This window comes from Trachemys scripta, chromosome 10 (assembly GCF_013100865.1).
Source record: "Trachemys scripta elegans isolate TJP31775 chromosome 10, CAS_Tse_1.0, whole genome shotgun sequence".
In the NCBI taxonomy this organism is placed as follows: domain Eukaryota; kingdom Metazoa; phylum Chordata; order Testudines; family Emydidae; genus Trachemys; species Trachemys scripta.
This window is the reverse complement of record NC_048307.1, coordinates 10,700,195-10,771,271: the sequence shown is the minus strand read 5'-3', so window position 1 is coordinate 10,771,271 and position 71,077 is coordinate 10,700,195. Positions and strand designations below refer to the sequence as shown.

Genomic DNA, 71,077 nt, shown 5'->3' with positions numbered 1-71,077 from the left:
GTGCACATTGAAAAGTCCCTTAAATCCAACTCTGCCTCTCGTATCAAGCAATCCTTGAAGCTGCTAACTAGTGTGTTTGGATGCTGTCATGATCTGTGGACTGAAGTACTTTGGTCACGGCTATCAGAGCCAATTGTATATCTCTTGGAGGAGGAGCCAGTCCATGCCGGGCACTCACTGGTGGACCTTTTCCTTAGCATGGCAAGGTAAAGACCTCTTTGGAACCTGGATTCATGCAGTACTGTCCAAAATATTACAAGAAATGTGGTTGTCTTTTCCAAGGTGTTCCCAAAAATATGTTAACACTTCTTTCTTTCAGGTCTCCTGTGTTTAGCTGCCCTGAATGTAGCCTGTGGACATCAGTAACGTGTGCTCTGGAGCACTTAAACCCAGCTCAAGTTGGTCGTTTGGCAGTGGGAGTACTGAAGCTTCAGGAATGGTATGAATAGTTGGTATCAAACTTTAAAAAGCTTTCTTACGTTCTTGGAATATTATTCTGCAAATCTTTTAATAAGTTGTCAAGTCCCTTTCTGATTGTCAGTGTTCTTCTATAGGAGGAGGGAAACTTTGTGGTGCAACTCACTGCCAATGGTACAGAAAGTGTGTCCAGGAGTTGCACATGCTGATGGTTTGACAGTCCAGTTCCAAACACGAGGAACAGGAGAAGCAAATGCCCTGTACATGCTCTCAAATCCCACCTACAGTCAGCCAGCCTCTAGGGTCGGAATGACAAACTTAACTTTGGCGCTAGAGAGCAAAAACAAACATTCAGAGTAGGCATTATCTTGAGTGCAAGTCAAACACGACTTCTCTCTATTTCCTTCCCCTTCACATATGCTGTCTAATAGAAGTACCCTCTCTGCTTGCCAGCAGAAATCACCATCGTTGCTCTAGGGACTTCTATCTAAACCAGAAATGTGAGGAGCAATTAATTTAATTTATTGTAAATAGGAGAGAATTATTGGGTGCACGTGATCCAGTGTTGCAGGTTAAGTAATGCCTACACTCTGAGTATATGACATTGTTTAGATGGGAAGGTGGTCACCCGGGATTCCGCCCCTTTACAGTCTCCTTCTCTTGAAAAACTTCCCACCAACACCAGTCAGCTCTACTGCAGTGACATTGCTTGAAAACCACAAAGACCTTTCTCCTTCCTCTCTTGGCTTAGCGCGGGAAGCTTGGGACAGCTTGGCACACATGGCGACGTGTTACTCTCCCACCAGTACCAGCCTGATTTAAGGCTGAAAGAATCTACTCTTGTGAATTGTTATGAATTTACTAATCGGAATTTGGGGGCAGACACTCAGGGAGAACGAAGTGTTGTCTGTTCACTGCTACTTCTTCCTTTGAAGCCCACAGGCAGTAAAGATCCAAGCTCTGAGTGTTCTGCTTCAACCAATGGACTGTGTTCTGAAAGCAGCCTCCCAACCCTTGGAATATCCAGGTATAATAGTTATAGACAAGTGAAGGATAAACAACCAATCTGCCTATAAAGGACAAGACTGTATCCAGAAGGAATGGGGGTACGAGTTGTATCTTTCATGAGTGGGGGGGAAGCGAACAATTGAAGTAACAACTGTTATATAAGAGTGAGACTAAAGTCAAGAAGCAGTGTTTGTGATATAGCTGCCAGAGTATACAGCAGGGATTGGCAACATTTGGCCCGCGGCCCGCCAGGCCAGTTTGTTTACTTGCCGCGTCCACAGGTTCGGCCGATCGCGGCTCCCACTGGCCGCGGTTCACCGCTCCAGGCCAATGGCTGCGGGAAGCAGTGCGGGATGAGGAATGTGCTGGCTGCTGCTTCCCGCAGCCCCCATTGGCCTGGAGCAGTGAACCGCGGCCAGTGGGAGCCGCGATCGGCCGCACCTGCGGACGCGGCAAGTAAACAAGCCAGGTCGGCCCGCCAAGGGGCTTACCCTGCGAGCCGCGTGCCAAACGTTGCTGATCCCTGGTATACAGTATCCTGCTGAGGACAGGTCTCCTTCTTCAGTGAAGGATGGCACTAAATCCATTCCTTCCTTTACTTAAAACTCTGTTGCCGTCTCTATTTCAAACCCGTTGCTGTCCTATACTAACCTCAGGTCTCTCCTCCTTTCCATCTCCAGGTTTGCTGAATAGGTCTGTGAATGATTCTGCCACTGTTGAAACTCTTCTGTCCTGCAGATCCTCTTGTGCTAGCCTCCTCTGTCAGACGTTGGCTCATCTGGAGGAGCTGCAGTACCTGGTAGTGGTCTGGGGAAGGAATGGGTTACTTGAAAGATTTTCATTAAGATAGGCCCTATTGTGAAAATCTGCAACCAAATGGAACACGGAGAAAGGTTGGCAGTGGGGACTTTCCATTGGTGACACATCTAGTTAAAGAAGAAATCTTGCTTCTACCTCACTCACAGAACAGGCATAGTTAAGCTTTAAAAGAAGGCTGCACTTAGCTTATGCATCACAACCATAACAGTAGATTTGAGGCTACTGTCCACCACATGTCAGTGATGGCAGAGAGATGATCATCTTTCCTCCTTCACTCACCCATACCAAGTTTGCCATCTAGCATTGCAGAAGTTTCTATTCATAAGTTTCCTTTCAGATTCTGACGTCTCATCTATTGTAAACCCTGTTAAATTGCTTTCTCTAGTCCTAATAGTAACTCTCCCTCATTTGTGCAATAGCTTTTTGGGGTGTGGGAGGGAACCTGTTCATAACTATCAGACTTGTGATACCACAGGGATGATGCCACATTAGAACGAAACAGGTTTCTGCCCATTCTCTCCAACTTCTCTTGTAATATAAAAATACATACGCTACATATACAAACACATGCATGAGATATTTGCTAGAAACGTATCTGCTTTCTCTCTCAGACCTGCTTGCCAGTGGATTTGCCCCATATACCTTTGCTACAGTCTGTAGTGACAGTATTGCAATTCTGTATTGGCCTTGCGACTCCAGCATCCTGTCTGGGAAACAAGATCAGTAGAATCCTGATTGGTTGCTTCAGAGTTCAGCGGTCAGCACTTGACATCCTGGGAGCGCTCTCTCACTGGGAAAGTGAGTGTTTTCCACGTTTTATGCTTCAGTGTATTTACTTATTTCTGGAACTTGTAGCCATTCTGGATTTGTAGCAGTGCAAAGTGTCCTGTACCCATTTCCTCTCTCAGCCTCTGGGTCTGGGTCCACCATTTTGAGGTATAAGAACAATCTGGTTCCCAAGTTTGTTCAGTTCTAGGCTTCTCAGCCCATACATCAACTTCACCAATGAATCTTCATTACTGTTGGTAAGTTAGAGCAATTAGTGATGAAAGCAGTTTTTTATAGGTAGGCCATTCCTCTTCGCTGCTTTCCCACATAATGTATTTTTCTGTTTAGTGGAATTACACTTGCTTTCCTCCCCTACAAATAGTTCTATAATAAATATTGGTATTTCAAGAGTTGATTCGTCTTTTTTCTGATTAGTATTGATCGTTGGCTACCACTTTTCCTGTGTTTCAGGCCACAGTGTATTCATGGGAAGTGTATTTGACATCCTCCTTGCATACCTGAAGAGTCCAGATACCAGTCCTACTGTAAGTACAGAAAACAAACCACAGAAGTGATAGTTTACTAAAACAGTAATTCTACTGTCATTGTGATTCTGAGAAACCGTTTGACACCACAAACAACTGTACTGGAACATCTTAAGAGGCCCTGTCTCAGCTCTGAGTGACAGAGGAAGTGGCTCAAGAAATGTGATTAAGCCATTATACAACTGACTGTGTTCAGTATCCTTGAAAGGAAACAGGAGTTATTGTACCCAAGAGTAGTGTGTCACCACACTTCCCTCAATCTTGGGGTTTCTAGTACTTGGTTTGCCAGTGTTTTTGGTATTAGGATTATTGCATTGCTGAGATTTCCTGCTGGTCGAGACTCTGGAAAATTAGAAGCTGGTATTAAGAGTAGCCACGTTCCAGGAGCCTGCTAGGAAAACAAGTAGGCACCATTGGATTCTTGATCTAGGCAATATTTACCAGCAGCCTAGTTCTTGATAATAAATGATGCTGGGTTGTTATCCCTAGCAGTTTGGCTGCAATTGAAAAGACTCAGCAAGTGTTATCCAGTGTAAATGCGTGCCAAAAAAAAAAAAAGCCTCCTTGTGAAGTGAATATTAGAAGGGCAGCCTCCCTCGGATTGCTGTAGCCCTGCTTCGTCGTGTTCTAGGTTCTGAAGAAGTCATTTCAAGCAACACTCAAATGGCTGGTGAGTTTGTCAGAGGCACCCAGCTCCAAGGATCACTGGCAACAGACTGAGCAGTTTCTCCAAGGTAAGGAAACTGTTGGGGGTAAAGTCAAACTAATGGCATAAAGTATTCCAGAAGTAATGGGCAAATAATTCCAACAGAGAAGTAGCTCATATAGAACTGCTACTCTGCCTGTCTTTCACAATTCCTATATTAGGTGCACATTTACTTACATATAACACAACTGTTGGAGTAGTGTCCAATAAGATGTGCTAGGGATCTCTGAAGAAAGTATGCAACAGCAGTAAAAGATGTTGCATATGATGATTTAAAGGATGCTAATGTTTAACAAAAAAAAAAAAAAATTGCTACCACTGACTTGTTCCCTTCCTGTTGATCTAAACCTATTGCTTGCCATGTGCAGATCTGTTTCTGGTGCTGCAGAAGCGTTTGTGCAGTCCTTACTGGGAAGTACAGGACTCTGCCCTGGAATTTCTCACCCTCCTGGTTAAGCATCTGAGAGGTAAGTGCAGAGAAAGTAACATTTTAGATTTGAGGCTTATCACCACATCCAAGCATTTAATACCCAAAAAACCTTAGCCAGCAAACTCACCTACTTGCAAAAACAAACCCATCGCACCCAACACTTTTGAATGGCCTAAACCATGAGAAACCCTGACAAGTCATCCAGTAGGTTTATCCTACTGTCCCACTGTGGTCCAAGTGCTGAGTCCTCCTGAAGTTCCAGACAGAGCAGTTTTAAGGAATCTGACTAGGAGGCAGTGAAACAATGAGGTATGTAGGGAGGCAGTTCATATCTGTTAAAGGCAAATAATAATGTCCCCCTCCTCCACCAGTGTCTCGAAGTGGAATGGATAAGGTTTCACTGAGCTGGCAGTGGGGCAGGATTTGGGGGGCTTGCACAAGGGGCTTTCTGCCCACTGCAGATTCACCCTCCATTCCCCCCCCCTTACACGGCAGAGGCCCAGCTCCGAGGCCAGGATAGTTAACCCCACAGTAGCTCAGTTCCTGTTTGATGGCAGAGAGGAGAGAATTTTCTTTTCCCTACTTCTGTCCCCAAACCAAAGTGGAACTCTCCAGTGCACAACCCAACTGCTTGTCCTAGCACACAGGTTCTGGCTTTGGGCCTTGAGCAGCTCACACCTGATTCATGGGACCTGCAGACCCCTCACTGGCACTGTCAGTTATTCAACATGTGTTGGGTAGGTTCTTTAAAACCATCAGGGCTAGACATTCATTTTTAAATAAAAGCCTAAATTCAGCAAGCTGAGAGTAAATTCCCACTTTCCAGGGAGAGATTCATTTGTATGCACACCAATGGCAAGTAGATTTTCTGAGCTCTAACAACTGGGGGGGTTGGGGTTTGACTGGAATTCAACAAGCCTGTGGTAGCGCATCTGTGCTCTTACCGGCAGTTGTCTGGTCTCCATAGCAGCTCAACTCATTCTGCAGGCAGCAGACATCCTGGTAAGATGAGGGGTTGTTTGCATTGGAAACAGTTTGGCTGGATAGAGGAATAAAGTCTTTCTTTGGACTGCTGTATATTTACAGAGAAGGAGGGGTTCAGGCAAGTTCTCTTCTCTTCGGAGGTGCCCAAGCTCACAGAGGATCTTCTTGAGGACCCAGAGAGTTACGTGAGAGCAAGTGCTGTGACAGCCATGGGACAGCTGTCCTTCCTCACCCATCTCATCTCAAAGAAGCCTGGTGTAGAAAATGGAAATGTCAAAGAGGTAAGGGAGGGGGAAGATAACCCTTGTTTAACCCACAGCAGAATCTAGTAGAACTTCCCATGAGCAAATAGGAGATTTTGCAGCCATTAACTAAGATGCTGAAGCACTAGAGAGAAACTGGAGTGTTTTGAATTCTTTAGCCAAGAGTTTCCATTTCTTTAAACGTATTCCCTCCTTGTTTTCTCATTCTTAGAAAAGCATTGTAGCACAACTTAAAGAAATCTTATCAACAGACTCAGAGGGCTTCCCTAGAAGAGCTGTGATCAGTGTCTTCATTGACTGGCTGAGAGAAGGCCACCCAGATGTACTGAAAGACACTGAGCAGTTTGTCTCCAGCGTGCTCCAAGCTGTGAACAGCGACTTAGACTGGGAAGTTAAAGCTGGTGGTTTGGAACTGGCTGAAGTTTTCTCTGCCCAGATACTTGGACGGCTTGGCCTTGCTGCATGCCCATATGCTGCTGTCTTATCCTCTGCCACCCGCTCCACTCATCTGAGTGAGTCTCTGCAGATATTCTGCCAGGTGAAACTGTTTGAGTTCCTGTTTGGTGCTTTGTGTGACTGTGACAGGCCAGTGGCTCAGAAAGCCTGCGATATCCTCATTGCCTTGAAAGCTGAGCTCTGTGATGAGAGCAGCCTGAAGGAAGGAACGAGTGCAGGCTTGTCTACAGAAGCGCATGGTATTGCTTGGTTAGAAGAGACTCTGAGGAGATGGAGTTCCTGTGCCAAGCCCTGTCCCAGAGGTGATGCTGATGAGGCTGGATCCCAAGACCCAAACGGTGTGCTGCTGGTTTTGAGAACAGTGGACTTAGAAGGGCTGCATAGGTCTCTGAACAGAAGTAGTGACCACATTGAGAAAAGCCCTCAGTCCCTCTTGCAGGACATCCTGGCCACTGTGGGGACCTTGGAGGAGAATGAAGCTGACTGCTATTAAAGTCAGGGGCAGGTTCTTGCTCAGATCGGAAGCCATTCCAAACAGGTATCTGGATGCAGGAGAAGTTATTTGCTACCCAAGAGTAGAAACCAGGCCTTGCAAAAGGGGAAACTTAAAGAAAGTCCCAAGAGGAGGACTCTGTCTTGGACTGGTCTGAACAGTGAGGATGACAACTTGGCTGGCTGTCAAACAGGTTAGACAGTTGTTAGTGGCATGTTGTCCTTGCTAGCTGTGACCCAGAATGCAAGGAATTTAAATGAGAGAGTATTTAAGAGGTGCAGCCAGGGAACTATAATACAATGTATTTGAACAAGTGATTGTTAAACACAGGGTTTGTATGAATTCAGACTCTGTAGACACTGCCCAAAGCTGCTTTTTTTTTTTAAAGAAAGTCCAAAAAAGCATCTGTTTCATTTTAATATACCCTCATGTAAAGCCATAGAGACTTGCCAAAAAAAAAAAAAAAGTTTTAAAACTCATTTAGAGTGTTGGTGTAAACAAGGTAAAGAAATCTATAAACTCTTTTATAGCCTGGTTGGTTAAACTTGCTGAAAGCTGATTCAAGTAGACTGGTTTTAAAAGGGGTCTATCCATTTTTGCTTTGTCTACACTACCACTCTAAAATCAGAGTCCTTGCTATAGTGAAGGGCCTAGAGGCAGAGGAGAACATTTAGGGAAGAGTCATGACGTCAGTGATTTGAACATTTCCTGTAACTATGGCAGGAGATCAATTAAAAATTATATTGGCAAAAATGTTTCTTACTTCTTCCTGCATAGGTTCCTAGGGAGAAGATGAGATGCTAGGTGCAATACACTTGCATTTCAGTGATGCTGGGGCAATTGCAGTTGCTAAGCCTTCAGCATGCTCTAGTCCCCATTTCAGAAAAGCTGGAATGACTCCCAGTGGGAGAAGGCATCTAAAAGCTCCAGCTGCCAAAGCTAAAATGTCAGTGTCAGACTTCGGTTTGCCTCATCCAAGTCAACAAACCTCCTTAATTAGAAATGTAGCAGCTGTACCCAAAGTGGCGGCGGTGCTTTCTGAGGACAATTTGACAGCTTTTAGAAAGCAGCTTGGGGGAAATTTGTAGTTTACAACTTCAGCAGCCCAAGAAGCGACACTACATTAAAACCTCTCCTCTATAGTGAAACAGCGCAGCCATGGCAACAGTGTCAAACTGTACCTAAGCCCCTTGAGCACCGATGTGAAACGATACCATTCCTGGCTGGCAAGGTAAGAACACGCCATTCAGTTTAGGCTAATGGAGGATACTGAAGCTCTCATCCAGCTGCAGCCTCTCAGGAGGAGAGGGGCTCAATTCAGATACCATCTCATTCATTCCCTTCTGCCAACAGCTGCGCTAGCCAGTGAAGTAGCATCCCAAAGTCTGGGTTTTTGAACAGCTCACTGGCAGCAATGCAGGGAGGCTAGACATAGGTTTGAATACTTAACTGCTGAAGGTTTACAACATACCCTTTAATGAATTCAGACAATAAGCTTATCTGCCACGCTGCACACAGCTTTCTACATAAGTGCTCCAGCTCTCTTATAGCAAGTGGGAGGAGCAGCCTTTGATGATGAGATATACATACAAGCCTGCCTGGCCTTGGGCTGTATCTGACTGAAGAAAGAAAAAAAGTATAATATGATGACCAAGATGGTCATATCCTTACCCTACATGGCACTTGCAGAAGCTGGGAGGGTTAGTGAAGAAGAGTCTGGCTAATTTAAGGAAGCATAGATTGTTTTACACAACCGCTGCATCCGTGTCTGCTGGATGGATTGTTATCCAAAGTTAGCACCACACACATTGCAAGGCATTATCTGACCTGTTTAAAGGGCAAGAGAGCAGGGTTATTAGATCACAATCAGTGACACCTTTTTAGGTAATGCCTTTCATTAAAGGAATCCAAACAACTATCTAAAGAAAGACAAGTACAATTACCACCTTTTACAGGTGGGGAAGGTTAAGGACTAGAACTCCGGTCTCCTGCCACCTAGGCCACTGGACTCTACCTGCTTTGCTTCCTCCGTGTGTCACCTTTAGCTAGAAGTGATGGTGAAGCTAAGTTCAGGCCCCTGACTGCTTGCAGTCTGAAGCCACCTTACCCAATGCATGATTTATATGCCACCAGAGTAAAGACATGCACACAGTCTGGAGTGATGGACAGGGAGGGTTACTTATATCTGCAGTGGGAAGTAGCATCTTATTCATCTTTCTGTCTGCAAGTGGAGGTGACAAGAGGATTAATTTTGGAACTTTCATAAACAATATTGTACTGAAAAGCTCTCAAACTTCAGCAATTAGGCTAAGAGCAATACTGACTTTTGCACAACTTCCATTTCTTCGGATCTTTCGGTTTTGACCTCCTTTATTGTTCCTTGCACCTGTCTGTTCACTGCACTCTGTTCTTCAAGACTTGCATTAGTGCTGGGAGGCTGAGACTGGAATCATGTATCCAACAAGAGGGGGAAAGAGCTGAGTGGTGTGAAAATCAGCAGCATGACAGCGAAGTGGCAGGGGGGTGGAAAGATCAAGGGAGGTAAAGAGCAGCAAAGAAAACCCTACTTTCCCTGCTGCAGAAAAATTTAGCTAGTGTGTTAGGGATGTTACAAATCTTGTTTAAACCAAAGCCTTAGCTCCCTGACTTGTAAATGAACACCATGACATAGCCAGCAACTAGTGCATTCCCCTAGGTGCTTGTAAGGGCAAGGAGCCAGCTCAGAGAGGAACTGAAACTGAGTTCTGGCACAACAGCGTCAGCCACTGGGCCTTTTCGCCCCCAGGTGTTCAGTTTTTAGAGTTAAGTAGAATGTTTTCTTATTGCACCCTTGAAAAGAAAAGCCTGGTTCATGTCATGTCTCTATCTCCGGAATGACATATCCTAGACTTGTTCCAGCCCCCAGAGGAGTTCTGCCTTTGATGCTGAAAAATGCCCCTGTGCCAACAAAAATCCAACAAGCAAATTTAAAATAAATGAGCCTCCTACCTTGGTCAGCTAGTGCTGTTCTGTAAGGAGAGAGATCAGTGCCCAGGGCCTGATCTGCCTCCTGGCAATGGTTTACCCTTCCCCTTTACAGTGATGTCTCCCCAGGACACTCTGATCTCTTGGTGAGTCAGTGAGGAGTCAGAACTGTAAGTCCAAACCCTTGCAAGGCTTCCAATTTATCGAGCAGATTCAAGATAAGGAACTACTCTTGTCCTGCAGCAAGAGCATTATCCCAATCCCTGAATATATTCTGGTATAGTCTGCCATGGCATTGAGAATTTAAGCAGTTTGCCTATGTTGCCCTTCACTCCTGAGCACCAGTGATCACAGCACCTCATGATGTGGGCTTTTCCCAAGGAGACTGCCTTGCTAAATTCATAACAGACCCCTACACTCTCACCCCCAATGCAGAGACCAGGGTTCGGCTCACACAGAATCTTCATCAAGGCCTACAGAGCACATACCCTGCCTGTTCAGAAATATGCACACTGAACACACCACCACAAAGTTACAGGTTTTGCTGTCTAGCACTTCATCTTCTAGGTTGGGATAGTGGTCTCCTTAAATTGTATATATCCATAGTACTGACAGCAACAGCCATCATTCATGCTAGGGAAGGGATTTTGTAGGTATGTGAACAAGAACACGTGTTCATCAGCATTCAGAACCCACGTTATGGTGGAGGGAATCCAGCAATGCCCACACTGCCTCGTTTTGGGGGGGGCCACTGTGGAAGCCCTGTAGCTTTTATAACTTAGAACGTTAGCTGCTGCCATAGGGAGACTTTTCCATACACACAATACAACCCATAAGCAAAATTCCCCATTGCCATCAGCTGTTTATTTGAGTAATAACTTTAGGCTGTGGCCTGCTGTATCCACATTTAGAGTATAAAGATGCATCAGAGCAGGAACTTTTTCTAAACACTTGCAGTATAAGTCCTAGTGCATGATCTCTGAGGGGATGTGAAATTCTATGCGTTACTTCTTTATTCAACAAATTTCAGCACAGCTTGGGAGAAAGGGTTTGTCCCTTTATTGCCTCATGCAGAGCCAACAACAGAGAGCACAAGAAAACAAGCATTTTTTGCTATCAGCAGCTCTGCACTGAGATGTCTCTGGCTGAAGAGATGAAGCCTGTTGCAGAGTATGGCTTGGAAGTCTCTGTTAGAACTGTATTTCTTAGTATGCAAAGCCACTGTTTGCAAAAGCAATTGACAAAGGCCACAACAAAGGTGTTACTGCTGATTCCCCCTGTATAAATTGTAATGCGATTTTTCATAGTGAAACTGCTGAACCAGTTTCCTCAGCCATAGGTGGGTGGCTTTTAAAATGTAATTGTGATGCATGCCTGTAGAAACGTACATTCTTCACCAGAGATCTGTTTGTATTACATATATGAGGCACTTTCAAAATGACATGACATTTTCCTTTAAGAGCTATGGGTTAATGGAACAATCGTATTCATTTATGCCCTGCATTTGACCAATGAATACAATTGTTATAACTGGGTGGAAAATGTTCTCTGGATTCTAAATAGCAAATTAAAACCCACCCTGTTGCATTACATAGCTTTAAAGTGCACAATGAGGAGCAAATAAGGACTTGCCCACACGTAAGTTGTATCACTTTGTACTACTCTAACCATACTGGTATAGTTAAAATCTCCTCCCTCATCCCCTCCCCAGTGTGGATGCAGTGACCCTGGTATAATTAAAGTGTTGCAACTTTGCTAGTGTGGATGCAGTCATACTAGTATAGCTTATTCCCATACAGGAAGGACATAAGCTATCCTGGTAGAAAAGTATCAGAGGGGTAGCTGTGTTAGTCTGGATCTGTAAAAAGCATCCACACTGGGGGTTGGACAACAATTTCTGTAATAAATAAAATAAATAAATAACCGTATCCCTAACCAACGGTTGTACCAGCGTAAGCCCTGTATGTAGACCAGGCCCAAGACATTTCCAAGGAACATTTATCGTAGCTATAGCACAGTGCTGTGACTAGAAACCAAACTTTAGATAAGATCCTAGCTTCACATCAGGAAATGTATCGGTACATCTGTAAGTTTGTAAGTATGGACATGCCCTCAGCCGAGTCACATACAGTCTATATGTGAAATAAAAACTCCTTCCGGTCGGCTGGGGGCCTATCCCAGTACCCCTTGGTTGGCCTTTCTTTCCTGTAGCCCTCTCTGGGCTCAGGCCCTTAAGTAGTCCAGCAGTCTTTAAAATGGCCTCGGCCCTGGTATTGAGCCGTGCTCCAGGGCTCTCTTCTTAGAGGCAATGTCCTCACCCTCTCTGGGCCCAGCTTTCCTGCTGGGCAACTAAAAGAGTTCAGTTCCCCTTATGGGGTGCATCAAAGTCCAGGCCACTTTCCCAGTGGTTGGTGGGGGGGACCTAGGCCCGCCCTGAACTCTGGATTTAAGCCCAAGGACCCTAAAGAAAACAGCCATCTGCTGTGTCCTTTTAACTAAGCTGCCCCAGCTGCTCTGATTCCCTGGGCCTCTTGCCCCAGCATGTTCTTCACCCTTATCTCAGGACCTTGTCCTAGTTGAGTCCCTGCCGCCAGCCCAGAGCTCCTTCTCATGCCTGCCAGCACTGTTCTGTTTAACGTCCTGTAGCTCCCTCAGCCAGCACACCATCCACATTCCCCCAGCTCCAAGGAAAAAGGAACTGAGCTCACGCTGGCCCTGCAGCTCTTCTTATACTACCCTGTTGGGCCCTGATTGGCTGTGTTCCACACAGTCACTCTAGGCAGCTTGGAGGACCCTCTCCACTGCCTTTTCTGGAGTGGGTTGTGGCAGGGCCATGAGGCCTCTAGCCAGGGGACCTCAGAGTATGGTCCACCCCGCCATAATCCCACAGTCCCAGGCAGTCTTCATTTCTTCCACTTTCAGAAGTGAGGCTCCCAGCTGAGTCCCAGGCTATGCTGAGACCAGGCTGAAAGAACTGAATAAAGAGACAGGGCATGTCTAGAATAGGGAAATAGGTCACATGATCACAACCAGACACACATTTTTAAACATGACTCACCCTGTCTAACAGGATTTTAGCTGGGACTTCGCACCTAGTGAAGTTAAAATGCATTAGCTAACACAACCGATTTTCCTAGTCTAGGCATGTCCCTCCACTAGGATAATCATCGTGCAGTGAAGGTACAGTTTAGTGCTGGAATCCATCATTGTCTAATATAAACCCCATCCACGAGAGTGAGGCACAGATTACAATTCTTGCTATGTTCTGATAGAAAGCTGCATTTCAAAAAACAGCTGTGGTTGCTAAGTGACAGCATTTGTACAAACCTCTCATATTCACTAACCCAAGCTCTTAAAACCAAGGAAGTGAATAGCTACAACCTTCATAAAACCGAACATGGCCCACACATAATCAAACACAAAGAAATGCGTATTTCATCATAACCCAATGTCCTTAACCCAGGGCTATTCTTTAAGGTTGTTGAGCTGTGAAAGAAAAAAAACCCACAACCAATGCAGGTCCACAACTCCCATTGAAATCAGTGGCTGTAGGTTTGGGCTCCAAGGTCTCCACAGCAAAAACTGTTAATTTCATTTCATTTCATCCGATTTTCTTGCAAAAATAGCTGGTGCATAAATTTTCAAGACGAGCTGACAACGTGTCAAGTTTAGTAGCTACGTGCCATTTCTGAGCGAGAGAGAGACAAAAATCAACATTTGTCTTTAATTACTTGCAGCACAGCATTCTGGGTGTCCAGGGTCAATCTGGCAATTTCCAGGCCAAGCCAGAGTGATAGGGGGTTCTAAAATAGAGCTTTACAATAGGTGGTGGTTGCAGTCTCACCCCGGGAGAGATTACCCACAGCTTTCTATACAGACTATGTTTCACAAGGAAGATTCCTGCAATATTCATGACCTATGATAAATATTCCAATCATCTCCTGGGCTTACAGGAGCTTTGGGGGACTCATGCTGGTTTCCTCCATTCATCTCAAGTCCCTGAGAGCCTGTCAGAGGCCCAATATCCTCACAGTCAACATTGATAAAGTGATAGAAAATCATCTTTGGTATTTTAGATGTAAGCCGAGGGATAATTGTGCTCGACGGTCTGATCCATCTGGGAGTCTTTTCAGTGACTAACGGAAGTCGGATCTGACTCTTCGCAAACAACTTCTCTTCATTTGTTTCTTTCAAAATGCCATCAGTGAGCCTCCTAACCCAGGTCTGGGGTGTGTGAGGAAAAGAGGAAGAAATGACACGAGTGAATCCTTCTCACCAATGAGAGAATCAATCCCTCAGTGTTTTTCTTGCAGTCCAATACATATAATTTTACTCACACACAAATCACGGGCACTTTATACAAATGTCAAACACCTTTGAAGCCTGGGCCCATTTTGGCAGTATCATTTTCTTGGGATAAATAACAAATCCCACCAAAGAGAAGGGCAATTCAATTTCTCTGTCTCAGGAAATCATGTTAGTATTCCAGACAGCATGGTCTAATGGATAGTGCACTAACCTAGCACTCAGGAGACCTAATTCCTATTCCCAACTGCCACTGACCTGCAGGAGCAAGTCATTTCACCTCTCTGTGCCTGTTTCCTCTCACACCCTTTGTCTGTCTTGCCTATTTAGATTGTCAGCCTTTCGGGATAGGGATTGTCTCTTACCATGCACTTGTACAGTGACTGGCACAGTGAGAAAGGGGCCTTTAGATGCTATCACGATACAATTAACAGGCAGACTGCTGCTGAGTTCTCAAAGGCTATGAAGGGCCTATATGCTTTAGTGAAACTTGAATTGGTATAGACATGGGAGACCTGCGTAGCAATGCAAATTCCCTAATGTATACAGGTCCTAAGAAAAAAAGCAAGTGTGGTTCTGACTGGGAGATGCCACCTTTCGGAGTTTAATGCCCCTTAAGGCTGAGATGTGCAAATGAGAATTACTGGAGGGGATCAAAATCAGAGTACACACGGAGCTCATTCACCCTGGGTATTATGTAACTTCACAACCTCACAGAAAAACCTTGCATGGCTGATGCAGTGGCCTTGTTGGAAGCAAAGATAAGGCAGCTGAATCTGTCCACATCCAATAATCAGTGGGACAGATAGGAAGGGACAAAGGCACCACCTAGAAGTTAAGGGAAGTGAGAAACTTACAAATAGATATGCAGAAATATGCATACATGCAAGCCTGCTGCACACGTACACAGATCCATGTATACAATATCCACACAGGTACTGTATAGATACTGCAGCTAGGCATACAAGCCAATATGAACATGTTCATCTGTCAACATGCATCTTTGGGAGTGGAATACACTGGCCTAGTGCATGTGAACAGGTTTCCTTCAAGGGGCTGATCCAGCCTCCTATTCTCACACCCCTAAAGACATTCTGTATGGAGCCAGGGTTCATTATATATGGCTACAAAGATATATGCACATGACCACAAACTCCATGTCAACATGGTAAATGCTTTTAATCTTCTTCCCATACCAGTAAAATGGTCCCATACCTTCTACGTCCCATCCAAAGGCCGCACTCCTTGTACATCCCCTATGCACCCCATCCATGAAGGCGGCATGCCTCGGTACGTTCCCCATGGCCCAAATCACTTCTTGCCACTCAAGAAGAAAATCAGAATGCCACTTACTGCATGCTGCATATCAAAGCTCTGTGTAACACGGGTATCTATGTTCCACAACACATGCTGGCTAATGCTTTGGGGAGGGTTGTACCTACAGGCATCTGGCTTGACCTCACAGCAAATGCAAATGGAACCCGCTCAAAGATAGGCCATGTTTTCTGTCTGCCTGAGGAAATACCATATGCCAAAATGTGGCTGCCCTCCACTCATTACCTTGTGTAGCACAGGCAGGAGGGCATCCTATTCTAATCATCACTACAGACCCTGCAGCATCACAAAAACAAAAAGTCTTGGATCCAATTGCTCTGATTCCCAACTTCACAGACATGGGCCCAGCAGGAATTAGCCCTTTCTGCATGTCTAGATTGGGACTGTCTTCTCCTTTGTTTATTACTAGATCAAAGATGTGTCTCCATGGAAACATCTTAGCTCCTACAGTTTCAGTACTGTGGCTTTAGATCCTGCTTATTGTTTTCAGCTCTGTTTTTAAACTGGAGCCTTGAGATCAGATATATCAGCATTCACTTCTCTGCGTAAATGATTTGATTAGTAAGAACTGATAATGTGAACAGCATACACATGCGTGGGCGTGTAATTAGTATGTGTGCATCCATGACAGACTGCAGCAGGGCCAAAATTCAAGTGTGCATGCGTGCCTATGCAGATGTTTGTTCACTTGTGGGGCTCCCTTCTGATCTGCACAGGTGTACATACATAAGAGAATGGGAATGTGTGTGTGATCGTGAAGGTCCACCTGAATTTTGAAGCTTGTGAGTTTTTGCATTTGGCTTTAGCTGGAAGGTTGTAATTGTTCTTATTGCAATCTGCACCTCAGCATGCACCTAGCTCCTCTCGACGGGATTACAGTACCTTAAAACCACTGGGAAACTTCAGACTGCACAGATTTGCAGGTACCCACCTACTCACTGAAGCATATTACATCTGTGCTCCCAGGGCTGTTTCCTGTTTGCTTCCAGTGTAATTCAAAGTGGTGGTGAATGCATAAAGCCATAAATAGTTTGGATCTGCAATCTAGGCGACAGCCTCACTTTCTTTGCTTTGTCCCCCACAGCTGAGATCTAGTTGTGCACTTGACAGGTCCCAGATTTGTCCACTGAGGAGATGAGACGGTGGAGGTGCCTTCTGCGCGGTAGTTTGTCCCCACCTATGGTCTGATAGAGCCCAAGTCATGCAGGCCTTGGAAGAAGTGGGCTGTGAAGGGACGAGCACTGGGGGGGGAGGGGCTGATTGCAATGCTATTGTAGGGTTATCATATGTCCGGATTTTCCCGGACATGTCCGGCTTTTTGGGCCTCAAATCCTCGTCCGGGAGGAAATCCCAAAAAGCCGGACATGTCAGGGAAAATACAGAGGGAGGGGCTGGCGGTGCTCGGCCGGGGCCGGGGCTGGAGGTGTGGGGGCGGCAGTGTGGGGCCGGGGTCGGGCTGGGGCTGGCGGTGCTCGGCTGGAGGCCAGGGCTGGCGGTGGGGGGCCAGGCCAGGGCTGGCGGTGCTCGGCCAGGGGCTGGCGCCCCAGGGCCCGAGCCGAGCTGAGCCGGGTGGGAGACGCCGGGGCCAGAGCCTCTTGGCCTGGACCGGCCGGCCGCCACAGTGAGCCACTCGGCCGGGGGGACCGGACTGGGCTGCGCCCCGCCCCAGCCCCAGCTTACCTGCTGCCTCCCTGTTTCAGGCTTCCTGCGAATATTTGATTCGCGGGAAGCAGGGGAGGGGGAGGAGTAGGGGGCGGAGCATTCAGGGGAGGGGGCAGAGTTGGGGCGGGGACTTTGGGGAAGGGGCGGACTTGGGGCTGGGCCAGGGCCCCGTGGAGTGTCGTCCTTTTTTTAAATTAAAATATGGTAACCCTAGCTATTGCTAAATGAGTCCAGAGATGGTAACAGACGCAAGAGACAGCAAAACAAAGAATACAGTGCATTAACTCCTGAGGTGCAGGGAGAAGGGACAGCCATTGATGTGCATGCCTGTGCATGTTTGTGAGGCTGTGTACGTGCTAAAGCTTGGGACGATATTAACCCTTCTTGCATCAGAAGCTGCATCCATGAATTCTGTACCGAGGCAGCCCAGGCGCAAGTCAAGGCCAGTGACTTTCTCCTTTTCTTCCCCTTGAAGCCCCAGATGTCATGACTGGCAGACCTGAGCCAGCCCAGAGAAGTCAGCCCTGGGATTCAGCCAGACTCCAATTACTTTGGCTGAGCCATGCCTGAAACACAAAGGAAATTTTTAATTTGGTTTAAATTTCTGAGATCTCCAAAAAATAACGGCACAGACTGAAGAAAATTCGATTCAGTGTCGAGACCCACATTTTAAAATGCAGGTCATGAGACGAGCAAAACAGGTAGGAGGCATCAAGTGATTTAACTGGCTAATAAGAATGCCAAGCCATGCCTAATCAATCCAATTCACTTCTGAACTGGATAATGCTCCCAACACTGCTGAGAGTCGGATCCTGCTCCCACTGAAGCCAGTGGGAGTCTTACTGTTGCCTTCAATGGGCATAGGAGCAGGCCCTTAATTACCTACACAAATACATTTTTATAATCACATTAAGAAATTCCAGAGTAAAAACTGTGCTGTGTCAAATCACGCTGCCAACACACAGCCTTATCCCAGGGCACAGGCAGAATGAATGCCACAAAAGCTGTACCCTGCTGTGTCTTATGGCTTAATTATGGAACAGAAAGCACAAAAATGAAGGGATGTGTTGGGTTAATCAATGTTCCGAGTACTCCGACTGTGATAACAACAGTTACAGTCAATGGGGACCAGGCACATACATTTTAAAAGCACAATATTTTGTACTCACATGTGCTGTATTAATTCAATCTGGTTGCAACGATTGCACATGGGCATTATGCACAACGCCACACCAAGGACATCACCACTGTCATTGAGCCAAATGCAAACTAAGGTGTAGGTTAATCTGAAGGAAAAATAACAGCCTCACTTACATCAGGCCACAAGTAAGGTCAAAACAACGAAGACATTAACTCAGACTGAAAGTGTGACAGGCCAAGGGTCTGATCCTCCACTCTTGCACCTTGTATGGTCATTTTATATCTGCACCAAGTGCACAACGGATGTCAAATGCTACACCGGGCAAGTGATTGGAGGATTTCGGTTCAGTAGCATCTTACCCCCCCTTTGCACAGGTGTAAATAACCACATAAGCAGCAAAGCAGGGGAGAAATCAGGCACTAGGGATATCCTGCATATAATCAGTTCTCCAAACACCTGTGCAGTATACTAGCTAGAAGTCCTTATCTTTCTCAGTGTCTACAAACAGCTCTCCTCAACTCCTCCATTACCTCACTTCAAACCAATTCTTATTTCAGTCAGCTTTTCATCAAGGTTCATTTCTCAGTCACAAACCTCTCTTTTTAAATTCTTCCATGAACGGTATTTTGTCTGACTAGACAATTTCCTGTAATAAACTTCTTGTGTTTCCACCTGAGTTGGAGAAAAACTCTCAAAGGAAGCTTAGAGCAGGGACATTGTTAGGCAGAACCCTTCCACCTGCACCATATACGCACCAGTTAGTTGTACGATCTGAATTCCATGATCTCACTTAGTCGGGACCTTCCTGTTTTATCAAGGGATGCCATCAGCGAGACAGTCCCAGAGCTGAAATGTTACACTATTGGTTACCAGTTACTACATACTCTGAGTAACAAAAGAATCTCAAACACTTGTTTCCTTTACTTAAATGACCTGTTCTACGAGAAACAGCTTCTTTAATTCAACCCTCTAGCCCTCTACAAAGTACAGGATTCCTTTCAAAATTTCTCTGCACTAAAGATCAACTATCAAACAATAGTACACCTCTACCTTGATATAATGCTGTCCTCGGGAGCCAAAAAATCTTACCCCGTTATAGGTGAAACCGCGTTATATCGAACTTGGTTTGATACACCGGAGTGCGCAGCCGCCCCCCCCGGAGCACTGCTTTACTGCGTTATATCCGAATTCGTGTTATATCGGGTCGCGTTATATCGGGGTAGAGGTGTACTTCAAGGGAAACATCTATCCTCCCTGTCTCAAATTAACCATGTTCTACGTAATACCTCAACCAAAAATAAGAAGAGAGATGCTATTTCTGCTGTCTTCATAACAGACCTCTGCAGAATCCCTTCTATATGCAGAGAAACTTCTCAGAAAGTATATGAGGTATCCAGTGATCTTCAGGCCCAGTCCATAAAGGTTTTGGCGCCTAATCCAAGATATAGGCACCTAAGTCCCATTTTTAGGCACCGCTACAATTCACAAAACCTCCATTTGGCTGCTGCCTAAACCAGTGGTGCCTAAACTCATGTGGAGCCTAAGATTTTTGCTGTAAAAGTTATGCCTCCAGGCATGAGCACTGCTGCCTTATTCTAGACGTCAGGACCCCTTTCCGCTGCCAGAGCTCCAGAGCGATCCACAGAGGAAAATAGGCAGAGGAACATCTATCGCGCCTGATGAGGAGAAGGAACATGAACAGAGATCAGTCACCTCTCAAGTGAGCGCGCTAAACCTGAGGCTATGGGGTAGTCTGACATGAGTCTTCCTCCATCTCTCCTACTGAAGTTGTTCCACTTGAATTCAATATTAATTGGACCAGACAGAGTGAGAATCGCCCTCCAGTCCAGTGGCTAGGTCCCACACCTCAGAGGTGGCGAACACCTGATCAAACCCCATCTCCTTATCGGGCAGCAGTGGGACTTGAACTGAGGTCTCTCATCCCAAGAGAGTACCCTAACCCCTGGGCTAACGGTTTTAAAGGAGGCCATCCTCCTCCTGTCAGCCTCCTCTCCCCCACCCGGCTGCCTTGTGTGGAGTTAGGTGCTGCCTAACCTCCTCTCACAAGTCCTTTGGTGCCCATAAGCTTCCTGACTCCAGGAGAGGGTTCCCAGCTGTGGATTGTAGCCAGAGACAGGCACCTCCTAGCAGCCTGGATTTAAGCACCAAAGTCTGAGGGATGGGCAAAGTTTAGGTCACTCCCCTCATCAGCAACTCCCATTGACTGGCTTTAGCAGCTCCCCACCTACCATACTGGCTTTTGAGGATCCCACTCTTAGGCACCTATCTCCCCCCCCCTCCCCAAATGCATTGTACAGGGAGTCTAGGTGCCTAACTCAGGCGTTGTGGATCCCATTGTTGTTCCAGGGATTTTCTAGGGATCTAAAAGTTAGGGGGTGCAATGTCCAGGTCCCTTTGTGGATCCAGGCCTATGTACTTGCAAGAGCTCAGCTCTGTGTCCAAGTCCAAGTGCTGTGCATAACAACAAGAACTTCACAGCACCCCACCCAGACTCTCTGTCTGGGATGCTTAGCCCTTAAAAGGCACAGTCCCCAGTACCACAGGACACACAGAACAGTGCCCAAGCTGTAAGATTCCATTTTCCCCACCTACAAATCCTTAACATTACCCATATCCCGACCCCCACCCCCAAAACTGAGTGTCTTATTAAGGGATTGGTACTAGGATACAGATCACCTCAAGGAGAGCGATCAGACCCAAAGTATCCACCTCTTAAAACACAACATCTTGTGAGGAGCTTGGATACTATGCTGATGCCATGGTATAAGAACCTGGAATTCTATTGGGCGAGGTTCTGAATGGCACCTCTCCAGAGGTACAGCCCAGGGTGGAGCAGAGAAAGCAAAGATGGCTTTACGCCTCCTTTGGGCCTCTGGAATTCTGAGCCTGGCTAGAGGCATATTTGTTCCCCAGCATAAATAGGAACAGCCCCAGAGGCTGCCCCAACTTATAGTAGCTTCCCACAGCTGCCTATAGGCCATTCCACCAACCCAGCAGGAGAAAGGTGATCTCTGGCCACATACCCTCTTGCCCTACATTGCAGGCTGCACAGGGGCCCAGGACAGGCTTCTCTCTCTCTCACTCTGTCACACACACCCTGCAGTAGGTGATAATTAAAGAAACAGCACTTGATGCATTTGCAAGAGACAGTCCCACGCATCAGCAATCCTCAAAGAGGCACTGGGCTTTGTCGGCCTGTGGTGCACACTAGCTCCAGGACATCTGCATTTTCAATCTAATTCGCTACTTGGCAGACGGGAAAAAGCCATTTATCCACAGGTGGGAGATTAGCCAAGGTTTACAAATTGAACTGCCTCTTGGATTGCATGAGTCCTGGCCCCGCTCTGGCAGTGCAGAGTCACAGACATGCACGTCCACACCACAGCCCACATGGGTTCTTTACATGTCCATTACAGAAATTAAAACCTTAAGATTAAATGTCCCCTAAGAACAAAAATACTGGGTCAGAACCATTGTCCATCTAGCCCAGTATCCTGCCTGCTAACGCCTCAGAAGGAATGAACAAAACGGCAATTTCAAGTGATCCATCCCGTCGTCCAATCCCAGTTGGAAGTTGAGGGACACCTGGAGCATGGGGTTGTGTCCCTGACCATCTCAGCTAATAGCCATTGATAGACATATTCTCTATGAATTTATCCAACTTTTTTGAACCGAGTTATATTTTTGGCCTTCACAACACCCCCGAGTCCCACAAGCTGATTGTGTATTGTGTGAAGTAATACTTCCTTTTGTTTGTTTTAAACCTCTTGCCTGTTAATTTCATCAGATGACGCTTAGTTCTTGTGCTATGTGATGGGATAAATAACAGGTCCCTATTCACTTTCTCCACATCATTCATCATTTTATAGACCTCTATCATATTCCCCCTTAGTCATCTCTTTTCTAGGCTGACCAGTCCCAATCTTTTTAATCTCCCCTCACATGGAAGCTGTACCATGCCCCTAATCATTTTTATTGCCCTTCTCTGTCCTTTCTCCAATTCTAATGCATCTGTTTTGAAACAGAAGCACCAGAACTGCACGCAATATTCAAGATGTGGGCATACCATGGATTTACATAGCAACATTATGATTTTTCTGTTTTATTATCTATCCTTTTCCTAATGGTTCCTAACATTGTTAGCTTTTCTTACTGCCACTGCACATTGAGTGGATGTTTTCAGAGAACTATCCACAATGACTCCAAGATCTCTTTCTTGAGCAGTAACCTGGATCAGGGCCCCATTGTGCTAGACACTAACACACATAGTAAGAGCTTATTGTTCAAATAGACAAGAAGAGGGGAAACAAAAGCACAGAAAAGAAGGGATTTGCCCAAGGTCACACAGCAGGTGAGTGGGAGAACTGGGAAGGTCTCCTGACTTCCACGTCAGTGCCCCATCCACTAGGTCACGCCACCTCTACCAATGAGGGTCAGCTGAGAGGTACTGTTCCAAGCAGAGTTTGTCATCTTTTAATGTTTTTCAAGGTGGTTTAACTGCTGGTGCTTACAGTGAATCCAACAGAAGGGTAGTCCTCCAGACGTCCAACAGAACACTTTAGAACTTCATGCCAGGGGAATTTCTCCTCAGAAACAAGTGATCTCAAGGACTTTAATGAAAAGTCTAAGGATCCTCCACCTGATGTTTTCTATTGACCTGGAGCAAATTTACATTTCATCTACCTTTCGTAAGTCCATGTGCTGGTCCTAGTCTTTGTGGTGCTTAAGCATGCCAGGGGGAAAAGATTGTAGCGGTTGGGTGATCTTCACCCAGATCTTCAACTGCTGTAAGAATCATGTACCACGTCCGTCATCTTCCGGACTCAGACTCTCAAGATTTCTGGTGGTGGCTTTAATTTGCTCCTGGATTCAGGCTCCTTACACATTGGTCTAATGGGAAACACTCACACAGCTGGCTATCAAGTATCAGAGGGGTAGCTGTGTTAGTCTGAATCTGTAAAAAGCAACAGAGGGTCCTGTGGCACCTTTAAGACCAACAGTTACTTCTGTTAGTCTTAAGGGTGCCACAGGACCCTCTGTTGCTTTTTACAGCTGGCTATGGCAGCGGACACACTGGCATCTCCCTTCCATCTTGTGGTGATCACCACTACGATTTTACAGTGAGTTCAAGCATTTCTGGGCACAATGTCAGTGACTGGTTTAATCAGGGTCAAGTACACTTTGAATCCAAAGAGAGGAAGGAGTGGATTAGGTGCACAGACTGCTCAGTCACCGTCTGACAATATCCACTCTGAAAGGAAATACCTGCTGTTCCGGCTAATCACTGCCCTGCAGTTAACTAGGTGCCTCTGATAAGCCAAGCTTTCTGCTGACTCAGGCACCACTGCCAAGAATTAAATTGAGTTTGAGTTTTTATTTTCTATTAAATCAAAGAAGGGCAAGTCACGGACAAATTCTCTTGGATGAAATTCACCATGGCGTATGAGCTGACCAGCAACTGATGAGCTGTAGCTTTGGAATGGCACCTAATCTCTTGAGCAGTGTTTCTCAAACTGGGGCTGCCGCGTGTGTAGGGAAAGCCCCTGGCGGGCCGGGCTAGTTTGTTTACCTGCCCCCTCTGCAGGTCCGGCCGACCGCGGCTCCCACTGGCCATGGTTCGCTGCTCTGGGCCAATGGGGGCTGCTGGAAGTGGCGCGGGCTGAGGGACATACTGGCCGCCGCTTCCTGCAGCCCCCATTGGCCTGGAGCAGCAAACTGCGGCCAGTGGGAGCCGCGATCGGCCGGACCTGCGGATGGGGCAGGTAAACAAACCAGCCCAGCCCACCAGGGGCTTTCCCTACACAAGCAGCGCCCCAGTTTGAGAAACACTGCTCTTGAGGTTTGTAATAATGCTGCTTCCATCTTAGAAAGGAATCATGGGGTACGTCTACACTGCATTTCAAAACCCGCTGCAGCGAGTCTCAGGCCGGGGGCTCATGCAACAGCACTAAAAATAGCTGTTTGTAGACGTTCAGGATCCGGCTGGAGCTCAGAATCTGAAGCCTGGGGAAGAGGGCGGGTTTCAAAGGCCAAGCTCCAGCTCAGGTCGCAACATCTACACTGCTGTTTTTAGTGCTGTAGCCTGACCCCTGCTGAGTCTGCCGACCTGGGCTCTGAGACTCGCTGCTGCAGGTTTTAAAACACAGTGTAGCTGTACCCATGCTGAAGGTCTTGAAGGAAAACAGAATGGCACAACTGGCCAATTTACCAGCATCCTCGTCCCCAGAAAACGTCCATTGCACAGTCAGCTCCGGAGGAAAAACAAACACATTGAGCTTAATCCTCGGAGGGCTGTAAGATAACCTAGCTTGTTGGAGATCAATAGAGCGTTGCTAATTGGGCCAGAGTTTCAGCTGCTGTTAGAGTCCATATCTCCCATTGCCTCCCATCTCTCTCTCTCACACACATGCTGTGAAAACAGGCCATGGAATGAGCCTTCTCTTCACTGCCACTTCTCCCTTCCACTAGCTTTAGCATTCAGAGCCTCACCCCCTTTGTCCCTATAGCCAGGATCAACACCCCGCCTAAGCGACCTCTTGATTTATTTCCTTACTCTCTCGTGTCCTGCGTACAGCTGAGGGTTTTACAAGTGTGGCAGGGACTGGAGGAGTGGGGGCTGGTTTAATTACCTGGGTCCATTGCAGTTTGTTAACACTTTGCTGCCCTCACCCAGTTTGTGGTTTCCGCACCCAAGGGCAGGCAGCATTAAGAAGACTGGGCCATGTAGGACTAGAGAGGGTAGTAGTTCTGCCTGTCGCCTTAGCCAGGCCATGCCTTTTAGGCTTTGCAATGCTTTGGTTTGGCTGCTCTGCTCTGCTCGAGACAGAGCATTGTACATGGCATCTTGTCCTTTTCTGGGACCACACTGCTTGCACCAAGACAGAACACTGCCTACCAAGCTCCTGTATTGCCTGCAGGTGTCACTTTGAACTGACAGCATTTGGCCCACAAGCCACACTTAGGCGACAAATTTTGTGGTGCAGTTTCTCCTAACAACCCTGCCTGCTACTTCTACCCACGTTAGACTGAAGGACAAGGCCCCAGTCAGATGCTTTTCCTTCCCTTCCCTTCCCTGCCTATTAGCTTGCTAAGGTCCAAATGGGGGGTCAGCAACTTGGAGATGCACCACAAAGAGAATAAAGCAAGAAACAAAGGAAATGAGATCAATTTCTCTAATGTAAGTAACATTTTCTAGAACAGCTATTAACTGACTCAGTGTTCCTGGTGTAAAATAATTCACAGGGACAGAGCGAAGCCCCCAGTCCACGTGGGACAGAAGGTGGGAACGGTAGGTACAGTGTATATTAGAGCCAAATGCAAACACCAGCTTTCGCACTCCTGATCTTGTGATATGCTGCAGAACCAAGTATCCAGAGCGCTGGTCTCCAGGCAGATGTGGCTTTATTCATTTCTCATTAGAAGATGGAATTCAAGAGGGCTTTAGTACTCCTGGGCATCATCACATTGCTCAGCCCCCCGCTCATTCAGGCACACGACTTCTTTGCTCTCATCCATCCCCCAGTCCCTGATCTACACACACGACTAGCCATCAGGGCTAGGACAGAATTGAGACTGTCCACCCTGGGCATGGTCAATGCCATCCCAGCCTAGAGCCCTTACCTGTGAGCCTCCTCCCTGAGGCTAAGAGGAGATATTGCTTTCCCTGCACTGTTCCACCAAACCTCTTCCCCCATCATCTGGGCTGACCCTCCCTGGGCTGACAACAACCAGGGCACTCCTCTTCCACAGCACGGGATCCTGGGATGTCCTGGAATGACTATATCCCTTCCAGGGATTTGTAATTGACCCTCAATTATTGTGTCCTTTGAGAGGTAAAAGTGATCAAAGCAAAGTCCCCCCCAGCCTGATGGAAATGCTCTTCTGACGCACCACAGATCCGGGCTAGAACTTCCGAGGATCCCCATGGTCATGTCAGACCCCATAAACTGGCGCCAGGCCGTGTAAACGGCACCCCTTAACAACCGCAGCAGCGCCGGTGTGAACAGACCCTGCCCTGTGCTCAAACCGGCTGCCCTGGGACCCTTCGGAACTGGCATCGCTGCGGACACGTGCTCCGGGAACCCGAACTGCAAGGGAGAGACATTCACCCCGCCACCCCGTTTGGGAATCTCCCGAGCGCGGGTGCCCGGGAGGGGGGCGCTTCGTGGCCGGCCAACGCGGCCCGTTTCCTCCCCGGGAAGGCGCAGATCCCCCGCCCCCGGTCTCGCAGTACCAGCTCTCCACGGACCCCCCCGAACAGACGTCACGAGTCCTGGAGCCTCTCCATCCCCACTCACCCAGCGCGTGCCTCTCGCCTCCGCGCCGGCCCAGCCGCTGCAGACCAGGCGCCGGCTGCTGCTTCCCCAGGTAAGTCCTGCTCCTGCAAAGCGGCGCCCCGGCCTCTTTGCAACCCGGGATCCCGCGGCGCTGCTGAGCGGAGGGCAGCGCGGGCCGCCCCTCGCAGATAGATAACGGGGAGGGCGAGACGGTGCGGCTGAGGGCCGTGGGGAAATGCAGCCCCCGTCTCCCCCTACCCCTGCGGGGGAGTAACCATGCTGCAGCTAAGGGGAACACATGTCGGTGTGCGAAACAGTGAGCTCGCGCCCCTCCTGGGGACAGGGGAAAGCAGGTCACTAACTGCCCTGAGCGGGACCCCTCTGGTCAGTCTCCGCCTGGTGCTGGAGAGTCCGTGCCGCCTCCGTCTCCTTGCCGGCCGGAGCTCCCCCAGGGTGGGAATGCAGCCTGCAAGGGAGTCCCGGGCAGCCCCCTGCGGCGCTCTCTGCCTGGGCTCCAGGCATGTTCATGCAACAGCGGTTCAGGAAGGCGTGTAGCCCAGGCGCCCTGCCCTGGGACCTTGGGCTCAGACTGGGCGGGAGCTAATGCAAGGGATGTGCTCCCGGAGCCTGGTTGCTGGCACAGGGGTGGGGCAGCACTAGGGCTTAATTTGTGCCAGAGCTGAGGCTCGGTCCCTCGAGGCTTGGCAGTTCATGGGCACCAGCACCTCTGGGCTTGCGGCAGCCGTTATGAATGTAAAAAAAATTGCTTGAGCCCTGGCCCCTCTTTCATTACAAGGTAAGTACTGAGCCGTACCTTCCAGAATGTGGGTCAGACCTATGGAGACTAACCTATAGTAAGCCAGAGACCCAGCATGGATCAAAGCAAATACCAGCTCCTTGTACCTGACAAACGTGACAGGGTTGATGGGAAACCACTGCCAGCAGGGGAAAGGGTTGGGGGTAGTGTATCTATAGCCCAGCTCCAGGTCCGGGGGATACAATAAGGCTGGGTCTGTGTTTTAGGAAAACAAGAGGCTTACTAGTCTCTCCACGGGTAGAGGCTTTTCCCTGCCGTAACATTAACGCAAACATGTATTAGCCTCTCCCGCTTAGTACAGGAGCTGAACCTTGCTGCAGCTCTAGGATTGACTCAGTAAGGGGGAGACGGGTGGAATTGTTGCATTGTCAGTCCAGGTCCAATGGACTGAACCAAGCAGGAAACCAGCATGAGCACAGAGATTACAGCTGTCATCAAAACAAGGATGTGCTTTTACATTTTCAGTTTATTTAAAATAATTCTTTGAAGATATGCCTTATCAACTATGCTTAAGGGATTTTATGCAAGACAATGCAGTCCAGTGCTTAGAGCACGAAGTCAGATGAGATCTGGGATTTTATTCCTAGGTGTGCCGCTGGCTATAGGGCTTTAGGCAAGTCCCAGGAAGTTGGTGTAACTCAGTTTCCTAATTTGCAAAATTGGTAAAATAAAAAAAAAAACTCAGCTTGGTGGAATAAGCAAGGAATAATTAATGTTTGTAAAATGCTTTGGGCATCAGTGCAATGCATCTATATTTAAATAAAAATGAAATGTTACCATAACAACTGTCAAGGGGATAAATCAGAGCACAGATGTATGTGTTAAGCCATTATAACAAAACTGCAATTTTATTTAAACGTTTAAAACATTCAGGAAACTACTAGGGTCGACCTGTAGAAGCATTAGGTCAATCTACATGTGTGCAGGGAAGACTAAGGTGCCCTGAACCGTGAATGATTTGCACTTGGGTACTTCTCCAGCAAGATTTTTCTATTAAAAAAGTTATGTTAGATGATCTCCCTGCTTGTGTGCATATGTGGTTGCTCAGTTATCAGTTGCATGTGAAATAGTGGCATAGTTTGCTATGGGACGGGGGCAGGGGATTGCTCTTGTCCCCCGACTTTTCACAGGTCTATATGCTCCATCATGTCTTCCAGTCCCCACCTGACTTTGCAGGATATAACACACACAGCATTCTATCCACTGACAACTTTGCCCATCCCCTAGTTTTGACACCCTGATAGGAAGTAGCCAGCAGTATCTCCTCTAGGAACAAGGAAGGAAAAATACAGCCACACCACCATATACATACACATGGTAGCATTTTCAAAAGCACATAAGTGACTTACACATTGTTGAAGAAGGTGTCACCAGGAGCGGCGCCAGGGTTTTTGCCACCCTAGGTAGCAGCGCTCCTCCTCTGAGCATTCGGCAGGGGGAGTCCTTCGGCTCCGCATCTTCGGGGTACTTCGGCGGCGGGTCCAGGAGCAAGTGAAGGACCCGCTGCCGAATTTCCGCCGAAGACCCGGAGTGGAAGGACCCCCCCCACCGCCAAATTTCTGCCGAGGACGGCAAAATGCCGCCCCCCAAATCCTGCCGCTCTAGGTCACCGCTTAGGGTCACCTAGTGGAAATGCCGGCCCTGGGTGTTACCCATACACATTAAAATGAGCACGGGAAGAAATAGCCCATTAAAAAATGAATGAAATCATCTACTCATCAGTTCTTTTGGTGACTATTTGCTCCAACACTATATAAAATAGTAACAGTGACAGTAAGTCCCCCATTTCATTCATCCTACCTGCTGGCGGGTTGTGAGGCTGTAATTAATGTCTGTAAAGTATTTCGAACTCATCAGATGGAAGGTGCTATAGAAGAGGGCAAAGAATTATTATAACATGATCCATCGGGGAACACAACATATAAAACCTTTGAGAGAAAAGAATGATGGATCTGCTTAATACATATTAATACCCAAAGGAGTCTGTGTTGGAATCCACCCTTTTCAATAAATAAAACAAAAGCAAGGGGTTCCCCATGGAACCATTCAACCATATCTGCATCTTTAGGCACCTAAATACCATTACAAATCTAGCCCTTAATCCTGCAAACCTTTACTCACGAGTCATTTCTTTGACTTCAATGCTGCTAGCTGCATGAGGCTGATTCAGTAAGAGCTTGGAGGATTCTCTTCCCCCCTGCAATAATAATAATCACACCTACAATGTGACAGGTAAATTGTCTTACCAGTAATGCATATCTGTGCATGGGAAACCCTCTCAGCCATGGGAATGACTCATGCCTGGGAGACTAACTGAAGCATCTGTTTCAAAGTGACAAACATTTGTAATGTCTCCAGGAAAATAAGGCTGAGCAGAATCAGGTGGTAACTGTGGGGACAGGACTCTTTCATCTACCCTTATGGCATGAAGCACACAGGGCCCTGCACCTTCTGAAGCCATTTACCACCGTGCAAAGTGGGTGCAAAACAACAGTCCTGATTGGGTGGTACTTTACATTGATACAGTAATGATGAGTTGGGCCCTGGTGCATTTTCTTTTCTCCTTGAGCAGAGGAGCCTGATCTTGCAACATGCTGAGCACCATCAATTTCCTCTGAAGCCAGTGGGAGTAGCAGGTGTTCACCACCCCTCAAGATTGAACCCAGCAAAAAGTTTGTACTCCTTTGACCTCAACAGCTGGGCCCACTCAGTGCAGGATGCATCAGCCTAAGCATGGGAGTATGTGTAGGCAAGTACCACTGGGGCCAGGGGAACGCAAATTTTGTTTGCATGAGGGTTAAACACCCTGGCTTCTCTTAGTGCCCTCCCTTCCTCTCAGACCTTGACTCTCCTATACATCAAGAGTTCAGCCTCTTAGTCAAAAAGTCTTTTTCAATGCATGTCAACAAATTGAGAAAATTGCCTTCGGCCTTGCATCTCCCTTTGTACTGGAAATAAGAGGATGATCTGAAAGCAGCAGTAGCAAGCACTGATTGCAGATCTCGGGAAGGGACCTACTGAGTGATTAGAGCATTTGCTGATAATTAGCTAATGTTCTTTATATGCACACTCTGGGCTTTTCATTTAGGTTGACAGGCTATGAATTTTCTGCACTAGGACTACTTATTTACAGCAGAGCACCTAATTTAACCAATTAATCAGTTTTAAGAGACTCAGCTAGCATCCCTCAGACATTCAAAGTGCCTAGTAAAATTAATTCGTCTCTAAACACTTCACAGAAATTCAGAGGGGAAGAAACAAAATCTAAAAGATTCCTTCTCTGAATCTGAAATCCATAGTTTGTATGAAAGTGAGTAGAACGATGTATAAAAGAAATAGCTTAGATGGTGGTTTTAAAGTGATCTAAGCCCAGGTTAGGGCTAGATCACGGAACGTGCTGAGCAAATCCCATGGGGTTCTGGGCATTTTTTCTCCCACCAGACCAACACTACATATAATCTGTTCACCCAGGGCCCAATCCTGTCTCCTCTCAGTACTTGTGCTGTTTTATTCTACATATGTTCTCAATTATGCCGTTACTGTCACCTCCAAAACACATCTATCCTAGGGAGCAATGTCAATATATTGAGAATAATTTACAGAATTAGAACAAGAATAATTCATAAGTAATTGTCAATTACAGAGAATAATTTATAGGTAGCTGATTTACAAAGAGAATAATTTATGAGCAACTGAATTGCATGTAGAACCATTTATGGATAACTGTCAGCTCTGGAAGGAATATATTGACTATACCCAACTGAGAGATGAAGCTATATTTTTAGGTAGCGTTCCTGGGGGAAATATCAACCATTAGAATAAAGTTCAAGTCATAAACTCCCCAGTAAAAGTAGTTGTATAATATGTACAATATAGTGTAAAGTCCCAAGGTACTAACAAAAGACACACACACACACACACACACACACACACACACACACACAGAGTGAATGTTCTTCTCAGACGGTCCCATCTTACGGCATCTGCTCATCCACATAGCAATGCCTAGGCTGGAGTCTTACAGTTCATCTTACAGCTCCTGTAAGACTTCTTCAGTGCTCCAAGTCTTTGCTGGTCTGGAGTGTGAGAGATGAAAAGCCAAAGCCTTTGGTTCTAAGTGTGTGTATATCTCTAGGCAACCGTCAATCCACTGGATCATGGTGTGCACGTCAGAGGTCTAGTTAGGTGCCTGGTGAATCTGCTTATGGCTGACAAGCCCAATTTGAGAGTGACAGTTTGTTACAAGTTTCACAGATCCATGTGTTGTCTGAATTGGAGACCAAGATTATAGGACGCTGCTCTCTTTTTTTCTTGCTTTGCTTCCATTCTCTGGATCAAAGCCGCTTCATGTTGAGCTGCACCCAGTGCCAGATGTTCCCTCCAGATTGGATGGGATTCTGCACCCTCCTCCCAGCTTTCTACATTGATGTTGAATGACTTCATATCATTTTTGCACACATCATAGTATCACCATTATAGGGCGACTCCACTTTCTAGAGCCGTCACAAATCTCTGTACAAAATATTCTTGGGGAATACGGTCTCCTCCTATTCTCCCGACGTGATCGAGCCATTGCAACCTCCTCTTCTTAATAGTGGTTTCTAAGTGTGTCAGTGCTGCATGCTCCAGCACCTCTGTGCTTGGTATTTTGTCTTCCCACTTTATTTTCAGGTTCTTGTGCAGGCATCTCATATGGAAGCTGTTCAGTCTCCTGATGTGCCTAGCGTACGTAGTCCATGTCTCTGAACCAGAGAGCAGGGATGACATCACGCAAGACTTGTAGATTTGCATCTTCACCTTGGTCAATAGTTTGCAGCAAGTGAGATGTTTTTCTAAAAGATCTGGTCTAGGAATTATTTTGGGGAAGTTCTATGGCCTGTGTTATACAGGAAGTCGGACTAGATGATCACAATGGTCTCTTCCGCCCATGGAATCTATGGATCCATCCCTTGGCAGATCCAGCGGGTTGGGCACAAACAATGTTGTAGATGGTTTCTGAATGTAAAGCTTTGATTGGAGTAGGCCCCCACTGCCTCCCTCGGTACTACTGTGCCCTCTGCAATCCAAGGCATTGGGGCTGTTGGAATCCGAGGCTTGCAGACACAAAGGGATACTGCTCATCCCTTTCCCTCTCTGGAGCTCTCCTTTTCAGCCTCAGGAAGGCCACACAGAATGAGTCACTGTTAATGCTAGTTTACACACACTAGTCTTTCCAACGGTTACTTGTTTCGTTGTAAAGCATCTAGGACATACAGAAAAGTATACAAGTTGTATATAAAATTTGGCCCATGGTATTTATTAACAATTAATGAATTATTGTTAGCGCTACCCTATAGGGCCACTGATTATCATTCTAACTCCACAGAACTATGGCTGCAGGTGCCATTATCTAGCTGTACATATGGAGGTGGTGTTGCATTTGCAAGAGTCAGTTTCCTGGTGCAGCACCCTTGGCTGGAATGCTGTATTCCCTGCGCCGCAGACACACAGCAGGCTCGCCTCCTTTTACTATCATGCCAAGGTGTTTATCACTGTCTTGTCTTCTGCATTTCAGAAACACAAGCTTTGGAAAACTAAGCTGTGTGTTCTGCTCGTTTCCTCTTCACGGACAGGCTGTTGGCATCTGTCCCCAGCATTCCTCAGTTTTCCTTGACATTGTTTCACAGCTGTCAAGGAAATGCTTTTCTGTTTGAACATTTTCATTCTGTTGTGTCCAGCCGACTGGGCAGCTCCTTGAACCAAGGATTCAGGAAGAAAACTCCCAACTGTGAGCTATGTTGACCACGTTTGCACTGCATGGCTATTTCCACAACACTGACAAAGGCCCAGAGTCATTTCCCAGCATGCCCTGGGCTCAGTGTAAATCTGGGATGGATAGTCTTGGACAGCACTTCCCCGCCCCCTCTCCATCCACACCCCCCAAGTTCCTAGGCTAAGATGTAGTCATAGGCTAAGTCTAAATTGCAATGGGAGTTGAATGGGGCTCCTCTGAAAATCACAACCTTAGGCCTGGTCTACACCAGGTGGGGGTGGGGGAGGAGGGGATGGGAGGGGTAGGTGTCCATCTAAGTTATGCAACTTCAGCTACGTGAACGTAGCTGAAGTCAACGTACTTGGATCGACTTACCGCGGTGTCTTCACTGTGGTAGGTCGACTGCTGACGCGCCCCCGTCGACTCCGCCAATGCTTCTAATGCCGGTGGAGTACTGGAGTCAACGGGAGAGTGCTCGGTGGTCAATTTATTGCGTCTTCACTAGAGTGCGAGGAACTCCAGTGCAAGGAATCTGGAAATAACACGTAGTATCCTGGGAATATCATGCCTTTCAGCTGCAGGCTTTGATTTGCAGGGTGTTTACCTCCTTGTAATATTTACTGCATTGCACAAAGGTGCTCAGACATTACAGAGATGGGGCCCTATAAGTATCTAGCTAGATGGCTATGGATAAAGCAAATGAATGGTTTACTGTTAGTGTAAAAAGCTGCTAGAGGAAGCTACTGGCAGTGGTCTCTCAGAACCCAGGAACTATGCTCTACGTTCTTGTGTGCCATCCACTGGTTCATTAACTATTTACATATACATAGACACAGAGTACTCCTGTAACAAATATCACCACAAAAGTATATGACTCCAACCCAGCAGCACCACAGAACTCTGAGCACCCAGTGATATCTCAGCTGAAATCGTTAGGCAGATTTACCCAAGTGCAAATCCCCAGGTCCCCTGTGAGGCTAAATGCTGATGATTTGATTCACTTTCTACAGGCAGTGCCACAGCCCCCGGGCCTGTCAGCAATGTTGCAGTGCAGACATGCTCAGGAATTCAGCTTTGGGCCCCGAGCTCTGAAGGACGCACTTATCTCTACCAACCCTGCCCTCCAGGAGCTCTATGCCAAAGCCTTCTCCAGCACAGAGAAACTTTTCCTCTCTGAAGCATACAATCCCCAGAGGACACTCTTCTGTACTCTATTGATCAGGACTGCCTTTGACTGGCTCCTCAGCCACCCTGATGCCCCTGAGGACTTCGAGACCTTCTATCACTCCATGTTAACAAAGAAGCCGAGTTTCTGCCAGAAGCACATATACCTACAGCCTATAGGTAATGCGCATCTTTGATGTGGGACATTTTTAAAGAAATAGGAGTTTGTTGTTTTTTAAACATCGTCAACCCTCCATCGTTACCTCAGCCTCGTCTGTCCAAGGGCTGAGCCTGCGAATGGCCAGTGCCACAGCAAGGCCTTTTTGGACAACCTTTACTTGGGTAACCTGCGATTGATCATGCATAGCGGTGCTAAGGGCTGCCTTTGATCCACAGTAAAGAGCCATTGCTGACAACTGGAGGTTGGGTCCCACCCCAAGGGTATTATGTGCCCTTGGGAGTGGTTTCTCTATGTATAACTGGAAAGAAATACATACAAAATGGTGAACTAAGAAAGTGGTCCCAGAGACACCTCACCCCATGGCTAAGCTCTCTGCATGGCCTGCCTGCCCCCAAATGACTTCCTGGACACCCCACATAGAGCTAACTTCTTTCAGTGGCCTGCCCTGTAAATGACTAGACAGAGATACTCCCCACAGCACTTAATTCCCTAAGCAGCCTGTCTCTGAGAAACACCCCCCCGAGTCTGAATGACTGGCTCCAGAGACCTGGAAACCACCCTGAAAGACCCTTGGCAGAGCTAACCCCTTACCATACCTTTGACTAGCCCCAGAGAAACCCCTTAATATGTTTTGACCTGCCCCTGTCATTCTGCTCTTAGATCTAATTGAAGAGCCTGCCGGGATCTCGCTGCTGGATTCCCTCAGAAGCTGCCTAGAGTCTTTCTTCTTGGGCCTTCGCGTCAAGTGCCTTCCCTCTGTTCCCATCTCCTCCATCCACTGCTGCTATCGACAGAGCCAAGATTCAGACAGAGCGCAGCTCCATGCAGGTAAGGAGGGAGACGAGTGGAGCCAGCAGAGAAGTCCGTCTGGCACACTGGCTCACGACAGTCTCTCGGCCCACATCCGCTCCCTTAGGAAATGCCTGTGATATTATTTCTCTGCCTACACAGCGTAGGAAGGGAGGGAAAAGGGAGAAATCCTGTTTCCATGGAAAACCCAGCTTTTGGGGCTGGAAACCACAATAACTAACCAGGAGGGCAGTGCTCATCATACTTTTTCCTCTAGGTTTTTATTTTTCATTGTTTTTCTCTTTAAAGTCAGTTTTGCGAGGTAAAAGCTGCTGCTCACCTTCCCTCAGAGAGCACAACGGGCTTTTAGATTTCATTCTGTTTGACTATTTTATATCATTCCCTCATTTGTTGCCTAAAGCCAAATTAAATGAATGCCTGGGTGGGTTAATGCACTAGCCTTTCACACGAGGAAATTGGAGTTCAAATATCAGTTAGGTCTCAGGTGAAATGGGTTTGTTGGTTGCCAGGCTAGTGTTGCGTGACCATTCGTCCACAATGCAAGACCGCCACGCTGCTTGGTACAGCTGGCAGTGCGTGCTCCGGAAAGGCCCAGTGCTGGAGCAGTAGGGCTGTTGCAGGTCAGGGCTGAGGTGCCCATAGGGAAATTCTGTGCTCTGACCCAGCCTTCCTTTCTTTCATGTGGCTTGGCACAGGATTCACTCATTGTGTCTTTGTCCTTAGAATTCTCTTTTAGCTTTATTCCGTGCAGCAGCATCTCCAGGGAAGCCAGGTCTACTGGTGCCCAGAGTAGAGGGAATGGGTGATAAAGAGCAAGGAAGAGGACCATCCCCTTCACCCTGGATATTGAGTGCAGCACCTCCACCAGCTTGTGGCTTGGACTCCAAGTTCCATCCCAGTGACAGCAGAAATGGGGGACTGGATTTTTACCTTCCCTCTTCCATTTATCCAGATGGGATCCTGACCTTCCTGAAGAACAACAAGCCTCCAGATGCCCTGTGCGTCCTTGGACTCACGCTCTTGGACCTGTACCCTTGTGAGACCTGGAGCTTCACCTTTGGCAAATTCCTGCCAGGACAAGGTGCAAGTAACATCCTGTATTCTTCCCATGGGGGGAATGAACAAGAAAGCGCTTTACCTTAAACCACTGCTTGGGAGGCAGAGTAGCCCCACAACTTTAATCAAAACCCCAGTGGTAGGAAACTATTTCCCAACGTAAAGCATGGGAGCTCAGGACTCAAAGCCACCAAGAGGCTGTTGGTCCAGGCAGGGAAGGCTGACTAGCTACAAGCTGGTGACTAAACAGTAATAAGTCACCAGGACCAGCTGGTATTCACCCAAGAGTTCTGAAGGAACTCAAATGTGAAATTGAAGGTCGACTAACTGTCATCTGTACCCTATCATTTAAATTAGCTTCTGTACCAAATGACTGGAGAATAGCTAATGTGATGCCAATTTTTAAAAAAGGGCTCCAGAAGTGACCCCGGCTATTACAGGCCGGTAAGCCTGAATTCAGTACCGGGCAAACTGGTTGAAACGATAGTAAAGAACAAAATCATCAGACACAGATGAACATAATTTGTTGGGGGAAGAGTCAACGCGATTTTTGTAAAGGGAAATCATGCCTTACCAGTCTACTAGAATTCTTTGAGGGGGTCAACAAGCATGTGGACAAGGGGGATCCAGTGGATGTAGTGTGTTTAGATTTTCAGAAAGCCTTTGACAAGGTCCCTCACCAAAGGCTCTTAAGCAAAGTAAGCAGTCATGGCATAAGAGGTAAGGTTCTTTCATGGATTGCTAACTGGTTAAAAGATAAGAAACAAAGGGTAGGAATAAATGGTCAGTTTTCACAATGGAGAGAGGTAAATAGTGGTGTCTTCCAGGGGTCTGTACTGGGCCCAGTCCTATTAAAAATGATCTGGAAAAAGGGGTAGACAGTGAGGTGGCATAGATGATACAAAACTACTCAAGTTAGTTAAGTCCCAGGCAGACTGCAAAGAGCTACAAAAGGATCTCAAAACTGGGTGACTGGGCAACAAAATGGCAGATGAAATTCAATGTTGATAAATTCAAAGTAGTGTACATTGGAAAACATAATCCCAGCTATACATATAATATGATGGGGTCTAAATTAGCTGTGACCACTCAAGAGAGAAATCTTGGAGTCATTGTGGATAGTTCTCTGAAAACATCCACTCAGTGTGCAGCAGCAGTCAAAAAAGCAAACAGATTGTTGGGAATCATTAAGAAAGAAATAGATAGGACAGAAAATATATTGTCTCTATATAAATCCCTGGCACACCCACATCTTGAATACTGCGTGCAGATGTGGTCGCCTCATCTCAAAAAAGATATTGGAATTGGAAAAAGTTCAGAAAAGGGCAACACAAATGATTAGGGGTACGGAACAGCTGCCATAAGAGATTAATAATGACTAAAGGGGATATGATAGAGGTCTATAAAATCATGACTGGTGTGGAGAAAGTAAATAAGGAAGTGTTGTTTACTCCTTCTCATAACACAAGAACTAGGGCCCATCAAATGAAATTAATAGGCAGCAGGTTTAAAACAAAGGAAGTATTTTTTCACAATGCACAGTCAACCTGTGGAACTCCTTGCCAGAGGATGTTGTGAAGGCTAAGACTAACAGGGTTCAAAAAAGAACTAGATAAATTCATGGAGGATAGGTCCATCAATGGCTATTAGCCAGGATGGGCAGGGATGGCGTCCCTAGCCTCTGTTTGCCAGAAGCGGGGAACGGGCGACTGGGGATGGATCACTTGATGATTACCTGTTCTGTTTATTTCCTCTGGGGCATCTGGCATTGGCCACTGTCGGAAGACAGGATACTGGGCTAGATGGACCTTTGGTCTAACCCAGTATGGCCGTTCTTATGTTCTTAAGCCTTTAGGGGAGCACATGCCCCCACATTCAGTGCAGTGGAGGGTGAAGGGTTCTATTGGATGAAGCTAAGGCAGTTTCCCATCATGGGGCCTAAGGCTAGAAGCAGATGCTGGAGGCTGACATTAGGCTAAGAGGACCTGTCTCACTTTTATTTGCCTCTTTCTGTAGAAGTGGGTGTCTGCAGCTTTGCCAGGTTTTCTGGCAATTTCCCCCAGCCAGGCTGCACCACTTTAAATCCAGCTACCGGGCGAGAGGAGCTGCGCGAGGTCACCGAGAAGGCCCGAGACCGGCCGTTGCTGTTCAGTGTACTGGAGATGGTTCAGTGTTGCAAGGTGCGGTTAGCAATCTACACAGAAGCCAATGTCCTGCAATGTGGGGGTTATGTGCCAGCAGCTTGTGACAGTTTCCTGAAAGAGGAATGACACCGACCTAGCAAAAGCCATTGAAAGTTCCAGCAGTGTGCCTACGCTCACATAACGCTTTACATCTTCAAAGCACTGCTTGACCATTCCCCACAACACCCCTGCGAGGAGAGTCTAGTAGTTAGAGCAGGAGCTGGGACTCCTGGGTTGTAGCCTTGGCTCTGGGAGGGAATTGGGATTGATCATCTCCATTTTACAGATCGGGAGCGGTCACGTGATTTGCCTTGCATCACACTGTGAGTGTGTGGCAGAGCTGGGATTAGGAACCAAGTCATTTTTGGCTCCCAGTCTCATGCTCAAGACACTAGACGGTCCTGCCTGGCCAGCACTAGGTGGATGAATGGATAATACCTTCTCTATCCCCGAGTTGTCGTTCGTAGTCTGGTAGGCTTGTCACAGGCAGCATAGCAGAGTTGCGTGTCGAACGTTGTGATGGATGCAGGAGGCAGGGTGTAGGCAATTGCATCTCCCTCCAGTGGCTGGTGTCCATAGCGGAGGAAAACCTGGCGCTAATCCCTGCCAGGGCGAGCTCAACAAAAGGAGCCCGAGGAAAGTTTACACACATCTATATGCAAATATGTTCATAATCCCCATAGACATCTCCACTCCAGTGTTCCCTCTGAGACATCTCCTATGCTCTCTCCCCAGCTGTGCTTCTGGCTTGTGGTATTTCCTCACAGGGCTGGCCTCTAAGCAATAGTAGCAGCTCCTGCTGCTCCAGGGCTGGCCCTGTATCTCTCTCCCTCTCTGCTTCCCCAGCTGGCACTTGGCATTCCCTGCCCTGGGCTCCTTCCCTAGCTCCCTCTGGATCGGACTGGGAGCGGGAGGCAGCCTGACTGGATGACAGGGGAAGGAGAGGGAGACTCAATCATCAACATCTTTCATGCTGGACAATTGCCCAGAAAGTTGAAGTCAGCAGAGGCTGTCCAGAAGCTGGAAGGCTGGGAATTAAGTGCGTCTGGTACCAGCTCAGGGCAAGTAACTCAAAGTATATTAGCCTGTGTCGTGGTACTGAAGGACCCAGGTTCTGTCTCTGGAGGTAACTTGGGGTGGGCATTGTGACAGATGCGGGTCTCTTAACTGTTCCCCTCCTGCCCCCAGTGGAACAGTACGTGTCCTTCAGAGACCAATGACACAAGTCACACCTCCCCTTGAAGGAGAAGATGATGCAAATGGCTGCCTAGTGTTCCTAGGACTGTGACTAGGGCCCTACCAAATTCACAATCCATTTTTGTCAATTTCACAATCATAGGGTGTTAAAGAACCTGAATTTCAGATTTAAATAGCTGAAATCATGGAATTTCAGTGTTTTAATTGTAGGGGTCCTGACTCAAAAAGGAGTGGGGGGGGGTTCGCAAGGTTAGTGTGTGTCAGGGGTGGTGGTGGGGGGGGGGGTTTGGGGTACTGCTACTCTTACTTCTGTGCTGCTTCTGGCCAAGGTGCTGCCTTCAGAGCTGGACTCCTGGCCAGCAGCTGCCGCTCTCCAGCTCTGAAGGCAGCACAGAAGTAAGGGTGGCAATACCACGCCCCCCCCCCCAAAATAACCTTGTGACCCCCCTGCAACTCCATTTTGGGTCAGGATCCCCACTTTGAGAAACGCCGATCTCCCTTGTGAAATCTGTATAGTACAGGGTAAAAGCACACAAGACCAGGTTTCAGTCCCGGACGTGTTTTTCATGGCTGTGGATTTCATAGTGCCCTACCTATGCCTGTGTGCCACCTAAAGAATCTTCTCTCCGTTCCTTACTAAAACATCATCCAAACTCCCCCTTCTCAGCCCATGCATGGACATTGTCTCTAGGGATAGTCTGGGATTCAGGGTACTGAGTTCCCCTCTCGCCCCAGAAAAGGATCATCCCTCGGTGTCAGGGTTGGAGGGCATTAGTGGAAAAGTCTGGCGCATGCCCATGATTGAACAAACAAGGAGCATGGATTCCTCTTTCACTTCCCTGAATGAAGCAGGATTGAGCAAGAGGAGGTTGTGGTGAAAGTTTGGTTGGTTGGTTTTTAACAACAGAGCGACTTTGTTTTCCTGAAAGGTTACGTGTCATGAGATCTGCCACCTGATTGGCTTGGGGAACTGCAGATGGCTACAGTGCATCATGCAGGGCGCGCTGAGTTTGGACGAAGCATTGTTGCGGCCCCTGGAGCCCTGCCCAGTTTGCCTCAGGAAGCTGCAATACGTTGTGGGTTTCAAACTCATCGAGCGCTACAGGGTGAGATACGGACCGCTGAGTCCTCTTGGGGCAAAGGGGTAAAGCAAGGAGTTCTACAGCCAGGTAGCCCAGCTGCGAATCACAGCCTCTGGCCACCATGTTCAAGTAAGGGCCGGGCTCAGAAATGCACAGAGCTCTGCCCTGGCATTTGGCATGAATTACAAAGATATTTAACACAAGATCCAATAGACAGGGTGGGTATCCCATACACATTCACCGTGACTAATTCTTAGCACTTTAAACACAATCTCCAAAGCTCTTTGCAAACAATAATATTACAACACCCGAGCACAAAACTATTCCCCCCATTTTACTAATGAGGTAATGGAGGCAAAGGGAAAGGGACACAAGCAATGTCAGAACTGTGGTTAGCGTGTGGAAGTTCCTGGGTCCCAGTCCTCTGCTCAGACAGTGCTGTGTGACAGCAGGATTTCCTGGCCCATCACGGAAATGCTAATAGCACAACTAGCTTTAGACACCATCACTGCCCCTTAAGGCTGGAAGAAGCATCTCCCTTGAGTATCTAAAGTGCTGGACTCTAGTCTTAGGACAGGTGTATTACATAAAGCATCAAACGAAGCAAGCCTACAAGTCATGCTAAATGCCCTATCTTCTACATGATTTTATTAGTTCTTTAGCACATGAATCATCTTCAGAGACTGGATTTTTCCAGGCTTGCCTATTTTAAACTTCCGTGCATTGTATTGTCACCTTGTATAAGGTTAGCTGTGCAGTTCCAGGAAGTTTTCTAGGTTCTTCCCCCCCTCACCCCAAGTTCTTACTCATTCAGCTTGGAAGTGAGACATATTCATGCAGAAGGACCTCAACATGCTTTGGGGAGAACACACTACCTGGTTGTGCTGCCAGTCACTGAGAGGGTGAGGCTAGAACTAGTGCTCTTCATCTAGATCTTGGGCCATCTGCTCTACATCCAAAACTGAGTGGTCCTCAGACCCAGCCTCTCTGGGCTACTGTTAATACAAGTACAGAGCAACAATAGCAGCAGATTGCCCTCTGTAAGGCAGCTCTCTCTCTTTCCAACAGAGAAACACTATCTGAATTAAATGTTTCCATAACTGGTTTCCCTCCGCACCTGTTTCATTGCAGTAAATACTGTAATTAGCTCAGTTTCCCCTCAGCTACAGTGAAAGAAACCCTGAAAAAGAGGAGCCAACTCACTCCTCCCCCACAAACGTCACAACTGCCTCCAGGACAATAAAGCAGCAGCTTGAGTTGACTATATGCAGGGCTATATAGTGGAGTTGTGATCATCTCCATAAGGGGCATTAATGCAGTAGCTAAGTGCCTAGAAAGACAGGTTACATAGCTAACATGACAGCAGAGGGCACTGAGCATATGGAGGCAAAATCATGCCAGAAAGCAAAGTTGCTTGCAAAGTATATTCGGAGAGGCCACGGCTAGCCAATGCCCTGCGTTTGGAATCAGCTTTACCTTTCATTATTGCTTCTTCCGGTTGAGGAACCAATCTCCCTAAATTGCACAACAGCCCAGATCAGAAGCAACCAATATGGCTAATGTCTGGCACAAAGCTGTGCCTTTCCCATATCAGATAATGCTCCCAAGGCCAGAAATGGCAGCACGGGTCACGGGCAGAAGGGGCAGCAGGTGGAGGTAGGCAATCTTTCTGTAAGAGGATGAACTCTTGGCAATTAATTGATTTGAGTTTGCATTCAAATATGCTCTATTTTGACATCAGCCAGGGTTTGTTTTATCTTGACCCAAGTTAGAGCAAAAAAAATCCAGGCTGCACTTATGTTACACAGAGTTTCCCTGTTTCCCTTAGAGTGTCACAGGCTGTTCTGTGCGGCGAGCTCTCCCCGCTGCAACATTTCCCTTCAAGGCTGTAGTATAGAAGAGCAGCTGGATAGCGACTCAGGGTATGTCTACACTACAAACACACTCTGGGGCACTGAGTCTCAAAGCCTGAGACTACAGATTCGGGCTTGCGCAAGGACACTAAAAATAGCCATGTAGATGTTCCCTCCCATGCTGGGGCCTGAGCTCTGAAACGCAGGGTGGAGGTAGGTTTCAGAGAACTGAGCAGGAATGTCTATGGTGCTATTTTTAGTGCAGTAGCGCAAGCCCGTGCCTATAGCCCTGGCCTCAGAGACGCACTGCTGCAGGCGTTTCAGTGTAGCCAGACCCTAAGGGCTTTCCTTCACTGCAGCGTAAGCTCGAGCTCAGGCTAGCTGGAGTGAGAGCAGTCACACCACAAAACACTCAAGCAGCTCAGAGTCTCTGCAGCCCCACTGCCTTAGCACCCTGCTGGGCCAGCTAGCTCTAGTTTAAAGAACCAACTCAAGCTAGAGGTGGGCGTGCAAACAGGAGCTGGGGCGGCCAATGCTCGAGTTACAGTTCGAGCGAACACTGCAGCGAAGACGAGCCCTAACTTACTGCTCGGCCACAGACCCAGCCTTTGAGAAGAGAATTGGTTAAAAAGGCCCATTAATGGAGTAATGATGCTCAGATTGGGGTGTAGCAGGGTTTGGCTTGAAGCAGGGGATAGCCCTGTGTCTGTGGAGTTCATTCCCTCACTAGCTGATGTAAATCAGTCCTGCTACGGATGACTTCTCTCCGGCTCACTATGGAAGATATTTTTCCTTTTCCCCGTCAGAATGCAGCAAATGGCAGCTAATTGCCGACGACGACACCCCAGCAGTCCCTTAGGCAGAGACTTTGTTCTCTCTGCAAATTGCTCAGTTCCAGTTGTCTCACCTATAAACATCATCAGCAGGTCAAACTGCTCCCGCCTAACCACCTGCGCACTGATGGAGATGCCACTGCTGCGGCCGAGGACAGGGTGACCCTGTACTAAAATCTGAGTAGCACTGTTCCCTCATAATGTCAAAAAGTGGACTCTGTCCCCGCTGCCTTCCCATGGCCATGGATTTCACAGGCTCCTGCAGATAAGAGAAGCGTGTGCAGCATGCCCCCATCTGGTAAAGCAGCAGAACAGAAAAATGAAGCTAAAACCACACAAACCCTTAAATGGCTTGTTTAAAATGCACCACAGAGTCTGAAAGATAGAAAAAGATTCCACTCCCCTCCCCCCGCTCCATGACAGGGATTTCAGGGACAGCTCTTCCCTCTTCTTGACTTGAAATGAGCAAGACCTTAGAGCTGGTTGAATTTTTCTGTAAAAAAAAAAAAAAAAAAAAAAAAAAAAAAGATAATGCAGATTTGGCAACACCAAAGCATTTTGTAACTTCATGTCAGTTTCACCTAATCAAAATATTTTCACTGACATTTTTGAAAGTCTGTGTTATTTTTGGTTCTAAATGACAGAGTTTTGAATTTCCTTCAATTTGATATAAAAATCAAAAAGGTTTTAAAATGATCAAAATCAAAAAGTACAGGTTTGATTTTTGTCAAAACAAAATGTCTCTGTTAATCTGAGGTTAACTGTTTCCCCTACTTTTTGGTTTGCCAAAAATTAAAAAATTTAGTTTTCAGGTAGACCCAAAACGTTTACCCCCCGGAATTACCTGCGAACAGAAAAATCCCTTATTCACACATCTGTACCCAGCATCTCTGTGTAGATGTCTTGGCTTCAGCTATCTTTTTGTTTGGATACACGTTTTCCCCCCTCAGGTGGTTTTAGACTGAGTGGCAGTTCTGATTATTCTGGAGTTTCATTGATGTCTTAAAGAACCAGGATAAAATCCAGGGTGTAGCTGCAGCTTTCAGACAGCATCCCTGCCCCTCCCTCCACTCTGGACCCTCTGCAGGTTCTGATGCATGTTCTGTTGAACATGTGCATGGGTGGTCAGGGGTGTGCATACAACTGGCTTTAACTGTATAAAAGCGATCACAGCAAGGCAGAAAGAAAGTCTTCCCTTTGCATTTTTTCTTGGCTATAGGGAATCTCAACTGTTCAGATGCATCCCTGTACACACCCCTGGCTTGAAGTGGTTTCCATTGTATACACAGGCTTTACAGGTTGGGTCAATGGCACCCCACTATACAAATTGTTCCAGCACCCCTGCCCCTACAAGCAGAGACTGAAATAGGGACCATGGCTTCCTCGCCCCCACCCACTCAACTTGATCTCTGTACTGCTTCTGTCACTGGCCTGGGGAAAGAAGGCAATTATAGGGGGACTGGAAAGTTCTGGGAAAAGGGACCTCAGCATATGCCGATAAGGCCTGGAGTCTTAGCCAGAGTGCAACACTGATGCCCTCTGCTGGACCACACACGGCACCATCCTCACTAGGAGCAGAAAGCACAGTACACGCACATAATTAATACATTAACTACCAGCCCCATGCTAGTATTTTCTAACTGCTGCCACTGTATTTGCTTGAGGAAGTGTATAGCTTTGCAGAGATACCAGCTGGGGAGTAACAGAACACAAAGATGAGATACATCAGTATGTGAGAAGATAGGAGTGGGGGGTGTGAACACTAAGGAACAAAAAGAATCAACATGTCTGCCAGCTCAATAGACAAGGAGACCAAATTTTATCAGTTGGCAGCTGTCAAGTGCTTTGATTAATTCCCAAAAGCCTAAGGAAAAAGTGTGCCAGAAGCAAGCAGCTGTTGGACATATTATAGCATGAAAAATTTCTGAGATTTCCTTTTAAAATATTGTTTTCTATTAATGCTTTCCTAGAGCCCGGCCTTTCCTTGTATGTATTTAAGAGCAGCTTCATCTCTTCACTTGAGACTGAAAATGCATGCTAAATAGGAATGAATATGTTCGGGAAACAAGACTCCTCAGCTTTGCCTCAGGAGCATTTATATTCATGTAAACTAACTTCCTCTAGAGAGATGGCACTTGTTTTTGTGTTGCTTTTACACAGATTATATGGCACACAGAGATTCTTGCGGGGGGGGGGGGGTAACACCAGGGGAGTACACAGCTACTTCTCTACCATCATCTGTAAGGTACTCGTGCATAGTTTAGTCCCAGTCTTTTCTAGCAGCAATCACTGCAAGGAATGGTGCAGAACCACAGGCTGTGAAAGCATTTTTAAGTATTCCAGGCCCAGTCTCACCCAAGCAGGAGTCATCCCTGAATGATATTTGGAATGCTAGCAGTGTTATTCTACTCTTGTTACTGTATGGTCAAGATTTTAAAGTGTGCCTACTGATTTGGGATGGCTGAGTTTTGGGATGCCTAGCTTGAAATGCCTAAAAGGGGCCCAGTTTTCAGAGTGGGTGCTCAGCACCTCCTGGAAATCACACGCCTTTAAAGTGTCTTACAAACACCCCAAAATTGAGGGACCTGAGATTACCTGGCACTTTTGAACATCTTGGCCAACTTACATTGTTGCGCTAAGGCGCTCTAACATGAAAACCTTTTCCTCCCACCACAGAAACTCTATGCTTGGATACAAACTGTGTTGTCTACCTGGCCTAGTCAAGAGTCAGACCTATCAACATCGGAGGACATCCTGCCATTCAGCTCGGACTCTGGGATGTGCTGTGAGAATGACTCTGAGCCTTTAACTTCCCTGTCTGAGCCATTGACACCAGACACTTGCAGCCAAGCCTTTTCCATTGGGCAGGAGCTGGAGCACGACCAGCAGTTTGTGTCTCCGGCTGACACGCACAGCCAGCAGCAGCTGGGCAGGACCACCAAGTCCACAGATATCATTAAAGATTATGAACTATGGCTGGAAACCTGCATCGCTGCCCTGGAGAAGAACGTCTCTGAGGAGGAGCTGGCTCAAGTGGACAAAACTGTGGATGGCCTGGCTAAGTGGGAAATGTTTACAGGCCAGCTCCCCACCATGAGGAAGGATCTGCCCTTCCCCAGAGACAACGCAGGGCTAAGGAAAGTCCTTGGAGACAAATTCTCCTCCTTGCGGAGGAAACTGAATTATAGAAAACTGTCCAAAGCTGAATCTTCCCCTCATCGCTGGAGTTGGGAGGAAAACTAGCGCTTGGTCTGACTTGTCCTTCCACAGTCCTTGCTCCTTTCTGAGCTGGGAAAAGCAAGTTCAGCTCATCATTTTGATTTAAGTTTTGTTACGATTGCCATGCATTTGATCGTTCTCACCAGAAGTTACTGTCAGGCTGAGAAGGAAACAGGAACTCCCTCCTGAAATGAAAGATGTTTCTTTTTCGGAGGTTCCGAACGTGGAATTTGTTTCAATCATTCAGGTGTTTTAAGAGCTTATATACATGAGAAAGTCGCACCGGATGAACCCAAGCTGTGAATCCAAACACGCACAAAGCCCTGTGTGGATGCTCATGTTTTGGTATCAAAGTGGCATATTTCAGTTTGGCTTAAGTTGGCTGGAACTGGTTTATGTTAAATCAAAACAAGAGAGTGTCCACGGAGGAGTATGCATCAGCTTAACTAAAACTGGTTTAAAAACAGATGTAAGTTAAACCCCTGCAAACTTTCCAACATAGTCATGGCCTCAGGCTACGCAGCATTTGAGCTCTAAGCATGGAAACGGTTTCTTCATCGTGTTTTATACCAAATGTCTATTTCCAGCCATGTCCCTGGCCCACACGTTGCAGATTGCTCCAAGCACAGGCGCAGAGCTGAGGCTTTCTAACCATAGCTCTGTGGAGTCCGGGTGAAGAGCGGACACATGGTCTGGGGGAGGCAGAGAGGAACAGGGTTTAAAAGAGAACTGGATAAATTCATGGAGGTTAAGTCATGGATGGGTAAGGAATGGTGTCCCTAGCCTCTGTTTGTCAGAGGGTGGAGATGGATGGCGGGAGAGAGATCACTTGATCATTACCTTTAGGTTCACTCCCTCTGGCACATCTGGCATTGGTCACTGTCGGTACACAGGATACTGGGTTGGATACTTTGGTCTGACCCAGTATGGCCATTCTTATGTAACAGGCAGGAGGGGTACAGCAAACAAGCAAGCAGTAAGAACCCTTTCTGCTTATCCAACATAATCAATGGTGTTAGCTTCAAGGGAACTCGTGGCTCCCCTTCCTGTCCCCAAGACCCAGGTCTCTGCTGCACACGCATGGGTGCCTCTCCTGAGAGAAAGCTGCAGCAGAGCCCGCCCTGCAGTTGCTACTACAGGCAATAACTTTCCAGTTATTTATAGCTCGGCGCTCCAGAGGCTGACCGTTTTTCAAGCCCTGTAATAGTGAGAGACGTGTGTGCTGGCAGGGGCGGACTCTCCCCGTTATAGTCTCACTCAGAATTCCAACACTGATAATACACTCATCAACTTGCAGCTTCGTGGTCAGAGTTCAGATTGTTCTGATCTAAAAATACCTTTAATTCCCAACTGTCCAAAGGAGAAAGGGAAGTAAAACTGAGTCCATTACATTCAGTGTGTGTGTGTGTGTGGGGGGGGGGGGGGGGGCGCGTTTTCCCCCCGGGGGGGGAGCTTTGGGCTTTAATGAGAATACTAAGCATGTCTCCTGCCCGCCCCCCCTACAATCTGAGATTGAGGAGGCCACAATAAACTTTGAATTCCATGGGGGAGGGTGGGAGAGGCGGGAAGGGAGGTAGAGAGTTCAGGGGAAGACACCTGAGGAAAACTTGGGGCCTGCTAATGCAGGTGATTGCAGGAGAAAATCTGTAGTGACCTAAGTTAAGCTCACTGAAAGAAAAACGTATAAAAAAATTAAAACCAGCATGATTCATACAAAGAACAATGGGGGTTCTGACTTCTAAAAAACTAATGATGTCAATTACTGGAAAGGCATTTTTTCCAGTGTGCACATCTGGAATCCATGTTATGTAAATGCTGCTCCTGCTGCCGCCACCTGCTGGCTGACTAAATACTAAGGACGTTAAAAAAAAAATCACTCCATTTAAGATTTTTTCAGACAAGCAGAAACTTTAAAACAAATCATACTTGAACTATAAATCCATCCACTATCCCAAATCTTGACTACTACATTGACTATTTTTAACAAGAGCTTATTCTTTTTTTGCCCCTTTACTTCAGGATCAAGCAAGAGCCAAGTTACAAGGCTGAATTTAAGACAGTTTCCAGAGAGATATTACTAATGCAAGATGGTGATATTGCTAGATAATCAAGTGGGGAGTGTGGCAGAGGCAGCTCTCAGCTCTAACACAGTTGCAAAGGGAATACAGAAGAGGAGTGGCTAAGCTGAAGTGCAGAGATATGGAAGTCTCCCTTGCGGACAATGGCAAAAACAAAGGGAATGCGTGGCTAGTCCCACTCACTATTTAGGAGATGCCAAAAACAGGGAGGGGCAAGACACCTGGGGGGGGGGGGGGGCGCAAAGAGGGTAAGAGTCTGGTTGGCTATAGACACTTTTGCTTATAGCTATTAGTAACCTGTCAACAGTATCTCTGCTTTCATGGAAGAGTTTAGACCAGGGGTCAGCAACCTTTCAGAAGTGGTGTGCCGAGTCTTCATTTATTCACTCTCATTTAAGGTTTCGCGTGCCAGTCATACATTTTAAGGTTTTTAGAAGGTCTCTTTCTATAAGTCTATAATATAGAACTAAACTATTGTTGTATGTAAAGTAAATAAGGTTTTTAAAATGTTTAAGAATCTTCATTTAAAATTAAATTAAAATGCAGAGCCCCTCGGACCAGTGGCCAGGACCTGGGCAGTGTGAGTGCCACTGAAAAATCAGCTCGTGTGCCGCCTTTGACACCCGTGCCATAGGTTGCCTACCCCTGGTTTAGATTCTCCTGCTTCATGCTCCACAACTACGGAAATGTTTGCGATAGTATAATCACTGATCTAGCAACCACTTACCAGTTCAGAGAATCTAGGATCAACTCCAGGTAAGGACTAAAGGAGCTCTGGAACTCAGAGCTTCACACATCCACATAGACAGCTGAAGAGGATCGAGGGCCATTATGTAACTTCAGGGAGATCAATGTAAATCCAACACTGCTGAGCCTTCAAGCAGCTGTACAGTAGAGAGAGTTTGTACAATACAGATCAGTAGACTTTGGTTCATGCAGAAGTATCACATTCCTTTGCAGCAGATTACACTCCGCAACAGCAGATAGATGTCTAGTGACGTCCTTTTCGTCGGGGCACAGTGGTGGATAGTCTTTCCTCCCCATTGAGAGAATTCCCAGTTAACAGAGACTCCTTTTATTGTAATGCTGCTAAGCAGAGAGCGCTGTGTAGCCCAGGAATTGTTACTGGTCAGACTCACGGGCAGCTTATGCACGTGGGGACATCAACTGACAAAATGGGGCATTGACACTGAAGGTGCAGATTGGTAATGCTTAGCACTCACATAGCAGGTTTGATTACCAAGGTGAGCAATAGCATTATCCCCTTAGTAGAGATGGAGAAACTGAGGCACAGCATGGCGAAGTGACTGGCCAAAGGTCCTGCAGAAAGTCAATTTCAGAGCTAGGGCACAAAGACGCCATTCTTGCCCTTTCTGTGCATCACAGCTGCGGATGGATGGAAAAGGGGAGGAGCAAACAGCCAGACTATTCCAACAGTGATACAAATGGTTATTAAATTAGATGAAGACTGCTCTGTTAAAAGGAGTTATCCTCCCCTTTAAGTAGCAGCCAGTGCTATTGAGCACACTGGGTTTTAAATTACTTCCCTCCTAGACATCTTGATTAAGGAGGTGGGAAAGACATAGGTTACGGCTGTTAGCTGTAGATGGGAAAGGGGATTTGGAGTTTGGTTTTAGGAAGTTAATTTGAAGGACTCATAATCAGCAAGAGGTAGATGAGCACTTTACTCACACTAAGCCAAGAACATTAGTTGCAACCCACTAGTGGGGTCACAGAGTGTTACAAATGGGTCAGGCACATACAGAGCTCCATTGTACTGTACATAATAGGTAGGAGAGCCTGGGCCTTTTGGAGTAGACAGCACTTCAGCCCTCAACTGGGGAGCCTTTGCATGGAGAAGCAGCATGAGGGGCACAAAGCTTCATGACAGATGGAGCGTTCATTGATTATTTTGGGAACATCCTCCATTGTATTAGGATATTGTAAGTGAAAGCACACCAACACTACACTAGGTTGATTTGCATTATAACTACGGCAGAGCACTCCTATGGGTCTACGGAGCTCCCCAGGATTCCAGGGAGACCATTTACAATGGGGTGGGGGCTAATGAACAGAGCAAGGAGAGGGAGACTGGCATACAGGAGAAGCACTGGCTGCTATCAGAGAAGCTTAAACTGCCCAAGAGCAGAACTTTGCTTCTGTGAGGTTAAGCAGCTCCCTTTCATTGCTGCCCAGCTCCTAAGCTGTGCAGGGCTCTTCTGCAGCTTAAGTAACAGCGTAGGGCAGGCTAGCTACAGTATATAACTCCCTACCCTTGCAATAACAGAGCTCCATTCCTGAACTGCTTACGAGCCCTATCTGGCAGCCTCCCTAGAAGTCTTCTCTGCTGTACTACCACCGAGAGAATATCTTGCTGTCCTGAACCGGGTCTAGAACAGCCTTGGCTACTACCTAGCCACTTTCCTTGTGGCAGCAGCTCCAGGATAGGGTTACCATATTTTGTGCCTCCAAATGGAGGACACTCCCAGGGGCCCCGCCCCCAGCCCCGCCCACGCACCCCGCCCCAACTCCGCCCCTCCCAAAGTCTCCGCCCCCTCCCCTGCTTCCCGCGAACATTTGAGTCGCGGGAAGCCTGTAGCAGGTAAGGGGCGGTGTGGGGGGAGGAGGGGCGGCCCAGGCTGGCCCCCCGGCGGCTCCAGCCTGGGTCGGCTCGGGCCCTGGGGTGACGGCCCCGGCCCCCGGCCGACCACCCCCGGCCCGCCCAGCACTGCCGGCCCCCGGCGGTCTGGTGCGCCCCGTGGCTCAGCGGACCTCGCGGCCCCGCGGACCCCCCCGGCTCCCGGCCCAGCGGACCCCCCCGCTCGCGGCCCAGCGGACCCCCGCGGACCCCCCGCGGCTCCCGGCCCCGCGGGCCCGGACCGGCTCCTGGCCCCGCGCCCACCCCGGCCGGCCCCGCGCGCCCCCCGGCCCGGCACCATGCCCCCGGCCCCGGCCAAAGAGGCCCCGGCCGAGCCCTCCCGATTTTCCCGGACATACCCGGCTTTTGGGGATTTCCCCCCGGACGGGGATTTGAGCCCCCAAAAGCCGGACATGTCCAGGAAAATCCGGACGTATGGTAACTCTACTCCAGGAAGCCCATCAACTGCAGAAGCAAAGACACAAAAGGATGTAAAATAGTGAGGGGTGGTGTGCATGTACACACTGGAAGGGGAGAAGATGACTGCCATTTGTTCTGGATTTATGCAGTCATCCGCCCAGCTGTATTATCATGCACAAGGGGCCTCAATTCCACCTGCTTGCAGGGGCAGCTTCAGAAATCTTTCAAGTGACAACCCAAGAGCAGGGATGTCGACAGTGCTTTAGAGGTGGATCAGCTAACGTTAGCTGGTGCCACATTAAGTGTCTGAATTCAATATACTTTCTAGCCTATTACCCAAAACCTCAGTGGTGGTGCCAGTATCCATTATGTTGATACTGATAAACACTAAAAGCAGACAGACTATTTTTAAGCCATTCTTGCCATCTCTTAAACCTGTAATTCTCCATACAGCACCAATGGGCTTAGTGGTTACATGGCCTTACAAGCTCAGGAAAGCAGAAGCCTCCATTAGGAAGGACAAGATCTAACAAGTAGATCAGCCTATCACTGCTAAACCATTGACACTCTATGGGTTGCACTCCCATCACCAATACTAGGAAGTTACTGCACCCTACGAGGGCAGGGGAGCAAGAGAGAGGCATTAGAAGAATAGTTGCACCCAACCATGGCTGCAACAACTTGCAAACAAGGGTCTGCAGAGGAGAAGAGGGAGGCTGCATTCTCTTGTAGAGAATTCCATTAGTTAGAAACAAGGTGCATACAGTATTATCTTTTATCGGGCCAACTTTTATGGAAGAAGCCAAGAAAGCTTCTCTCTTGCACTGTTCATTTAACTCAAGTTGTGATGGGTTTTGTTGGGTTCTTCGTTTGGGATGGGGGGGGGGGGGGGGGGTATTTTTAAAAGATCCTGTTTTTGAAACGAAACCCAAAACATTCTTACAACCAAACTTCCCTCAGTTGACACTACTGTATGGTTTTCCAAGGCTCCACAGTCAGGAAGGCAGAAGTATGGTCCTTGTTTGATTAATAACCGAATAGCCCTCCTTTTCATAACCATCACCCACAACCTTAAGAACAGAGACATCTAGTGGAAGAGTTCCTGGGAAGAGGGAAGGTGTCCCCAAAATAAAACCCCTGTCCCTCCAGTCCCAAAGGAGAGACCAGCCATAACAAACAGCAACAACAGCACCAGGGTTAAAGCCCCTGGTATTACAGACTCCAGGAGGAAGAGCGCGGGTGTGTTCCGCATGCATTAGAACAGACGCGACCCAAACCCATGTTTGGGGTCATTGGGGCTGCACCTTCCCTATTTCCTGAAAGTCCAAAACATACCTTAGAGACGCGTTCTATGCCACCACATAGAATGTGTTAACTCCTAACTGCACTGGGTACAAGACAGCTCGTCAAAGAACTCACCTACTACAAAGACTAATCACCAGTGTCACCGAGGCCTATCTGCCACAAAGCGATCAAGTCACTTCCTCCACTCCAGTGGTCCACACCAAACTCAGCATACGGTACTTATTATTAGATAACCTGTAGCAGATCTGAACCACAAGGAACTTCGTCTCTCCATGCTGACTCTGGGCTTGGCTCCAACATCATCATGTACACTTATCTGTCATCAAAGCCGATAAGCCAATATAAGACTCATCACTTGTGTGAAAGGATGCATTCTGCCATCAGCTAGCAGCAAAAATTCAATCAATTCTGCCACATGACCATGCTAGTGCTCTGAGATTTCAATGGTGTGACTGGCTGCAGTCAAACTGCCTATGAAACAGTGATAGGTCCCTTTGGTTTGGGTTCCCCAAATGACACCATCTGGATTTTGACATTATGTGCCACCGAGGGCTTGTCTGTTATGGGATCTTTATCTAGGTCTCTTCACCACCATTGCTGGATCTGCATTTCAAACAATGTATGTGTCATGAAAAAATTGAAATTGACCACATCTTCATCAGAAAATCGCTCCATAGTGAAATCTCACTGGGTCTTTGGTGGTACAGAAGCACCAGCAAACTGAGACCATAGACTAGATGTCGTTCAGTTTTCACTGCAGACATCCACCAACAGTATGACGTCCTGCGACTATCCAAGGATCCTTCTAAAGCTGTGAAATATACACATGCCATCGAAGATTACATATGTAATCTTGGTCCCATCTTGGATGGACTTGGACAATTAAATGAGTAGCAGCAGCAACCCCAAGTGCTTACCTGTGCATTATTCTGATCAAGACCTAAACATCTGAGCTTGAATGCTTTCTTGTAGGCACCAATATCCCTATTCAATCCCTTGAACTGAACTGATTTTCAGAAGCACTGAATACCCACAACTCCCACTAGGCTAAATGGGAGCTGAAGATGCTCAGGGCATCTGTGGAAACAAAAATCAAGCCAATTCATATACCCGAACAGTGATATCTAACCTGGGGATCCAACGTTTACAGTTAACAAAACAGCCAAGACTCCCATTAAAGTGAGTCAAATTGTGCTTGTACTGTTCTGATCAAATGGGATTGACAATATAGTGTCAATCTACAATTAGCAACTGCAATAGACGTTTCAGTCATACAATAAAAGCAATACTCACATAGCTTTTCCCCCCTTATACATGTGACCTGCCAAAGTACGATAGAGGAAAGGTTGCAGGGATTGCGAAGAGCAGGTGCTCAAGGCCTGGTAGAATTAGCTGGTGCTAAGATTGCAGTACTCTAAGAAGAGGCCAATGAGGTAGATCATTAAAATTGTCCTAAGGTCAGTAGTTCTACACTGGTGATAAAAAGCAAGCGAGGCTGATAAGGGAGGAACTGGCATCATGAGAGAGAGAGAGAGACAGAGAGGGAGAGACACACACACACACACACACAGGTCATACTGCTATTATTGGATACTATGCAGCTGAAGAGAAATGACTTCTAACAGGTGTTGTCAACTGAACCAGCTTAAAAATCTTCCCTGGCTGAACTTGAAATATATAAGCACAAGTGGTTCTCGCTGTACCCCCATCAAACTTTAATATTTACACCAGCTACTGAAATTCTACAGGATGAATCTGAATTTTAACAGAGTTCTACATAGGGTAACAGTTCATCAGCATTTCCTCCATATGCCATACTAAAGGTTCAACTCTTTGACAGACCTCAGGAGAAGCAATTCAGAGCAGAATCAAGGGAAGGACATATGGAATACGTTGAGGTTATGGGTAGGGCTGTAAAGCGATTGAAAAAATTAATCACGATTAATCGTGTGATTAAAAAATTGTGATTAATCACGCTGTTAAACAATAGAATATTTATATAAATATTTTTGGATGTTTTCCACATTTTCAAATATATTTATTTCAGTTACACAACACAGAATACAAAGTGTACAGTGCTCCCTTTATATTTTGTATTATAAATATCTGTACTGTAAAAATAAATATTTTTCTATTCACCTAATACAAATACTATAGTTCAATCTCTTTATCATGAAAATTGAACTTACAAATGTAGAATTATGTACAAAAAATAACTTCATTCAAAAAGAAAACAATGTAAAACTTTAGAGCCTGCAAGTCTACTCAGTCCTACTTCTTGTTCAGCGAATCGCTCAAACAAGTTTGTTTACATTTGCAGGAGATAATGCTATCTGCTTCTTATTTACAATGTCACCTGACAGTCAGAAGAGGTGTTCGCATGGCATTGTTGTAGCCGGCATTGCAAGGTATTTACGTCGCAGATGCGCTAAAGATTCATATGTCCCTTCACGATTCAACCACCATTCCAGGAGACATGCATCCATGTTGTACTTGATAACGATACAAAGCAGTGCAGACAGACGCATGCTCATTTTCATCATCTGAGTCAGATGCCACCAGCAGAAGGTTGATATTCTTTTTTGGTGGTTTGGGGCTCTGTAGTTTCCGCATTGGAGTGTTGCTCTTTTAAGACGTCTGAAAGCATGCTCCACACCCCGTCCCAATCAGATTTTGGAAGGGACTTCAGATTCGTAAACCTTGAGTCCAGTGCTGTAGCTATCTTTAGAAATCTCACATTGGTACCTTCTTTGCGTTTTGTCAAATCTGCAGTGAAAGTATTCTTAAAATGAACAATGTGCTGAGTCATCATCCGAGACTGCTATAACATGAAATAGATGGCAGAATGCAGGTAAAACACAGAACAGGAGACATAAAATTCACTCCCAAGAACTTCGCTCACAAATTCAATTAACACATTTTTTTTAAACGAGCATCGGCATGGAAGCATGTCCTCTGGAATGGTGGCCAAAGCATGAAGGGACATACAAATGTTTAGCATATCTGGCACGTAAATACCTTACAACGCCAGCTACAAAAGTGCCATGCGAAGGTCTGTTCTCACTTTCAGGTAACATTGTAAATAAGAAGCGAGCAGCATTATCTCCCATAAATGTAAACACACTTGTTTGTCTTAGCGATTGGCTGAACAAGAAGTAGGACTGAGTGGACTTGTAGGCTCTAAGGTTTTACATTGTTTTGTTTTTGAGTACAGTTATGTAACAAAACAAAAAATCTACATTTGTAAGTTGCGCTTTCATGATAAAGAGATTGCACTACAGTACTTGTATGAAGTGAATTGAAAAATACTAATTCTTTTATTATGTTTACAGTGCAAATATTTGTAATAAAAATATAGAGTACTGTACACTTAATTCTGTGTTGTAATTGAAATCAATATATTTGAAAATGTAGAAAAACATCCAAAATATTTAATAAAGTTCAATTGGTATTCTATTGTTCAACAGTGCGATTAGAACTGTGATTAATCCTAACTAATTTTTGAGTTAATCGCGTGAGTTAACTGCGATTAATTGACAGTCAGTTATGGACAAGTGCTCTTCCACCCAAGTTTTTGTTGTATGACAGCCCTGGTCTCATTTTTATTAATTTCTTGGAATCCTAGAAATATAGGGCTGAAAGAACCTCAAGAAGACATCAAGTCCAGACCCGTGTGCTGAGGCTGGACGAAATAAACCCAGACCATCCCTAAAAGGTGTTTGTCCAACCTGTTCTTAAAAACCTCCAATGAGGAGATTTCACAGCCTCCCTCAGAAGCCTATTCCAGACTTTAACTTCCCTTATAGTTAGAAAGTTTTTCCTAATATCTAATCTAAATCTCTTTGTGGCAGATTAAGCCTATTATGTCTTGTCCTATCTTCAGTGGGCATGGAGAACATTGATCATTGTCCTCTCAGGTCCCCCTATAGTCTTTTTTTTTTTTTTTTTTTTAAGACTAAACAGGTCTAGTTTTTTAAACTATTCTTCTTCATAGGTCAGGCTTTCTAAACCTTGAATGATTTTTGTTGCTCTCTCTGGACTCCCTCCAAATTTGTCCACATCTTTCCTAAAGTTTAGTGCCCAGAATTGGACACAGTACTCCAGCTGAGGCTTCACCAGAGCTGAGTGTAACAATTTCCTCTTGCATCTTACATACGATACTCTTGTTAAGACAGCCAAGAACATTAGTCTTTTTCACAGTTGCATCACATTGTTGACTCATTTGTTATCCACTATAACTCCAGATCCTTTTCCTCAGCACTACCATCTAGCCAGTTATTTCCCCATTTTATATTTAGGAGTTTGATTTTTTCCATCCTAAGTGAAATACTTAGCACTTGTCTTCACTGACTTTCAACTTGTTGAATTTAGACCTCTCTAATTTGTCAAGGTTGTTTTGAATTCTAATTATGTCCTCTAGAGTGCTTGCAATACCTCCCAGCTTGGTGTCATCTGCAAATTTTATAAGCATACTCTCCACTCCATTATCCAAATCATTAATGAAAATATCGACTAGTACCAGATGCAGGACCCCACTAGTTATGCCCTCCCAGTCTGACACCACTGATAACTACTCTGAGTATGGCCTTTCAAACAGTTGTGCACCCACCTTATAGTAAATTCATCTAGACTGCATTTCCCTCATTTGCTTATGAGAATGTCATGGGGGACTGTGCCAAAAGCCTTACTCAAATCAAGATATTACCTCTACCACCACCCCCATCCACTAGGCCAGTAACCCTGTCAAAGGAGGAAGTTAGGTTGCCGTGATTTGTTCTGGACAAATCCATGCTGGCTATTCCTTATAAACCCATTATTCTCCAGGTGTCTACAAACTCATATTTCAGTATCCTTTCATGTATAAAAGTTCAGTCAGCCTATAAGTCCCCAAGTCCTCTGTGTTCCCCTTTTTAAAGACAGGTACTATTTGCCCTTCTTCAGTCTTCTAGGATTTCATCCGCGTCCTCCATGAGTTCTAGAAAATAACCGCTAACAGTTCCAAGACTGCTTCAGGTTCCTATATTATCATAGTAAGCACGTGAACAAGATTAAAATATTACCACAATTCAGGCTCTGTATTGAAAGATCCAACACTCCATAAAGAACAGTATAACAAGTCAAGTTTTAATATTTATAAAATTCATATATACAAAACAGTAAACTAATTCACCAAAACTATAAAATACACTTTTTACACACCACAATATAATTTTATCTAGTACACAGTTTTCATAAGTTGAGACGATCACAGCAAACGGGCTGCTTCTATGGTGGATGCGGTTTTAGTTCTACAAAGACACTTAAATGAGCAACGCCTTTTTCACCTCAACTTATTTTAGTTCGTCACCGTCTTTAAAAAGAAGTTTTACGTGAGTTGTTAGAAATTAAGGCTAAACTCAGGCCCTTCCTGCCCAATGCAGCAAACTGGTTTAAAAAACAGCTGTATGATATTGCATAGTATGTGTGCTACAATACCTAGGCACCATACGGCGTTATAGCAGAGAAGGTAACATTTTAAAATCGATTTCCAAGATACAGGATTGTGTCACAAAATTAACTAGTGTTTTGTCATTCCAACGGCTAGGATTTTGACACAGGTATTTTTATTAAAAGTCACAGATAGAAGACAGGTGATCAACAATAAATTATGCTGAAGCCTGAGCCTACCATGTGGGGCTGAAGCTGAAGCCCAAGCAGGGCTGAAGCCAAAGAACTCGGAGACCTGTGTAACACACACATAGCCCTAATCATTTCATTTGTATACGATTCAAATAAAATAAAAAAAAAAAAAACAGACAGCTTGTTTAAAAGAGTAACAACACACTTGGCCAATCTTTATGTGTAGGTTTTAGAGACATTGTTGTGTGCAGTCAGTCATTAATAACAAGGTGTATTAGCTGTTCTAGTCTATTGCGCAAATTCTACAAACAGAACAGGCTTATCCGGAAAAATACACTTTATCCAACAGACTAATGTCTATGAACTGAAACACAACTTCCAAAGCAGACTTTACCACAGGGCCTTTAAATCCTGTGGATTGTTGAAAGATCATTTACTCACGATTGTGCCAAGCATATGAGCTTAACACATGTCTGTGTGAAGTACTGTAAGAGCAGCAGCTGATTTTGAACAAGATGCCCTCATGCCTCAAAGTAACCTGAAGCAATCTGACCCCTTTAAAGCAGTTGTCTCTGCATACTCCTCACAATTTAATACCTTAAAGCAAGGTTAACTCGTTTTTAAATTGGCGTGAGGCATGCTGACTGACAAGAGGCTTGCATGTCAAGTCAGGAAGGATTGAGTTTATAGGACCCAGTTACAAACAGTTGGAAAAAACGATTTATAAGGGAAGTGCAAGCAGCTATAGCCGTGCCAATGTGTTGGTAGAATACACAGCCAAATAGCTTTCCTGGAGTCAGTTATCAAAGAATACAAACTCACTACTGATGGCATTTTGTTTCAATATACAGACAGTATATAAGCAGAAGCATTTGGGATCCATTTAGAAACTAGATCGCTGCTCTCTCCCCCCCCGGCCCAACAATATCCTTTGGCTGTTCACCAGAAAGTCCATCTTGGAGGACATCAGTGCAGCTCTTTCCTTCTGACAGTGGTTCTTTCCAAGTCAGCCAGATGAACCATGGACATACGCCAAGAGCTAGACGGTAGTAGTTTACAGAGTACAGCAAGGCAGCCACAGAACTGCTGGCACTGGAGCCATCCGTGTCTCCCTTCCCCTTTCCTCACATGGAAAGACAAGCATGTCAACACAGAGACAGAAACCTAAACACTGCTTTTAAAGATGCCATTAAAAAGAGATACAGACTTACAAAGAGCCAAGCAATTTGGAGTCAAGACTAAACTGACTCACACGGAGGCACCACCTGACTAGTTAACAGAGAACCAGCCTCAGTTCTGAATATCCTAGCTGCCCTTCATCCCCATTTGTGTTAAACAATTTAGTGTCATTGTTTAAAAAACAAAAAAAGTGAATTTAGTGCTCATTAAAAAAAAAAAAAATCCGTTTTACAGCACCTAGTGGGGGAGCCCTCCAGCTAGCCACAAGAAATACTCAACGCTGACAGCAGCAACACAAGCACAGGGGCAGGTGCTGCAATGTCCTGTCAACATACCTCCCTCTTAGGCTGGAACATCCAGAAGTGAGAGTGGAGGGGACTCCATGCTTATTCAATTTAAGACTGGCACTGACTAAGCCAAGCTTAAAGATCTGTTCTAGGAATACATCATGTTCCAAGAAACAGCCATTGTGGAAATCCTTAGATAATAACTCACTTACCAAAGAGTAGAATTGCTTTAGAGGAGCTGCTGAAGTATCTCTCTATCCACCGACTTGTATTGTGTTACATAGTAAGGGAGAAGGCATCCATTGTAAGCCCAAATGTACATCAGTGTAAGTGCTATCTGAACACCAGCCCAGAATCGTTTAATATGGGGGGAGGGATTGATCAGGTCTCGGGCCTACAACCTCACTACATCACTTCGTTTAATGCATACTGGACAACTGCTATGGGGAAAGAGACTAATACTAGCTTGCAAAAATAGGTACTGCCTACATCCATGGGAGATCAGTATTTGATTTATAGCAAGTTGCACTTTAAAAAAAAAAAAACAACAACCATGTTAGTTTGTGTAGTTTTTATTGCCCCTGGATGGCATACAGCTGGTTGGTTGACAGCACCAATAGCTGTTTTGATGTGAACATCTGTTGATAACCATCAAACATCATGCAGGCCTCAAGGCTCATTCCGTTTGAAAGTTGGAATCCTGGTAGGTGTATAAAAGCCGCCCTAAACATCTGAGGGAAGTTTTCTGCATGCAACTCCCTTCAAAGTTGTTAAGAAAAGAATCAAGGCCCCACTACATAGCATCACTGCTCACAAAGGCAACTATATGGAGAATGCAAAGCATAAGGTGTGTTTTGTTACTGCAATAAAACAAGGGTGGGGGCTGCTCTCTAGGCTGCTAAACAAGTAAGTTCAGCTGTTTCAAGGGATTTTCATTATCGAATGCAAGAGGGACACATCAAGTGAGGAGCATTTACATTTTACCTATTGTCAGAGCAATGAGTTAGAGGACTGAACACATTGTTGTGGGCATAGCAAGGAATTACAGAATAGGTTACAGTGCCACTGCCCTGCTCATTGGTGCAAACAGAAAGGCCGTACTGATATTATCTTTATCAAGTGGAGTCAAAGTGCTGTCCCCTGGCAAGTTTAGGGCACAAGAGGAAATGAACATAGGCCTTAGTTTGTCTAAGGACAGAAAATAATGTGTGGCACAAAAGGGTTTCTAATCCCTTCAATGGCTCAGCCTCCATGCTGCAATTTCCTTGACCAGGAAAATTCCTTACAGGATACCCCTGTGCTTCTGTCCATTCACCAGGACTGTTCAGTACCAAGTGGCTTATAAATGGGGAAGCAATTTTGTAGCACCTGTTGTCCAGGGAGGTGGAGCTTGGGTGCATGGTTGGATTTTGAGGGTATGGGGGCAGTTGCTCAAAAGCATCATTTCTTGCTAGTCAGTTAATTAAGCTGTCTCAGCCTAGAAGTACGACAACTACAGTCAGCCAAGATATTTTCAAGGAAGAAATAAGAGTGATTCATCCAGAATAAGGCTTGCAGAGATTCAAGACCTCTCCCTCCCCCTCCCCCCCACTTTAAACAACTTTGTATCACAGGTTTGGGAAAAACCTGAGCTGTGAAACCCAGAGAAAATGGGCTTCACATGAACAGTAATAAAACACACCCATTATAAATCTTTACAGAGCACTAGAGAACCAGCACTAAATTGAAAGACCATCACAGAAGTGGGGAATGGAAGAAACCCATACACAAGACACAGGTAAGCTGGACAGACTCAATTATATTCTGATTACTCTAGGTACCGCCTCATAACTTATAACACCCCTAAAAGCCTTGCGACACTATTCTGGGCGGAAAAGGGAAATCAGTGTTGTGGATGGACTGATGGAATACATTTCACACTACCCCAGTCTCCACTTCAAGCTGCTGTCACAGCTTCAGTACAGTGAAATTTTAGTCTTTGGCCCGATCAGCTCCTCCCACACTGTTTAAACTATAGCTCCTTCCATACCAAAATCTGAGCTACACAAATGCGCTCCACTCTGTTTGAACTTAAGCCAGCAAATCTGTTAACCCTTTAGTTAGCTTTGAAAAGCCTGCAGAAATGCTAGTCGGTAGAAGCTCCTTCAGACATATTAGCAGCACAGTTCTAGGTTTAACAGCACAATTTTAAACATGTAATTTACTATAAAGTTGGCAAGCTCAAACAGTCTACTCTGCTATATTACATGGAATGAGATTCAGATGTGTAGTTATAATGGAAACTAGAAATATTCTAGAGTTATTTAAAATAGGGCAGCTGATAATCTTAACTCCATTAAATCTTTGTCACTACAATACCTTGTGTTCCCCCTATATCTCAAGAATATTGTTCAATGGGTTGTTAAAAATGGCAGTTACCTATTAAACATGTAGTTCATCGACAATTATAATGTAACATTTCAAAGATAAAAATTGTTTAAGCCCAATTCACTTGGTAATTCTAGAGCAGTTACTGCCTTGTAGGTAGCTAATTCAAAGAGCAACTTATTGGTTAGCTACTTTGAGGGAAAGGCACCTCCCCGTGACCTGAAGGAGTCTTCAAAACATTGGCTTTGGCACAAGACACCAATATGATTTTCAACATAGGCTCCCATCTGCCACTTTTTATAAAACTGATAGTAGATCACATTATAGGGCTCTCCTGCTTAAACATGCTGCAAGCATTTCCTCTTTGTCCTTGCTGGAGACAAAACACATGGCGGACCCTTGTCAGTGACCTGTATGTGACACATGAGGGACAGCCAAGTGTTCCCCCCCACCGCCCTTTAAAGCATATGTTCTAGGCCTCCACCTGATTGTAGTCCTGCCTGTGACTCATTTCCTGACTAGTGAGTTGAACAATAACTTATGAAGTTTATTATTAAAAAAAAAAAAAAGCTGTCCCTCCCAGCTGTGTTTACCAGCAAATAGTCTCCAGGATGTCCCTGAAAAATACAATCAGTTTCTTGCAGAAGAATTAAGCAGGCCACCAAGTCTGGCTAAAGATTGTTGCACAATACTGGGTAGTACCTTTTGAATTCTGCATTAGTAATTACTAGTACCACAGATGACTAGCTTTATTGTACTATTTAAAAGTATGTCCTAGCCAGGTAAATGTATTTACCACTTTAGAATGAGAATGTCTTTGCAAGAGGAAATCCTGCTGGACTGAGGGTATTTTGATTTTCTAGTGGAAACTCTCAATGAGGTGTCACACTATGACTGGACAATGCACGTTATAACTACACCTGAAAGACGTATATTCACCTAACATAGTAGATAGCTAGTGTCTCCAAACTACTCTGCTTAAGATGGTTTAATCATGCACCAAAGACACAGGTCCACTCAAACCTGTTTCAAACTAATTTACGTATTGCACTAAAAACAGTGGTGCGCTTGAATCCTTGAAGCGGTCAGTAATATGGCGTAGTGTCAACTTACATTAAAGGTGTCATTTTGCATTAAAGTAGTTAAGCACATCGTATTCCAGTCTAATTTTTGTTTGTTGTTATGGTCAGAAGTGTGACTAAATCACATTTTCCATTTACAAATTCAGAGCCATATTGATTACTTTTGACAAAGACAAACTATTTTTTAACCGCTCTTTGTGTTGCAGAATTAATAGAGCTATGGAATACTGACCTGAATTGTTCTCTAGATCCCCCATCAAAACTGTTAACTAACTGTAAAGTCTTGATGGTTGGATGATAATGCTTGAGCAAGAGTGCTTCTTAAGTTACAGAGCCTTAGTAGAATATACAGGGCTTGCAGTGAGTAAAACATGAGCTAGATCCTTAGCTATGGCTGAGAGCCATATTCTGACTTGTGCACAAAAAATTCTCCTCTACATTTCCTCAATCACAGGGCTACTGTGTGAAGGGACGGTCCCAGACCAAAGCTAGGCTGCTCTTACACCTAATGGCCCAAAGGAGACAAGATAGCACCTGAGGATTGATGCAGTCTAGGGGCATCATGGTCATGCAGCCCTATGTCCCCACCTTCTTCCTGGGGCCTTAACAGGCCAACTTTGTGGTACGAAGCAGCCCCAGCATGCCAGAAGAACTGGTAGTTTTACTACTATTACAAAAAAATGAAACTTGTTAAGAGTTGTTGATATTAAACATGGGAACGCATGATGCTACTTTTCAGGGTGCAACTGTAACAGTGAGAGTTGCTTTGAGAACACCACATTTATTAGCTTAGTTCTTCTACAAATCAGTAAAATGACCAAGGATACAAGACCTTAAATTTGCATTAAAAAGAAGAGTAGTTTCATGCTCCAGTATTGCAGTTAAAGCTACGGCAGACTTCATAGGTAAAACTGAAGCAGCTTTTCAATAATATCTGGTTCTAAAAAGCAAATGTTTTCTCAAGAGTTAAATGGGCAGAACATTATTCCAAATAGAACACTCGGTAAAATAATGAAGTACACAAAGAATCAACTAGGAAGTTAGGCAGTTTGAGTTGCCCTGCTATAGCGCTAAAGTTTTCTGTTGAGTAGAAACTACTGCAAAGTCTAAATACAATATTTGAATGCTTAAGTAATGAAGAGTTAACACTTTAGATCTCATTTAACCAAATAAAGAGACATGCTCAGAAGAAATACATTCCAATAGACCCCTAAGCTACTATTTGTAACACCTCATGTTGAAACATTTACCTTTCCAAATGCAATTACCCTAACAGAATCCTCATCTGTAACAATGCAGAACATTCAAGACGGGGTGATTTGATATTTTCTTTTTTATATTAAAAAAAAAATCACTAAAAGTAAAATTGGTCCCTGGTGAGTAAGACTTTTCTAACTAGGCAATTAACTACTGTTTACATTTGAGAACTAGTGGAAGTGTAATTTTAAAATAAATAGATTTTTCTGTCTGCAGCTCCTTACTGGTTTACTTCACCAAACATTTTATATGCATTATATAAAACTAGAACACAACCACATCCTTTTCACTCCTGAAGCCAGCACAAAGAAAGCTACAAGGGCAGCAGATTTCTGCATTAGGAAGCTGCGTATACCACACACAGAGAAATGAACTTCTGCAAGCCACAAAAGGAAGGATTCTAGATTTTATCCAAGTTAAACACGTGAAAACTCCCGAGCAGGGTTCTTTTTAGATCAGCATTTCTCATGGATTAAATGCTGACGTGTTCCTTTTTTGACATGTCATTACAGTTTTAAAGGGGACAAGAAATACAGAGATTCTATTGACTTGGTCTAGCTAGAGAAAGCCCTTCTGATTTTTTTTTTTTTTTTTTTTATAATAAAATCAAACTATGGTACCAACTGCACAGTAAACATTTGTGTTTGAAAGTTCCCTGGGAAGAAAAAAAAAAAAAGACACTACAGCATTGAAATAAAAGGCAGCTCTTAAATTTTGTTTATGTACCTCATTGTAGTAGACATAGTTGGAATTATCTGTACACAAAGAAAGGCACCTGATAGTTAACTACGTAAGTTTAGAGAGCTAGAAAGTCAACAGTTCACATCAACATTATTCACAGCCTCTTGCAATTTCACACGTGTACACCATTGCCTGAAATGGGCAACTAATTTTGACAGTTTACTCATACTATATATAAATTAATATACGTTAAAGATCCCATTAAGAAAAAGATTAAAAATGGGCTAGTTTACAGCAGGGTCCTGCTGTCCGAACGTATCAGTGCAGCTGTAAAATTGGGATCTCAAGAGTGCTGGCTCTTCTTGTGTAAGAAGTGTAAGGTCAGCTGTTAGGAACTAATCAAGCAGCTGCTCTATCACCAAAAATTTTACTAAAAAGTTTAATCAGCTTCCACACATTTGGAGACAGATAAAGCCCTGTTATTTGAGAGACTGGAGCTTTACAAATACTGCCAACTGCAGGTGTGAGAACAGTGATGAATTTCCGTAAATGACACCTCACTAGAGCAGCCACTATGTGCAGATATGTGGTCAGATGTTCTAGTACGTGCCTCAAGCTGTATTACTGTGGAAGTCAGTTTCCCATGATGTAAGACACTGTATATGTAGTGCAAAACAAAATATTGTCCACATCAGCCAGGCCTTAATTTTCTCCTCCATTTGACTTTGAAATGGCAGGACAGATGACTCACATAGCCTGGTAGGTTTCATTTATAGTTCTACTGCATTTCATTTATAGTCCTAGACTTGCGTGTCTCAAGAGACTGATGCAAGACCGTCAGACAAGAGTTGTGCATCCACACTGATAAGTGGACTCCAGATCCTTGGCAAACACTGCACATGCAAGCAAGATCTGGTTACATATTTAAAGATTACATGTGGAGTTGTGATTAATATATTGCCATTTATTCTCTAGTACAACTACCAACCTCATTATAATTTACATTAGTTTGACTGGTTAACTCAGCACCTCCAAACTACAGAGAAAGGCAGTATGCACAGTTACTGTCCTTGCAAAACAACAGTTTTCATTAAAAGTCTTCCTTACATAGTTTGTCAGAGTTAGATTTTTCTAAGATAGGAAGGTGATTGTGTTATTCAACATTCCAAACTAGGTGTCAAACCCTACAACGGCCACTTTTTTCAGTAGTGTTACTCGTCCAAATGATTCAGTAGCTAACATCAATGTTGGACTCCTTCTGCCTCCATGACTGGCTAGTTTCAGCATTCCTGAGCCAAGTGAATAGCATGGGTCCTAAAACCACATGCAAGAGCCATAAAGATAAAATAAAAGCTTTGACTTATAACCCCGGGTAGATTTCAACAAGACAAGGGGTGCTCTTCTTCACTGCAACATAATATCCTTCAGATTCTCTTGAAGGATTGTGTCCTTTACTGCATGAAACACAAAGCGGATATTTTCAGTGTCTATGGCAGTTGTGAAATGATGGAAGAGTGGCTTACTGCGGTTCCGCCGCTTTCTGTCAAAACACTGCACCAAGTAACGCTGAACATCTTCTAGCCTGTGAGGATCACCCTTGAAGTCTGAGAAATACTTCTTAATGCTGACTGTCTTTACCTTCTCTACAAGGAGATCCATTTTGTTCAGGAATAGGATGATAGAAACATTAAAGAAGAGCTTGTTATTGACTATTGTCTCAAAGATGTTCATGGACTCCACCAGTCTGTTTGTGCGTCTGTCTTCCATGAGAACCTGGTCATATTCACTGGAGGAAACCATGAACAAAATAGAAGTTATCCCATCAAAGCACTGGAACCACTTCTGACGCTGAGACCTCTGTCCACCCACATCCACCATCTTGAAAGGGATTTTTTTAATGATGAAGTCATGCTCTACGATTCCCTTGGTGGCTTTTCTGGCCAACAAAATATCTTGTTTGCTGGGGAAATAATTCTGTAAGAGAAAGGAGAATAGTGTCAAATTGCCTCAGATTTTCCTTTTAAAATATGCATCAGCTGGCATTTTAAAAACAAAATTTATCATATCTCAATGTAATGATAGCTGTGGGGAGCTAGAATGTTCCAGTTCTAGGAGCTCTAGGTGACATCCGATACTGAGTGACCAAGGCGAAGGACTTACTATACAAGATCAAAATTATTGGACTTGTCGACCAATGGATTGTACATTGAAAATTTGCTGTTGAAAAATGGAGGAACATGATGGAGCATGTGAAAGTTTATGTATAGGTCCAGTACTTTCCTTCAAAGTCTCATCCCTTCTGCATATTTAAATTCAATTCTTCCTTTCCAGATTGGAAACTACTTTACCATTAGGATATTCTTGCCCATGAAACTATTAATTTGTGTTAATGAATGCAAGTCTCCATAATGTCATTGAAATTATCTTTTAAACCTGTTTTTTAAAAAGCTTAATACATTTACAACAACAATAACATCTTGCAAGCTTTAGTGACAGCATCCTTCCACAGTAGGTATGTGCTGACCACTACCACAAGTTTAATTCTGTTGTAAGTACTGGCCAGTCTCACTGCTACCTATAGGTACAACAGTGAAATGGATGAAATTCTTCTGTCTTTCTCTATGCTCAGGAAGATGAGCAGCAGTACATCCTCATCTCACCTTTTCTCCCCGTTAGACCTTTTGCAAGAACCCAAGCTGTTTTCCCCATTACTGTGGCCCTTACAGGTGGTAGGAGCTCAATGGACAATTTCTTGTAAAATTCACACTGCTGCACAGGGAAATCGTGAATAGATCAGCATAGGAAGTGGATGTGGTCCAAAGATAGCGAGAGAGGAGACAGAAGAGGAAGATGTGGATTTTTGTTTTTGTTCATGTAACTTTTCATTGTATTCCTGTTTATTTGTCAATACAAAGGCTTAGTAAAATATTCAAACATATCAAGAGCATTGTATAGTTTAACACACTTTGGGGGGGGGGCGCTGGTTTCGTGATTAAAATATTTGGAACTTATGTTTACTAGTTTTAAACCAGGCATATTCAAGCATCTGCAAGAATGCCCTTCCTAACTTTAACCCCTGTGGACTATAAATAGTTACATCTCACCAGCTGGCCAATCCGATCCAGGTTATCCAGGAAGTATTTCACCGATTCACCCTGTTGAAAAGGAAAGAGATGCTTCTTAAATCTTGTTTCTAGGCTAGCAAATCAAGCAGGTTATTGAATGAAAGCCTTTTTTGCCCATTTGCTTTTACACACACACACACACACACACACACACACACACACAATTGATGTCTGGACTGGATCCTGGTGTTTAGAGGCTGTAATGAGAAGAGCATTGTATAGTTTACTTTGAAACAAACTGTCGGTAAGAATACTGGAGCGGCTTTAACATAAGCCTAAAACAGTGCAGCACTTCCTGTGGAATGCCTGGGGGGGGATTGGGGGAGAGAGACCAATGCACATTACTTGGAAAGCAATAAAGAAAGTTTACAGCAATAGGTTTGTACAATAAGTGCTCAAAATTCATACACTGAACATGAGCTGCTGCTAGAGCCAGCTCATGCTTTGTCTTAATGACTGGGTCCTCTTTTATATGTAGAATACAGATTACATATCACTGGATAACAGCACAGTGGACTACATTTACTGGAAGCCAATGTATTTTTGTCTTAAAACTCATGGCAGAGAACAGAAGCGCATCCTACACATCAGTTGGCAATTTTCGAAGTAACAATAGGTTTAAGCAACCTGGGACTTGTCTGGCTTAAATTTTCACTAAGGAGACAAGCTTAGCAGAAAGATACAGATTTTTTTTTTTTTTTTTTTATTTCCTTCAAAATATGGTCCCTCCTGAAGGATAGAGTGGTTTTCAAACATCTAACCAGGTCGTTTTTAAAATTGAAGTGGCTTTTTGTAAAAATATATCAGACTATTGTTGAATTGGGTATGTAATATAAATAACCCTTGAGGCTTAATATGTATCTTAAAAAATAAATTTATTTGCAAGACCTCCAATAAATCATTTAAAAATCAATCAAAACAAATTTAATTTAAAGCTGACACCTTCAGGAATACTTTATACTCCTTTAAGTAGTGAAACTTTTTCCATTTAGAAGAAGCTTCAATTTTGCCCCAAAGGGAAACAGGAAACTTCTTCCTCAAACCCATTTGTCTTGAAGTACTCCACATCCTAGATTGAGAATCTAAATTAGCATCCACTCCTCGTTGCATCACTAGTCACCATCCTTGCACCTATAAAGGGGTCTGAAATCTCCCTTCAAAGCCCATCCATTGCACTCCTGGGGAGCAAAATGTACGCACTAGAGTGCTACCAGCAGACTGAACTAAGATTAAGATTGGTAGTTTGCGCTCACCAAATAGTTACATTCAGGATCAAATTTATCCTAGGAGTATAACCTATTATCTCCCACAAGAAAGATCTGCCTACTTATTTGTATGATCCCCATCACCATAGTGTGGGAGGGGATAGAACCAAATTCCTTTCCAGAACAAATGAAAAAGGGTACCATGTTTGGAAGCGTCACATGGAAGACTGGAGCACTCAATACTAGTTTACTACAACTCAGCACAAGCTTTCAGACTAAGAGCCCTTCAATGCCAACTGGCAGAGGGCCCACCATACTATAACGATCACACATTCCCCCAACACACTGTTATTGTAATTTCTATCTAAAAAGTGTCACATCAGATATCATAACTGGTGACACATGTGGTCCTGAAAATAATTTTGTGATGTATATACAGGTTGTGCACAAAGAGTTGTGTGTGTGCTGGAAATATGTTCTTAAAATGTGTTTGGGAGGCAGTGCATAAACCCACCTGCCCTAAACAAAGGAATGTGTATTTAGCTGTCTGACTGTCTTGATTACTGGCAGAGGACAATGAAAATATATTTATATATACAATAAACAAAGCTATCAAGCAGCAGTTTAGTGAGCACACCAGGGGGCAGAGTCTGCACCCCAGGAATACTTCCTGGCTCGAGACAGACAATGGATTTTAGGTAATATAAGGGGAACAAAGGGAACAGCACCCTTTGATTCTGCGGAGGTGGATCCCCGGGCTTGGAGATGCTGGTAACTTGGTGTAAGGAAATTGCTTATGCAAAGATTACAATGTGTGAAGATTAGTCACTAGAAAGTGGGATTTATTTTGTTTTGTCTGTAACCATACCTGCCTCTCTCTCATTTAGTATCACAAATATCCCGTCTTTGTTAATAAACTTATTCTTGTTTTATTACAAAACCAGCTCAGGGTAGTATATGGAAGTCAAGCACGAGTCTTCAGCTACCCTAACAGGATGCTGTGCGCTCTGTCTCTTTGGACACAGCAAACCTAACAATTTCTGAGTGTCCACTGAGGGGACTGGACACTGCAGAGAGATCTCTGATGAACTTGA

General features: G+C 45.3%; 3 protein-coding genes and 1 long non-coding RNA gene across 9 annotated transcripts in view; 2 read left to right on the top strand and 2 right to left on the bottom strand.

Annotated features, from left to right (window-relative positions):
- LOC117884214 overlaps window positions 1–5,784 on the bottom strand; it is a 5,937-nt gene extending 153 nt beyond the window's left edge. The window contains exons 1-2 of the long non-coding RNA XR_004647517.1: window positions 5,638–5,784; window positions 2,077–2,232 (exon numbers count right to left, since the gene is read on the bottom strand). This is a non-coding gene — a long non-coding RNA (uncharacterized LOC117884214). The remainder of the gene's footprint in view (window positions 1–2,076; window positions 2,233–5,637) is intronic.
- Window positions 1–7,642, top strand: part of BRAT1 (BRCA1 associated ATM activator 1) — a 14,608-nt gene extending 6,966 nt beyond the window's left edge. For all 5 annotated transcript variants that reach the window (XM_034784422.1, XM_034784424.1, XM_034784421.1 and 2 more), the window contains 10 exons: window positions 1–206; window positions 320–439; window positions 1,353–1,444; window positions 2,106–2,224; window positions 2,856–3,042; window positions 3,484–3,557; window positions 4,189–4,291; window positions 4,632–4,730; window positions 5,780–5,958; window positions 6,152–7,642. The exon at window positions 1–206 is cut by the window's left edge and continues 167 nt beyond it. In XM_034784422.1, the coding sequence (XP_034640313.1) occupies window positions 1–206; window positions 320–439; window positions 1,353–1,444; window positions 2,106–2,224; window positions 2,856–3,042; window positions 3,484–3,557; window positions 4,189–4,291; window positions 4,632–4,730; window positions 5,780–5,958; window positions 6,152–6,889 (1,917 nt within the window). In that variant the 3' untranslated portion in view covers window positions 6,890–7,642. The remainder of the gene's footprint in view (window positions 207–319; window positions 440–1,352; window positions 1,445–2,105; window positions 2,225–2,855; window positions 3,043–3,483; window positions 3,558–4,188; window positions 4,292–4,631; window positions 4,731–5,779; window positions 5,959–6,151) is intronic.
- An 18,981-nt stretch (window positions 7,643–26,623) lies between these two features.
- On the top strand, window positions 26,624–47,504 carry AMZ1 (archaelysin family metallopeptidase 1). The gene is made up of 7 exons (XM_034784427.1): window positions 26,624–26,684; window positions 34,173–34,506; window positions 35,168–35,335; window positions 36,270–36,398; window positions 38,390–38,553; window positions 40,683–40,859; window positions 46,198–47,504. The coding sequence occupies exons 2-7, from the start codon at window positions 34,203–34,205 to the stop codon at window positions 46,762–46,764; spliced, it is 1,509 nt and encodes a 502-aa protein (XP_034640318.1). The 5' UTR covers window positions 26,624–26,684; window positions 34,173–34,202; the 3' UTR covers window positions 46,765–47,504.
- Window positions 47,505–58,284: 10,780 nt separating this feature from the next.
- GNA12 (G protein subunit alpha 12) overlaps window positions 58,285–71,077 on the bottom strand; it is an 87,274-nt gene continuing 74,481 nt past the window's right edge. For both annotated transcript variants that reach the window (XM_034784429.1, XM_034784428.1), the window contains 2 exons: window positions 68,758–68,808; window positions 58,285–67,627 (listed from right to left, as the gene is read on the bottom strand). In XM_034784429.1, coding sequence (XP_034640320.1) covers window positions 67,058–67,627; window positions 68,758–68,808 — 621 coding nt within the window. In that variant the 3' untranslated portion in view covers window positions 58,285–67,057. The remainder of the gene's footprint in view (window positions 67,628–68,757; window positions 68,809–71,077) is intronic.

What these genes read in the sequence shown, in the direction of transcription:
- AMZ1 (XM_034784427.1), top strand. Translation starts at nt 34,203, where the DNA reads ATGTTGCAGTGCAGACATGCTCAGGAATTCAGCTTTGGGCCCCGAGCT. An exon ending in AGATGGTTCAGTGTTGCAAG is followed by an intron (nt 38,554 to 40,682) that starts GTGCGGTTAGCA and finishes TTTTCCTGAAAG; the next exon opens with GTTACGTGTCATGAGATCTG. An exon ending in AACTCATCGAGCGCTACAGG is followed by an intron (nt 40,860 to 46,197) that starts GTGAGATACGGA and finishes CTCCCACCACAG; the next exon opens with AAACTCTATGCTTGGATACA.